The sequence below is a fragment of the Papio anubis genome, chromosome 14 (assembly GCF_008728515.1).
Source record: "Papio anubis isolate 15944 chromosome 14, Panubis1.0, whole genome shotgun sequence".
Lineage (NCBI taxonomy): Eukaryota > Metazoa > Chordata > Mammalia > Primates > Cercopithecidae > Papio > Papio anubis.
This window is the reverse complement of record NC_044989.1, coordinates 12,162,714-12,234,802: the sequence shown is the minus strand read 5'-3', so window position 1 is coordinate 12,234,802 and position 72,089 is coordinate 12,162,714. Positions and strand designations below refer to the sequence as shown.

The 72,089-nt window shown below is 40.0% G+C and overlaps 1 long non-coding RNA gene and 1 other non-coding gene across 2 annotated transcripts; one reads left to right on the top strand and one right to left on the bottom strand.

The window, feature by feature from the left end:
• Window positions 1-15,916: 15,916 nt before the first annotated feature.
• Window positions 15,917-64,672, bottom strand: LOC110741026. The gene is made up of 4 exons (XR_002516519.2): window positions 63,883-64,672; window positions 62,819-63,005; window positions 28,050-29,591; window positions 15,917-16,467 (listed from the first exon to the last, which is right to left on the bottom strand). It is a non-coding gene; the product is annotated as an uncharacterized LOC110741026 (long non-coding RNA).
• LOC116270494 lies at window positions 34,183-34,286 on the top strand. Its single transcript, XR_004178521.1, has one exon. It is a non-coding gene; the product is annotated as a U6 spliceosomal RNA (small nuclear RNA).
• Window positions 64,673-72,089: the final 7,417 nt, after the last annotated feature.

The following is a 72,089-nucleotide window of genomic DNA, read 5'->3' as shown; positions in this document are numbered from 1 at the left end:
ATTTATTATCTCTTTGAGACTTTCCTGACCTATCAAGTTAACATTGATGACTCCCTTTTAGTACTTCCATTGTTCTCTTTAGAAAAGTCTATGACAGCAACTCTAATGAATGTTTGAACGCATTTGTTTTGAGATTTGTTTCCTCATCTGACTCAGAGGTACTTGAAGAAGGTAAATTTATATTTTTATCTCTATTTTCTCACATTTAGCACAGCAAGATACACAGGAAAAGTACTCAAGTATTTTTTAAATACATTTTTTTTCTTCAAAGCCCAAATACTTCCAAGGAATTAAATACAAATTTCAATCTAATTATCCTTTGTTTCAAAATAGCATCATTTTGCTAGTCTTTTTATTATTAGACTGAATTAAAATTGGATTCAAAAATTAAACCATGTATACTGAGTATATATGTTTTGCTAGGCACAACACTTTGTGCTGATTTTAGTATAGCAATTTGAGACTATTTCATCTTTACCCAGTCAATCTTTTGATTTTGACAAGTGTGTATGTATGCGCAGATTTTTGTAGGAAACTGAGGTGGTCTGTGGGCTGAAGAACTGCATGTTGGCCAACTTGTTCCTGATCTTTCTCTCTTTCCCCTCTTTGCCTTGACACAAACACCTGGAAATCCCTCAGGTCAGCCTTGCTGAGCCGAAGATGTGGCACCACCTGTGCAGTGGAGGACATGTTCATCTTGTTAATCAAACTTGTTTATGACTTTGATATGTAGCCAGTCATTGAATTTCCTTCCTTTACATTCATGGTTCTGCTCCCTGATCTCACTATGATAATGTTGGGCACAGCCTTCCTTAATACACACAGAATGGGGCTCTTGAGCCCAATAAGTGTCTGAACAGACTGGATCTACCAGGGCAGAATTCTAGGGACTGAACTTTCTGTGACACAGAGATGGCTCTTCTTTTTTTTTAGGGTCTCATTCTGTCACCCAGACTGGAGTGCAGTGGCGCAATGTTGACTCACCGCAACCTCCGGCTCCTGGGTTCAAGCCATTCTCCTACCTCAGCCCCCTGAATACCTGGGATTACAGATGCGTACCATCCCCCAACTCCGGATAACTTTGTGTGTGTGTGTGTGTGTGTGTGTATGTGTGTGTGTATTTTCAGTAGAGACGGTGTTTCACCATGTTGGCCGGGCTGGTCTCAAACCCCTGACCTCAGGTGATCTGCCCATGTTGGCCTCCCAAAGTGCTGGGATTACAGGCATGAGCCACCAGGTCTGGCCAAGATGGCTCATTTTAAAAAACATCTTATGTGCCAGCTCTTAGCCAGATGTTGTGAAGAGTAATGAATCAGGCAAGATTTCTGCCCTCTAAAGTCTGGCTGAGGAGACAGAGGCAGAGGCAGGTTCCTTCTGTTTTTCTTGGTGAATGCAGTGATGAAGCTGTGCACAGGGCATTAGGGACATCAACAATGGCTTTGACCTATAGAGGCCAGAGCTTAGTACTGAGAGTTAAGGAAAAAAAAAAAAAGCTATCCTTATGAAAAAGGGCAGATGGAGGTGGTATGGGGCAGGTCTGATAGACTAAATATGTGAGACAAAGAAAAGAATAGGAAGCCATATAATGTATGTCCTCAGAACCACAGTTTATGCTGATAGTATGAGTCAGCATTCTCTTCATTATGGTGTAGTAACAAACAACTCCAAGACCAACAAACGTTTATGGCTTCTCTTACATTTTATATCAGCTGCAGTCACTGAGTGCTGACTGTAGCAGCTATGACAGTTTCCTGCATCTTCTTTATGCTGGGATCTGGGTTAAAGAAGCAGCTTCTTCTTAGAACATGTTACTCTTATGGCACTGATTCTTACAGCCGCTTTCTCTCATCATCTATTAGCCAGATTATGTCACCTGACCAAGCCTGACATTAAGCACAAGGAAAAGAATTCTCTTTCAATAGGAATCTCGTGGCAAAGGAAAGGGATACCCATTCATCTTAAAGGAAAGGCAGGAAATTCTTGGGAAGAGCAACAATTAAAAGGAGGTGATTTTCCTATGAAGAATGCATGCCTCCGCGAGCAAAGGTAAGGGCAAAACCACCATTTCAGTGGCTCCTGAGGCCCTGTATGAGTCAATCAGGCTGCTATAACAAAAGCAAACAAATAAAAAAAAAAGACTGTGCAGCTCTAAACAACAGAAATTTATCTTCACACCGTTCTGAAGGATGAAAAGTCCAAGATAAATTTTCATCTGATTGCATTTCTGGTGAGGTCTCTCTTCCTGGTTTGCAGACAGTCACCTTCTCACTGTGTCCTCACGTGGCTTTTCCTTGGTGTGTGCATGGAGAGAGAGGGAGAGAGAAAGCTCTGTGGTGTCTCCTCTTATGAGAACACTAATCCTTATCAGATCAGGGCCACACTTTTATGACCTCATTTAACTTCATTGATTTCCTTACAGGCCTCGTCTCCAAACACAGCCCCACTGGGGGTTAAGACTTCAACATATGAATTTGGGAGGGACACAAATATTCAGTCTACCATAGACCCACTTTTTGAAAATTATATCAAGTACCTCTAGCCGTGGATGGCTGTCATAGCTGAGAGTAAATAGGCCCTTCCTCCTGTTACCCGCTCAAGCACATTGAAGACACGGAGACAGGCTCTTGACTGGTGAGGGGGCCTCCAGGTCAGAGTTTATACATTCATCATGCAGAACCACTTGAACTTCCTTGTCATTTTCAAGCATTTCATTTTGCTCATATTGTTCCAACTTTCCAAAATGTCCTTTCCATCCTTTCAACTCATCAATTCTCATTGATTTTGCTATTTTTGTTTGTGTTTTAACATTAAAGAAATTATAAAACTCAGTCCAATTTCTCCTATAATATTTTACACCCAACTTTCATTAACTACTATGTTCTATCTGCAATGTTCTTGTGGTCACGTTCCTAATTATTTGGTGATTTTTTTTAATGTACTTGGTTATCTCTCTCTCTTTCTTAAATATAAAATGAAGCCATCCCTGTATCTCAAACTCCAGCCTAGAAACTCAGTAGGTCAATGAAAAAGAAAAAAATAAAAGAAAGAACAAATACATGAATGACACAATTGAGAGGATATCATATCTTTCTTCGGTGAAGTGCACATGCCTCATTTTGCCATCACATCTTTTTTTGAAAAATTAAAAACTGTCATTAGTGGAATTTGAGGCATGACTTGGAGGAAAGAAGAATGGGGAGAGGGTGTAAAGGAAGAGAAATATTCCAAAACGCTTGAAATCCCATCGTGTGGCTTACTCATTATTGTCAACTCAATCCAAGGCTGCTGACCCCCTGAGCTTCCACCCCGTGTGCTGTCTCTGGGCCATCAAAGGACTCTGTGCAGCTGGGAATCTAATTAGCCAGACTAGAGGACCAGGGGAAGACAGCGGCAGGCTCACTTCAGCTCGTTAAACGCTCCAGTCTCCTGCTTGGGAAATTGCTCTCCCGTTTTACCAGTGCTGTTTGCATTTTGCAGCTCCCAGGGGACAGAGGGCAGTGCTGGTTGAATTCCTGGCTAAGCCATTTGGCCCAGAGCCTCCATAAAACCTCGGCACCAGTCTTCCTGACTTGGGGCTTTCCTCATTAAACATGGAGACAGGAGCCTGCTGTTTGGCTTTCAGAGGCCGAGGTGAGGCAGACTGGTCTCCTCTTCCCTGAGGGTTCAGGGCTGATAGAGAGCTTGGAAGAAGATGGAAGTGAGGGCAGTGGTGGTAGACATTGGGCGCTGCTGGGGAAAGGGAGGGAGGTAGCAATGAAAATAAATATGTGCAAATGAAAACTCTGGTTTCCAAAAACATAAGCCTCCTTTGTAATAGCGGATAGTTCCCTGCTTAGAAAACCTCACCTTAGAGAATCTACCACCCACCTTGAACTTGAACCTAAACTGAGCCTTACATTTGACCTTTTAATCATTTTGTTGATGGCCTATGAAATACGTGAAGAGTCTTCTTGCTTTTTAATAGTAATTGCAAGGCCATGTAGTTTGCCGAGAGACAGGAAGGGATATGGTACCATGGTTATAATATCATTTCAACAAGTAGAAGATGGTCTCTAGCATCCTCTAACAGTCACTAGAGGGAACTTTCTAAAGCTGATGCAGCCTCTCCTCTGTGTGGAACCCTCCAGCAGAGCTGTGCTTTACTCCAGGCGCACATGCCTTCACTTAGAGTCCAAGACCCTCTGAGAGCAGGTGGTCCACACAGCTCCATCCACCTCTGCTTCGCCACTCAGCCCTTAGCACGGCTTGCCGCCCAGGAAAGTGGGTCTCCCCAAATCATCGCCTTTATGGGACTCAATGACCCTGAAAGAGAATGTATAGGATTTATGGGGAAAAAACATATAAGTTCAGCAAGAAGCTGAGTATAGAACATAGAGAACCAGAAAATAGCCTATCAACACTACCACAGATTCAAATAATATCTGATGTGCATGCTATTTTGATGGGAAAAATCTAAAAGAAAAACAAAGGTGCACTTCACATCGCAGGCAATGAACTATGAAAGAGGAACAACAACATGAGACAGTGAAATAACCTTAACTTGACTCGGGAGAGAAGAGATTAGAGCAAAAGGGACCAGGAAGAATATAAGCCCCTCCCATCCCAAGCTCTCAGTAATCTTTTCCATTCTACTGGACTTCTATTTCACTTGAAACCCTAAAACCAGGGCAGCTCAACTGAGAAGTGGGCCCAAGTCACTCAGTTCTCAAGTAGCAGGACTAGAGGAACCTCTCCTGAGTCAGCCACTCGTCCTTCCTGGTCACAAGGTCACTCACCACATCGCTGTGCCGTTTGGTGGGCATAGGCTCATTGCACAGCTGCCCGGCATGTAGTGTACTTACAGAGTACTCTAAGTAGAGAGAGTTAGAGATTACAGGTTCTGTATCCAGACAAATGCGGCTCCCAACGCCAGCTCCACCCCTAGTGAATGACATCACCTCAGGCAGACTCCTTCCACTCTCCGAATTGCAGTTTTCAAATTTAAGATGTGGCAACTACACCTCTCTTGATGGGTGGCTGAAGGATTGGAAATTATAGATGGAAAGTCATTCACCTAATTCCTGGCTCACGATAAATGCTAAATCACGGGGGCTAGAGTTATATGTGCTGGATGCATAAATTAATGAACAAACTAATAAGGAGGTAGTCCCTGAGGTCTCTTCCAACTCTTAACTGTCTCTGCTCAGTGTCACGACACCCTTGGAGTATTTAAAAGCAAGTCTTTAAAATATGCCTGAATGCCCCAGGGAACTCAGTATCTGGTCAGAAGGTGAACAAGATGATGTTGAATATGACTTTTCCCTCTCTAAATTCTAGGTGCTGTGATTGATTACCAATTTCCCACTCCCTGGGATTTCAGCTGCTGCTGTAATCTGGGATGAAATCACACTGCATGTGAGATGAGCATAATTAAAAGTCTTTTGAGAACCCTGGTAGGCAGCTTTCTGAGAGTTATTGTATAAGAGTAGATCTGCATAAGAACCCCTGCTTTGCCCTCAATTGTGGCTCTTCCAGTGCTTTTGTACTTGGTGTATTTTAAACACGGATAATTTTGCTGCCAACACCTGTTATATGCTAGCATATAAAATAAGAAAAATGATACACATGTATTTTTTCTGCCTCTAGAAATAATAATAGCTATCCCTTACTGAGCACTACTATATCCCACATATTTTGTTAAATGTTTTATATGTAGTATCTCTGATTCTTATTCTAGCCTTGTTAGGTGAGAGAAGTTAGATAATTTCTCACTGTTACTCAGTGAGCACCTTTTAGGGTCAAAATTCAAACCCTGTTACTTCTGGCTTCAAAGGCCCAGTGTTTTCTACTATGCTATGCTATTCCACAAATCTATCAAAATGATAACAATGAGGTGGTTATATAGGAGAAGACATTGTAACTTGGCATCCCAACTCCAAATCTGAGAATTGCTTAATGAAGAAACTGAGCCACAGCATTTGACTTGGCTAGTGGTTCCCGCATGAAACTAGGCACCAACATTTTGTTGCTACTGCTATTCATTTCCTTAATGTACCTTGACTTCTACCTTAGCCCTCCTGAATCAGAATCTCCAGGGACTGACCCTTAAAATCTACATTTCTATGTAGCTTCCAATGCGGTTCTGGTGATATCAATCCAGAGAAAGACACAAACACCACTGTTTGGCTAAAAGCCATACTACACCTTTAAGTTTGGGCAGTTCTTTTCTTCTCTTACATTTATGATTCTTTTGTTTTCATCTTTAAAAAATATATTTTAATATGGAGGAGTAAAAGCAAAGACAAAAAAAAAAAAAAAAAAACAGTTCATTAGCTCCCTTCCAAGATGTATTGCCGTTGACATCTACTGATATATTTTAAAAATCGTGTGTGTGTGTGTGTGTGTGTGTGTGTGTAGAGAGAGAGAGAGAGAGAGAAAGAGAGAGAGAGAGAGAGAGAGAACAGAAAGTGCTATATGAAAAGTAAGGTCTTTCCATATCCACTCTTTGCTCTTCTCAAAGGCCACCACCATAAAAGTTACATATGCACATATAGCTTCTTTTTCATTTTCACAACAAATTGTTACTACGCATTCTACATCTTGCCTTTTTTTAAGCCTAGAAGTTTTTTGGAGCTCTTTTGATATTGTTACATTGTGTTTGTTTTCTATAGACAATTTACAGCATTTAAGGATATACCATAATTGATTTAAGCAGTCTAACATTGAAAAGTTCATTAATTTTTGCTTGTGTATTTTGCTGTTTACATTTGGCAAAAGCGTTGCTTCAAATATTCTACACTAATCTTGGTGAACGTACGCAAAAATCAATGTTAGGTAAATTCCCTAACTGCGGCATCGCTAAACCAAAAACTAAGTGCCTTTTAAAAATTGAAACATGTTGTCAAATCATCACCCAAACAATAATATGTGAGACTTCCCATATTTTATACAATCACAAGCCTAAATATCACCACATATAAGTGAGACTGAGTCATGAGCCTATAAGGAAGCATGTTTCAAAGATCAGTGAGTAAACAGATGTCTGATGCCAGTCTATTAACCAGTATCTGTGTAACAGCTTTCTGAACTCATACATTGAAACACTGAAAACATACACACACACACACACACACTTACATATGCACGTATTATAAGCATATATGTATGTATTCACACCCCCACAAATGTGCATGTGCATAGTCACATATGCATGCATACATATTCATATATCTGCATGTATGTGTGTGTACAACACACTACTTACTTATGCATACATTAAATATCATTAAAAAAACATACATAAGATATAAAAAATTAAAATGTAAAAATAAAAGAAAGAGGAACTGGTTCCTCCAGGAAAATGAGGGAGATTCATTCTCACTCTTTATCCTTTTGTTCCTTTTGAATTGTGTACCACATACATGTATTAGCTAGTCAAAGAGTAAATGAAATAAAAAGTATTCCAGAAAATTATAAACACACTTAGCCTTTGATTCAACAATTTCTCCTCTACAAACTTATTTTAAAACTAAACCAAACCAACCGCAGAGAATGAAGTACATTTAGAGTTATTCACTGCAGCATTGCTTATGATAACAAAAGATTAGAAACCACCTTAATGTGCCTCAATATAGGACTAGTGAAATGAAGAACACACACACTAAAATGCTCTGCATCTGTAACAGAGAATGACTTAGTTTATTACACAATGATATGGAATATTCTTGGAGTTATATTGTTAAGTGAACAACGGCACTTTGGCAAGTTGCAGAACAGTGGATGTGATATTTACCATTTGTATCAAAAAGGAGACAAAAATCATGGAGGAGGGTGTGCATGTATACTGTACATATAAATACAAGTATACTGTATATACAAATATATGTGACATAAATATAACATATAGTATTATACATATATGTATATATACACACACATATATGTGTATTTCCCTGTATTAGACTAAAACACCTCTGAAAAGGCATATGAACAATAGATAATAGTAGAGAAAACAAAGGATGGCTGCACCAGGGAGCATGATCCCCAGTAGAACTCAGCTGAGATGTGATCAGGAGTCTGCTTGGACATTCTGACTGGAGGTCTAGTTTCAATTCAAAGTGACTGTGTGGAATGAAGTTCCCTTCCATCACCTACAAATTTAACATTTTCTACCAAATTTTTGTGAAGATAAATCTCCACTTCACTTTCACAGGAGGTTGGTAAGGAGTCATAAGCATCCCATTGTTCTTTTTTTTTTTTTTTTTTTTTGAGACGGAGTCTTGCTGTGTTGCCCAGGCTGGAGTGCAGTTGTGCAATCTCGGCTCACTGCAAGCTCCGCCTCCGGGTTCACGCCATTCTCCTGCCTCAGCCTCCCCAGAAGCTGGGACTACAGGCGCCGCCACCACGCCCAGCTAATTTTTTGTAGTTTTAGTAGAGACGGGATTTCACCGTGTTAGCCAGGATGGTCTTGATCTCATGACCTCGTGATCCTCCCGCCTCAGCCTCCCAAAGTGCTGGGATTACAGGTGTGAGCCACCACGCCCGGCCCATTGTTCTTAATTCACACATTCGCAGATGGCTTTTGGGATACCGGCACGCCCCACATGGTATGTGATAGAGCAGTGTGCTGCATTGCAGTTGAATTTTAATCTCCACGTACTAGTACTTCTGGGAATTGGAATGCCATTTCCTAAATGAAATGGTAACCCCTTTATGCAAATGATTCATATAACGTTTAATGCTTTAAAAAAAGAAATACATATGCGCTTGGAAATACACTTAACTTCTCAGGGCAGAAGACAAATACATAAACAACAGAGAAAAAGCCCTCTTTGAGTGAGGTCGTGACAAGTAGGAAAACCTTCCTGTTCAGAGGATTTCGTGCATGGGTCTCATATATTTATGCATGTTCTTCACAGGCCTTTTTTTACTTCCTTCAAACTCTTCTTGGCTGTGTTCCAGAGAGTTAAATTAATCTTCAGTTTGAGAGATTTTTCACACGTTCATACAACTCCAGGTCTTAGACACCAAATCCAAACATACTTGTACTTACACTTTGAACATAAACTGCCGCTTAAATTCAATCCAGTAAACATTTTATTGGCATTTATCTTTTCCTCTCTCTCTTTTTTCCTTCTCCCTTTTTTTTCATGTGTTCTCCTTTCCTTGCTCAATAAAAACATATTCATTGCTATCCATGTTGTCGGAGACTTAATCAAGACCCTAAAATTATAAGAATCATTTTAAGGTATAGATCTTGCCCTCAAGGAGTCCAGACTCATGGGAAAGACAATGTCACAACCTATGCTGCAGTGAAACATGGCTGTGGTGGAAGCATATCCTCTACATCAATTTTCCTGATGAAAAACAAGATGAGAGCAATTATTTCTATGGAACTAGGAAGGAAAATGATCCAGGAGGTTAGGAGTAAGGCAGAGATTCCAGCTAGCCAAATGGAAGAAAGGCCCTCCAGGCAGAGGGAATAGCATTAGGCACAGGCCGAGAGACATGACTGTTCCAACCAGGAAACACAGAACAGAGTCAAGTGCATGGATGGGAGAGGGAAGCAGGGAGAAGCAGGACATGATAGGCTGGAACTAGTTTGTCAAGAATTGTCTATTTCACGGCGGTAGATCTGCTAATACTGGTATTTTTGAGGTTAAGGATGTAGCCACTGCTACGAGAAAAGTCCGATTTGGAATTCTAAGATCTGAGATGAGTTCTTAGCAGCTGAGGTGAAGACAGCTTTTAGCCTCTGATAATCCTTCCCCCAAGGCCTACCATCACCGCTACTGCCTGCCCAACATCTGCTAACAAACAGATAGCAGCCTTCTGCTAATCTCTTCTCCAGGCACACAGGGACTGTTCTTCTCACCTCTTATCACCAGGAGCCCTATCACCTCCTGCATCAGCCCCCCTGCCAGCCTCTCCTCTCCTCTCAGCTAAACTGGATTTTCTTCCTTGGTTTTCAGACTGGGGGAAATCTTGACCCTTCTCCTAGAGTAGAAAGGCTTAGAAGTCAAGGGTTAGAAACTCTGGTGAAAACAATTCTCTAGTTGGAGCCTCTTGGCATTTGTATTAGAAACTGTGTTAATGTTTTCCCCTTCCCTCTGCTCCTCAAATGCCCATTATGCAAAATTAGGTCATTATTATTACTTTTAGAAATTGGAAATACGCATACACGATCTAAAAAACACAAGGTAAAATATTGCTATGTACTAAAACACTCTTCTCAATGTAAACATTTCTAAACAAACAAACATGCTTTGATTTCTTTTGCATTGCTTTTAATCTGTATGCTAAGGGGGTTATATATCTACATAAGACCATGTTGGAACCTCTAAGAATTTGCCCTAAAATAGTAACTGGATTGCAGTCAAAGCTATGAATGCTAGGTTGTTCTGTCAATGTTACCAAAAGTAGGGAAAAATAGAAAGCATCCTAAATTCCTATCCAGTGTTGAGGATAATTGAATTGATTTTCTTATATCCACTAACACTTGTAGTTTGGGAAAATAATGACAACATAATTTCAAGTGAACCAGTGGAAAACAGTAGCGTGTATAATATCTGTACACAGCATGGAAGGAAGAAATGTTGGAGGGAAGGGCAGCAGAATGCTAGCAGTAGTTATAGCTCAGTGAAATGTTATACATGGTTTATTGTATTTTCCTTTTTGTAGGAAGGCAAATGTGATACTGGGTCGCCTGCGTGGAGGATCTGGGCCAGATGTATGGCATGCAGGAGCTGGTTAGGCCATAGCTTAACATTAAAAGTACAAACAGTAAAAATCATGGCGGCCCATGCTGACCAGGTGCCAGCTGGGGAGCACAGAGGCGGACTCCATGGCTGATGGAGGGAAAGAGGCATGTAAGTATTCAGGACATCAATAAAAAGAGGAGAATGCATACATAGACTTACAGTCCTAAAGGGTTAAAATGGGACGGGGTTCATAAAAGAAAAAATAGTGATGCTTAAAAATCCAAATTTTAAGCTCCCAGTTCTAAGAAGCATTAATCCATTTGCTTCATGGGATTCAGACCAAAGCTTTTATTCATTTTTGCCACTTTTTGGAAAGACTCCATCCCTCCAGTTATATCTTGTTAGGCTCTTCTGGAACAGTAACACTCCCTCATGAAATAATGTTCTAACTTCATGACGACTTCCATTTCACAGTGATTTCTGCTTCATGGAGAGAAAAGACGGAAAACATAACTTTTAAAGTGATTTTTGCATTCTTCTTTAGATACTTTGCATTGTTTTAAAAAAAGCTATAGACTTAAAAGATGAAAATTTTAGACTTTGCTATTGTTATGGGCCAAGAATTGGGTCTCACTTAAAAAAAAATGAGAGAGACAATTCTGATGTGAATCTCATGTTTATTGTTTTAAAAGCTCTGTGCTAATACCAAAAGAATGTATTTCTGGTGGGAAACGATATATTTCCATGCCTTCAGGGAATTTGACTTCTGTCCTAAAAATATATTTCCTTAGATATTATAAACAAAACACCTTAAACAATAATAAAATATGGCAAAAAAATATACCACAAGCATAGCGATGTTTTACATCCTCATCATGTAAGGGCTTTAAAGCTATAAAAAAAAAAAAAAAAAAAAAAAAGCAAGAACATAGACTCCCCCTTAATAGAAAAGTGTGCAAAGAATACGAAAGGCAGTTTACAAAAGAAGTCTTACAAGTGGCAAGCAAATATGAAATAAAAATGTTAACTTTACTAATAATCAGTGAAATGAGTATGAACACATCAGTAAAATAAAATCTGCTATCAGTAGGTTAGAGAATGGGTTGTGTTTTCCTTACTGCTGTTGTTACCTGTTCCCTGATATTGGCAAGCAGGTGTGCAATAACACTCTCAGAACCTTCTGGTGAGATAAATTGCTGCAACTTTTTTGCAGGACAATTTAAAATTGGCCCTAGTTCTTTAACCCAGTAATTCTTATCCTTATTTGTTATTTGAAAAGGAATGAATATGCTCATATTTCCAAAAATGTAGTCACCGCAGCATTTTTATAATAGCAAAAGTAACCCAAATAACTGAATAGACCAAGAACAGAAAAATGTTCAAATTAATTGTACTTGATCCATTTGATGGGGTCCTATGTAGTCACTAAAAATCATTTTTTAAAGACTAATTGCATAGGAGATTGTTTACAGTAATAAATAATTTTTAAAAACTTTAAAAATCTCAATATAATATGTTCCCCAATATGCTTATAAATGTATATATTTAAAATACTATCAAAAGTACATCAAAACAATCATGGTTACCTCTGCATGATAGGATTACCTTTCTCTTCTCTCCTGCTTCTTTCCATATTTTCCAAAGCTTCTATCAGAAATGAGTATTACTACTGGGCACCCTGTCTCATATCTGTAATCCCAGCACTTTGGGAGGTCAAGGCAGGAGACTTGATTAAGCCCAGGAGGTCCAGACCAGCCTGGCAAAATAGTGAGACTCTATCTCTACCAAAAAAAAAAAAAAATGCTGGGAGTGGTGGTGCACACCTGCAGTCCCAGCCACTTAGGAGTCTAAGGTTGCAGGATCACTTGAGCCTAGGAAGTTGAGGCTGCAGTAAGTTGTGATCCTGTCACTGCACTCCAGCCTGGGTGACAGAGTGAGACCCTGCCTCAGAAAAAAGGAAAAATGAAGAAAGAAAAGAAAGGCATATTACTATTTTATAGTTCAATTAAAACTTCTTAGCTAAAAACAAGATGCTATTTCTGAAAGTAAAGAAAGCTCTCCTTGACTATGTATGGCAACTCTGAGACACTGGGGCTGCATAATAATTTCTGTTCAGCAGTGTGTCTCCAAATGTGTCACAGCTTAAATATTCATGGATTTTGATTGTGAGGAGACCAGAGGGATAAAGCAGTTTGTCCAAGGTCAGGTGGCAAACCTGTAGCAAAGGCAAGATTAGAACCAAAACCTCCTGGCTGCTATTCCAGTACTCCTCCAGTACCACACTGGTTTTTGTTGTTGTTTTGTTTTCTATTTCTTTCCATATAAAGAATTTTTCTGACCTTAATGGCAACTTTAACAAACACTGAATAAAAGCAAGCATTACTGAGTAATGGAAATGAAGGAGAAAGAAAATCTCTGCTTATGATAACAGCCACCATGTCTCTCATTATGCTGAATTGTGGTTAAAATGCTCAAAGCTTATCTTCCTCTTAAAAGAGCCCTCCCACCGGTGCTGTGGAGTTAGGCTTGGATCTCAGTATTGAGTAGGCTGAGTAAATTATGCCTGAAAGTTTCACCATACAAAGTAACTTTTAGTTTCTTCCCAAGTTACCAATTTAAACATATGCACACGATATACAACATCCTGGGTGGTTTACTCTCTCACTTAGCTGACCAGTTACTGATTTCCTCAGTTCACTTTGAGCAAATATGTTACTCATTAAGCCTCTGTTGGTCAAGAACCTGAAAACAAGTAGCAGTTGCAGTGTTGGTTTCTTCCTTCAAAATTTGAAGTTTAGAGAACTTTCTAGAATAACTGTAAAACTAGTGAAATCTGGAGGAAAGCCAACATTGGCTTTGCAAAAACACTATCTTTCTAATCCACTTTCTTAATGTTTAGCCATTGCTAACAGCTTTCTTTCCTGCTTTCTTCCCTTTTCTTTCATTTTCCTCTTTTTCCATTTTCCCCATCTTTTTGTTCCCTTTTCCCTTACTTCCTTCCTTTTTCTCAGTTTTTACTTGTTTTTTCTTGCTTATTATCTTTCTCTCATCCTTTTTCTTTTTTTCACCTCTTCCTTCAATCTTCTTTCTGTCCCTCCCTCCCTCTCCTTCTTCCTTTCTTCCTCCCTTTCCTCCTTCTCTTTCCTTTTTGCTTTCTTCTTCTCTTTCCTCTTTTCTTCCTTCCTTCTTCTTTCCAACTGACAGTAAATAATTTTGTCTCCCATTACGTGCCAGACCTTGTAGTCACTCCCTCAGAGCCAGACTAGCAATTGCCAAAGAATGGGCCTTTGAGTCAGATAAGTCAAGAGTCAATTTTCTGATTCAATGTCAACTAACTGCCTGAACATGACCAAGTTATTTAATCTCTACATATTCATACTTTTCACCAGCACACATTTATTGAATGCCTCTTATGTGCCCTAACCTATGTAAGGTGTACCCAGTATACTTTTAAAAAACACTCTGTAGGGTGGGGAAAGCTCAGGCTACCCGTGGGCTATTGTAATAAGCCAACTAAACAACATATGTGACAATGGATAACCTATTTCTGGCACACTGTAGCTTCCCGCTTCCAGTATTTCTCTTTTGCATCCTAGATGCCAAGTATGCATATGTGAGACCCAGTTTTTCAAAGGATCTTACAGGCTAGCCAAAAAAAATCCAGAGTTCTTACTAAAAAGAAAAGAAAAGAAAAAAACGACACTGTGTTTTGTGCATTCTAAATCATGTTGAGAGGTGATAACGTGGTAGCAGCCCTTGCTTGCTCTCAGTGCCTCCTCGGCCTTGGCATCCACTCTGACCATGCTTGAAGAGCCCTTCAGCCTGCTGCTGCACTGTGGGAGCCCCTCTCTGGGCTGGCCGAGGCTGGAGCCGGTTCCCCCTGCTTGCGGGGAAGTGTGGAGGGAGAGGCGCAGGTGGGAACCACACAAGTTCGGGTGGGTGCGGGCTAGGCAGGCCCACACTCGGAGTGACTGGCCAGCATTGCCAGCCCCAGGCAGTGAGGGGCTTAGCACCGGGGCCAGCAGCTGCAGAGGTTGCACTGGGCCCCCCAGCACTGCTGGCCCACCCGCACTGCACTCGAATTCTGGCTGGGCCTCAGCCACCTCTCTGCAGGGCAGGGCTCGGTACCTGCAGCCTGCCATCTCTGAGCACCACCCCACCTCAGCCCCCATGATGGGTTCCCATGTGGCCCCAGCCTTCCCAATGGGCACCACCCCCTGCTCTGTGGCCTCTGGTCCCATGGACTGCCCAGGGACTGAGGAGTGCAGGCACGGTGCGGGACTGGCAGGCAGCTCTGCCTGCAGCCCTGGCACAGGATCCACTAGGTGAAGCCAACTGGGCTCCTGAGTCTAATGGGGACTTGGAGAACCTTTATGTCTAGCTAAGGGATTGTGAATACACCAATCAGCGCCCTGTGTCTAGCTCAAGGTTTGTAAATACACCAGTCAGTACTCTGTATCTAGCTAATCTAGTGGGGACTTGGGGAACTTTTCTGTCTAGCACTCTGTGTCTAGCTAAAGGATTGTAAATGCACCAATCAGCACCCTGTGTCTAGCTCAGGGATTGTAAATGCACCAAGCAGCACCCTGTGGCTAGCTCAAGGTTTGTAAATACACCAGTCAGTACTCTGTATCTAGCTAATCTAGTGAGGACTTGGAGAACTTTTCTTTCTAGCACTGGGTGTCTAGCTAAAGGATTGTAAATGCACCAATCAGCACTCTGTGTCTAGTTCAGGGATTGTAAATGCACCAATCAGCAGTCTGTCAAAACGGACTAATTAGCTCTCTGTAAAATGGACCAATCAGCTCTCTGTAAAATAGACCAATCAGCTCTCTGTAAAATGGACCAATCAGCAGGATGTGGGTGGGGTCAGATAAGGGAATAAAAGCAGGCTGCCTAAGCCAGCAGTGGCAACCAGCACAGATCGCCTTCTACACTGTGGAAGCTTTGTTTTCTCACTTTTTACAATAAATCTTACTGCTGCTCACTCTTCGGGTCCACGCCTCCTTTGTGAGCTGTAACACTCACCGCAAAGGTCTGCAGCTTCACTGCTGAAGCCAGTGAGAGCACAAACCCACTGGGAAGCATGAACGACTCCAGACGTGCCACTTTTAAGAGCTGTAACACTCACTGTGAAGGTCTACAGCTTCACTCCTGAAGTCAGCGAGACCACGAACCCACCGGAAGGAAGAAACTGCAGACACATCTGAACATCTGAAGGAACAAACTCTGGAAACACCATGTTTAAGAACTGTAACACCGCAAGGGTCCACAGCTTCATTGTTGAAGTCAGCGAGACCAAGAACCCACCAATTCCAGATACAATGTACTTTTCAGATTTTAACATCTTTTATATCAGAATGCATCTTAAAATTGTTGCCAGCCAGGTGGTGGCAGTTGCAATGTAGATGCTACTACGGTCACATGTGGGCTCAGAGTTGTACACACTATCACCATTTTAGTTCATTAGGTTATATGATTAGTATTACACATACTGAGTTTAACTGCCTTTAAAATATACTTGAAGAGATGATTTTATTCCATATTAAAACAAAAATCTATGTGCACGAAAAGGCAAAAAATAAGAGCAGTAGGGCAGTAATTTGACATCAATGAAGCAAATAGTCTTCACTGGAGAAATTATCACCAGCATCAAAATTTGCAGACGGGTGTCAACAACTTGGGAGGAAATATCATGGGCAATAGCAGAGAACTCTTCTTCAAAATGGTGCATTGCCATCAGATTGAGTGGCCCGGATGGAAAAACACAGCCATCTGTGACTCTGGGCTGAAAAGTGATCAAAAGCAATGAAAGGTTTTAGGAACAAAATAAAACAAAAACAAACAAAAAGCAACAGCAAAATCCCCTCCGTTCAAATCCTGACTCTGCCTCTTATTCATGATTCCATTTTGCTAGGACTTAGTTTCCTCTGTTGGAAGAGGAGTATTCATAGCAAGTACCCAGCAGGGTTGTTATCAAAATAAATTCAAAAGAGGCTGTGGAATGAAATGGCTTTTAGTTGCAAGTATTATAAACATATAGACATTTTGCAGAGCTCATTGTTCACACGGCTGTTTTTTGTTGTTATTTTTTCCTGAAGCTATGAACTCCTTGGGGGCAGGGATGGTTGGTTAGCATTCAGCTCCCCATTGCCAATATGTAACAGACAGCCCGTAGTTCATCAATAAGAACAATGTGCCTGTGCCTAATGTTTTGCTGCTATTGTTATCATTGTTGTTTTTAAAACCTATTTTGATGCTCACTGCATCCCTCTGTTATAAAGCAAGTATTGGAATTCGTACTTTAAGTATAAGGAAGTGCACAGAGAAGTCTGCTGATTTGTCTAAATCACACGGAAAGTTAGAATTGAATCCTACCATCGGCCTGATATATTTTCTAACTGGGTCAGGACTGGCTCAGTCATGAGAGTGGGTCTGAACCAGCCAGTGGGCTTCTTGGTACATCCAGCTCTCAGAAGCAGGGGGCGGGGAAGGTTGGGAGAAAGGCTGGGCCTGTCCCCAGCTGTGCGCTAGGAACAATTATATGGAGCAATCTCCTGAAAGAGGCCAAGGCTACCCTGTGGCAGAAAGGAGCCTGAACATGTAAACATCTGTGAGGGCGGGGGTGCCTGGAAGGAACTGCAGGAAGGGGAGCATGTGAGGCCCAGTGGGAAGGAATGTGAGAACTCCAGGGCCTCACCAGGATGGGGCTGGAGGATGGGGAAGTCACTGGGAAGGGTGTGCAAATTGCTCCCTGCAGGCCAGGATGGAAGAGAGAATGATCCTGTGGAAAGGGGGTGATTAGGACATCCCTCCTGGAAGATGGAAACATGAGTGACACCTTTGAACCTGCCCAGTATACATGGAGGAGAAGAGCAAAAGAGGGATGTCTTTTAGAAGATTGAAGTTGTGCTTCCTTTGAGAAGTGGAACCAGGATATCTGGGATTGAATGGCACCCTTTTGAGCAGAAAGCAGACCTGAGTTTGAATTATAGATTTACCATTTACCAACTGTGTAATTTGAGAAATGCCATTTTTTTTCTCCCCATTCTCCAGTTTTCTCATTAGTGAAGTGGAGCTGAAATGTTGAATTGCTAGTACCGTTGTCAGGGCTAAGTCAGATAGTAGGTAAGCATGCCCATTCGGGGTCCGGTGCCCATTAAGTATTGGATATACATGTGAATAAAAATACGAATGAACAGATGAGCTAGCACACAGACAGACACTGATTTTTGAAGAATGACAGAGAAAGCTTCGCTGAGGCCCTGGCAGGGGTAGTGGGAAAGACTATGGCTGGATGAGCATAGGACAGAGAAGAGAGATGCCCACGTTTTCTCAGGGGCACAGCTCCAAACATGTGGAGTGGTCTTGAACAAGTGACCTTTCTTTTTTGGGCCTAAATCTTTTCTCCCGTACAATTGATAGACTCTCTTTTTTTGTGTGGTGGGAGCTCCAGCAGCCACAATTGAGAGATTCTGCAATACATTTTTCTCACTATGAACCTAGCCCAGAGACACTATGAATCTATAATTAGTTAACTTGGAAAAACATAGAATAAAAATAAACAGTAATTGCAGTGCCCAACAACACAGACTAATTGAAATACATCTGGGGAAAAAAAATTGGAATGTAGAAAGAATTCAAAATTGTCTCCTATCAGGGTGATAAATCTCCATATGCTAAACCCAATTGTGGTAGACCCAGACAGACCTGTAAGGATGCTCACACAGTCCAGAGAGAAGCACATTCTGCATGATGCTAAGCATTAGCCCCAAATGTGGGCCAGTAATCGAGAGATAGATAAAGAATGGCTTAATCTAAGGTGTAACCTGTCAATATTTATGAACTGGAGGCCCCAGGAGGCAGTGCCTGTCCTGGCATCAGAGGGGTTCAAATCAAAGCATGAGATAGAGTTGGAGGAGATGGCCTTCCAGCCCTGAGCTTGTGAGTTGAAGATCCTATTGGAAAAGAACTCAAATCAATGAAATAGTCACCAACTAATTTATAATTTTTTTTCAGAAATCATCCAGAAAGCATTCAGATGTGATTGACATTGAAATAGTTGAATTAAAATGATTTTCTTGTTTAGAAATTGAATTAACATTCATAGGCAGAAAGTTATTCAAAATTATTAACTCTATTCCAAAAAAGTTTAGCTAAAATCAAATATAAATATATTATAACACAATCCTTATAATGCATATAGAGGCCAAGAACCCCTCAGGGGTACTGGGAAGTTAAATTCTCTCCTCATCCCTGTATTCTAAAATAGACTAATTTTTTAATCCTAATTTTAATGCCATATGCTATAGTGCCAAACTGCATAAGACATATGATGGATTCAATATGCTACATTGTTTTGATAAAGAAAAAAGTTAAAAACAGTTTATTGAGGGAGAAGTTTTTTACTTTTGCCAGCAAATCCTAGGATGGATTTATCCCATGGGCCCTCCAGACCTCAGAGGACAACCCTGTTCTGCCACCTCATACATTACTCTGCGCCCTACACCATCTTGCAACACTTCACTTTGCTTTCTTCTTCCAAAGATTTCTTATAGCACCCATTCAGCAGGCAGTCACAGGGTCCACATATTCAGTTACAGATCCATTCACTCATTTGTTTTGAAAAAACCCAAAATATGTTTTAGCGGAACATGCTAAACATTCAAAGAGGAAGAAGAGGGTGTTCTCTGCCCTCCAAGTGTCCACAAAGCCAAGGAAGCAAAAGAAGCCCGGATTTGCAGGTATTCTGTACAAGTCTAAGTCAAGGATGACCTTAGAAGGGTCCTACCTTTTTTGTTTGAATTGTGTCTATCAGCTCTTTGAACTAAGGGTCTGGCTACCGAGAGGAGGCATTGTCCATGCAGAGACTGACAAAGAGGGTCCCTCTGCTACAAAGCCACACCACTGCCTTAACACCCTGCCCCCCACAGCCTGCCATCCATTCACAAGCGGGGGGGCTTGAGGGTCGAGGGGAGTGGCAGGCAGCCAGATAGCACTTGATGTGGGTTGCTCGGGGGTAAGATGGGGAGAGAGGTGTCTCTTAATCACAGCTAAGGAATTGAAGAAACATGGACCAAGGAAGCTAAGCCAGAGAAGAGCCTCCCCCCAAACCCCCATACACACACCTAATGGCAAAAACAAGAAGAACTTGAAGCTGGTGTGAGGGGTGGGTGCTGAAAGCCAGGATAAGGAGGGCAGGCCCTAGAGCATGAGCCAGCAACACCAAGGGTCATGGTGGGTTGTTATAGGCTCTCTTCATAGGTCTGCAGGCTCTATTAAAAATCCAGGATCAAAGCAAATAAATGCTAAAATAATAATAATAATAATAATAAAGGTAGATTGGTTGAATCAATATTTGGCTTTGCTTTAAATAACATAGGCTTGAATTCTGCTTAGCCACATCCTTGCAATGACATGTTAATTTCACCATTTACTACATGGGCCTTGGTTTCCTTATTGTACAACAGGTAACCATCCCATAAATATAGGATCAAATGAGATCTTCAGTGTGAAAACACTTAGTAAACAGTCAAGACACTTTGCTGTTCTTAAACGTATAATCATAATTTTATACAGGGGGAGATTTTTATTCTCCATGTCTTTGGGAGGTTTGTGAGTTATTTTGTTTGGTCTTTCATAATTAGAAATATATTGATCTTAAGCTTTATTTCTAGCTTTTAGATTTCAAACTAACCATTTTCAAAGCTGAAAGCGGCTCAGGCAATGCAAAGAATATGAACTTTACAATTCTTCTGAACTACTGATTTCTGCCATTTAAAAACTGTGTTACCTTAAATACATCACTTGTGCTTTCTGAACCTTGATGAATCTATAAAAGAGAATTAAAAATGCAACCTTTCCTATTTTAAGGTGAGACCACACTAGATTGATCAATTCTGAAAACTAGAGAATGGTTAATTCTCTGAAAACTAGAGAATTGTTGGATCTGTACCAATGGCATGTTACTCTCAGAATAGACCAGAGATTTCTTTTGCCCCAGCTTCTAGGCATATCGAGCACAGCCCTTTAGCCATTTGTAAGGGAAATGAAACACTGCCTTTTGTAAGAGAGCTCCTTGTGTGGCAGGCTGCCCGGCTCCCTGTCAGAACTCCCTCTGCTTATGTATAACTCCAGACTTGTATTGATATCTGCATGCGCATGTTGGCTCAGCTCCTCCTTCTCAGGCGATAGATTGCTTCTGCTGAAGCTGCCAATGCAATATTTTGAAAATAGACATCCATTTCTAAAAGAAAAAAATCCAAATTTTTTTTTCTTTTTCACTTTAAAAATCATTAGAGTATCAGTGTCTTTCATGTCAACATGATTTCTGAAGCCATTCAATAAGGCATTCCTGGAATGACCACCCAATGGTGTAGAGTAACGTGCTTTGGGGCAAACCCTTCCTGCATTATAAAGAAGAGGGACAGGTGTACTCTGGAGCAGACTTTCCATTTATTGGTCTTATCTTTTTGTTGTGGGTCAAATTGTGTCCCCCTAAAAGTCATATGTTGAAGTCCCAAGCTCTAGGACCTCAGAATGTGAAGTTATTTGGAAATAGGGTGATTGCATATGTAATTAGTTAGTAAAGATGAGGTCATCCTGGCACAGGGTGGACCCCTAATCTAATATGACTGGTGTCCTTACAAGAAAAGGAAAACTTGGACCCAGAATGCACACAGGGAGAACACCATGTGAAGACAAAGACAGGGACTGGGGTGATGAGTCTGTAAGCCAAAGAATGACCAAGTTCCCAGAAAACCCCCAGAGTCTAGGGGAGAGGCCTGGAACAGATTCTCCCTCACAGCCCTCCAAGGGAACAAACTCTGCTGACACCTTGAACTTGGACTTCGGGCTTCCAGAACTGTGAGAAAATAAATTTATGTTGTTTCATCCACCGGATTTGTGGTACTTTGTTATGGAAGCCCTAGCAAACTAACACACTTGGTGTGTTTTCAACCTTTCTGAGAGTTAGAGATTATTAGAGGTAGAAGGTGCATTTAGAAATCAGTGAAATCATTTCGTGATCTATAAGGGAAGTGATATCTAGCAAGTTCCCCATGTCCTTGAAGGTGAGAAACCATTTAGAAGCCTGAAGTCCTGGTAACCAAGAAGATAGTGTGTGTATTTTTCTGAAACAGGAGAGTTCCCCATTCCCCCTGGCAGAACATGCAACAAGGGTGTGGCTCACCTGTTTGGTCACCCTGCTGCTTAAGCCCCTTGCAGGAGGGGGAGCACACAGATGGGCAGATGCAGAGGCCAGGGTGAGCACTTTGGGCTCCAGCTCCAGAGTAGTGTCTAGGGATGGGTGCCACAACCCCAGTGTTGCAAAGCTCTTTTAGCCTTGTTGTCCGCAGATGGCTTGAGTGTTAACCAGCTCAGTGGACTCTCTGCTTTTTTGCAAAGGCAGAAGGCCAGCGTGACAGCTTTCTGTATCCTGAGCTCTTGTCCAGCATCCTGGAAAAATTGGGTCACACAAGGGCTTGAAGGATGAATGTGAGGTTTTATTGAGTGGTGGAGGTGGCTTTACTGCAGGATGAATGGGGAGCTGGAAGGTGGGGATGGAGTGAGAAGGTGATCTTCCCCTGGAGTCAGCCACCCAATGGCTGGACTCCTCTCTAACTGCCCCCAGCCAAACTCCTCTTGGCATTTCAGATGTTCCTCCTTTCCTCTCTTTCTCTGCTGCGTCTTTCTGTCATTCCACTGTGCATCTGCTGGTCTGCTTCTGGAGTCTGGGGTTTGGGGTTCATATGGGTGCAGGCTAGGGGGCATAGGTGGCCAAAAGGCAGCTTTGGGGTGTGAAAACAGGAATGCCTGTCCTCATTGAGGGCTGTGGGTCTTTAGTCTTGAGGATGGGGCTTCTGCCAGGGAACCACGGTCTTCTACCCAGTAGTTCCCTGTCTCCTATCTGTATCACTTCTTTACATTCCATGCTTCTTTGCTGAGAGATGCCTGGGGAAATGGTGAAGTTATTTAATAAAAAAGTGACATCAACCCAGAAGGACCGAGACTTTCAAGATCGCCTCCTGCTCAGTTCACTAATGCACCTGCCTCTGCCCACACCCTGCAAGTACAGATGCTCTGATCTATGATTCAGACACACCCAGGACGCTGGCCAGGCCAATGCCTGCCCTTCTGTGAGGCCTTGAAGTATGGTACTTCTCAGAGAAATAGAAGTTATGGCTAGAATGCTTCTTCCCCAGATTTGCTGATGACTCTTTCATCTTTTCAGTCAGTCTCTGCTAAAATATCACTGTTTATCCCTTTCTTATTCTGCACTATTTTTTTCTAAATAGTATTTCTAATATACTATGTAATTCACCTATTTATTATATGTATTGTGTGGACTACTAAAAGGTAAACTCCAGAAAGTCAGGGATCTTTTTCTGATTTGTTCACTGATGTATCCCAAATACCTAGAATAATAGTGCCTGCCATATATTGAGCTTTTAATATTTTCTTTTATTAAAAGGATGCATAAATATTTTGAAAATGTTTATTTGAATACTCCCAATATTACTACTGAATTTATTGCTCTGCTGTTTCGAGAAACACCCTGATACCAGAGGTCTTAGAGACAGAGGGGACCACTTGAGTCTGTCTACCTTGAATTTTGGTCTAGGGTGCTGGGTTATAACCCAGAGCTGTGTTAATTGAATGAAGTACCAAAAGAAGCTTAAAGGAAAAGTATTGGTAGAGAAAATGAAGTTTTAGAATTTATCTGGGGCTTTTGTGTTATTTGAAAATGTGCTTATGGTTGTGTCTTTTAAGCTAATTATATTTAGGCTATGGTAACAAAAGGAATTAATAAACAGATCAGCCAGGCGTGGCGTCTCACGCCTGTAATCCTAGCACTTTGGGAGGCGGAGACGGGTGGATTACCTGAGGTCGGGAGTTCGAAACCAGCCTGACCAATATGGAGAAACTTTGTCTCTGCTAAAAATACAAAGTTAGCTGGGCGTGGCAGGACATGCTTGCAGTCCCAGCTACTCGGGAGGCTGAGGCAGGAGAATCGCTGAAACCCGGGAGGTGGAGATTGCGGTCGGCCAAAATGTTACCATTGCACTCCAGCCTGGGCGACAAGAGCAAAACTCCGTCTCAAAAAATAAAAATAAATAAATAAATAAATAAACAGATCTAAATATCTTGTAGAGCTACATTGGTCAATAAAGTAGCAACTAGTCAAACGTGGCTGTTTAAATTGAAACGAATTAAAAGTGAATTAAAAGTTAGAAATTTAGTTCCTCAGTCACATTAGCCTCATTTTAATTGTTCAATAGTCACATGTGGCTAGTTGCTGGCAGATTTGACAGAGCAGATGTAGAACATTCCCATCATTGCAGACAGAAAAGCTCCAGATGTGTTTCTTAGAGTCTGGATGTTTTGCAACATAAAATGAAGGCATCAGAATGAGTGATGGCAGTTTTCACTCTTCCTTGGGTCATGTGACACACTGCTTGGATTGATTTAGGCTAAGTTGACTCGGCTGGGCTCTGTTTTCTTTCTTTCATAATGATTTAACAGATTTGTGACCAATAGGAGCTATTATAGTGTGTTTTAGCCACCTTGTGCTATTAGTTATTCAGATTCTGAAATTTCTCAGTCCATAGACAGTAGAAGCAGTTTAGGCAAAGGGATGGATGAAGGAATTGTTTGGGTGAGTTCAGGGATACACAGTTTAGAATGACGGAGATTCAGGGTCTGTGCGGGATAGCGCTTACATAGTGAGTTGTGGAAAGAAAGTCACTCAACTATGAACTCCTTGAGGTTGGCAGCTACAGCTGATAGATATTTATATTCTCACTACTTAGCATAATACATACTAGACTCTTCATGTATGTTTGTTGTTGTTGTTGTTAAATTAATTAAGCAACCAACCAACACATCAGCCAACCAAGTAATAAATGACAGATAAACAAGGGCCAGATGCAAAGCTATTCTTTAGTAATAAACAAACCCCAAATTCCAGGGATTTTCTACTACAAAAGTTTGCTTGTTTATTTAATTGTACTGTCTAAAATAGGTCAGGGTGGAGATCATGCTCTACATGGCCATTCAGGGACCCGGGCTGTTGCATGATCTGCCATCTCTTAGATACAACATTCTCACAAGTAGCCTGCAAGGTTACCAAGGTAAAGGAGAAATGGAGGCAGTATACTGGTTCTCAACTCTCTCAGCCCACGAGTGACGGGAGTCACTTCTACTCAACGTTCGTTGGCAATAACTTGTCACATAACACCATTCCCTGCAAGGGAGACTCGGAAATGAAAGGGAGCACACAAAGTATTTGGCTAGCACCGCGTCTATCACACTAGATCACACAGGAACAGGACAAGAGGCTTCAACTTTACCCACTAGTGGCTTTCCAGCTATTTTGTTAAACAACAGAATCCACTCTTCAGATTAAATATCATACACAAATAAAGCAAAAATAGAGCTTTTCTGGTTGAAATGGGGGCACAGAGAGAAAGATCCACAACCTGCTTACTCAACGCACCCTCCCACACCGTCTCCGTACCTTACACATTCCTCCAAGGAATCCAGAACTCCTCAAAGCACAGAACGAGGACCACTACCATAGACTATCCAGAGGCCCTGGAGGCTATAAGCAGGAAAGTAATGTAACCACAGTTTCCTTTTACAAAGATAACCTTGGCACAGTTGTGTGAGGGTGGCAGGAAGCAGTGGATTGGACTGTAGGCATGCAGTACATGTGTCAAGATGAGAGGCTGGAACAGGTTCCCAGCCTGCTGGGATCCTTCCAGATGAGAGGATGAAGGCCTGAACCATGTCATGATGGGACTCAGTGGTATGCCTTCCCAATTTCTTCTAGCTCAGAATTCTGTTTCTCAGTCTGATCTAGCTTCACCTTTATATAGGTTGAAGTTATTCCAACTTTCCTTTTAATACTGACCTAGGCCTATTACAGGAGTTGGCAAATTGTTTCTATAAAGGGCCAGGAAGTACATATTCCAGGCTTGCAAACCATTTGGTGTCTACGGAAACTACTCAGCTCTGCTGTTGCAGAGCAAAAGCCAGCTGTATGAACAATATGCAAACAAATGGGCATGGCTGTGTTCCAATACAACGTTATTTATCAACACTGAAATTTGAATTTCATTTAATTCCCACGTCCTGAAACATTATTTTTTAAAAAATTTGTTTTCAGTCATTTAAAACCATGAAAAAACAGTCTTGGCTAATAGTCCAGCCTTAGCAAATAGGCAAGATAAAGGCAGGCTACGGGCCAGATTTGGCCTGTGGTGAGTATTATGCTGACCTCTGGTCTATTATGTTGAGTGATTATATCTATTATCAGGAAAAGGATTTATATTCATAGAGATGGTTTTCTTTTTCTTTTCTATTTTAAAATGGCATACATTATAATGAAATGAAAATAAAGGTATGAAACTAATGCTTTCCATAGAACACAGAATTCAGAGTTAAAAAAAAAAAAAAACAGAAACAAAAAGACAAACAAATCTCTGGAAATTATTGCCAGTCAATGATTTAGTCAATGTGAGTGTATTTTAATTTTATACCACCCCCCAGCATAGTTCAGAGCGAAGCCACACAATTAAAATAAACAAAGCAATATAAAACAAGGCTGGAAGGGCCTTCTGTTCCTGGATTCCTTCTTGCCTCTGTAACAGAAACTCAGAAATAAAGATGCTCTTCCTCAGGGCACCACCCGCTAAGGAGGCCACCAGTTAATGTGAGAATTACCAGAATCATCAAACTGATAGAAAATTTGGCCTTCTGAAGGCAAAGAAAACAATTCTGTGAAATGTTCCCTTCCCAGAAGTCATCTTATCCCTTAAATTACCACACTGAAGAAACACCAACTAAAGCACCTGATGAAATTATTTGCTCTTAAAACATTTTCACCCCCCCTCCCCGCCTTTTTTTTTTTTTGAGACAGAGTCTCACTCTGTCACCCAGGCTACAGTGCAGTGGCGCGATCTCAGCTCACTGCAAGCTCCGCCTCCTGGGTTCACACCATCCTCCTGCCTCAGCCTCCCGAGTAGCTGGGACCACAGGCGCACACTGCCACGCCCGGCTAATTTTTTGAACTTTTAGTAGAGACGGAGTTTCACTGTGTTAGCCAGGATGGTCTTGATCTCCTGACCTTGTGATCCGCCTGCCTCAGCCTCCTAAAGTGCTGGGATTACAGGCGTGAGCCACAGCGCCCGACTTCTTCCCCATTTTTAAAGTAATGCAGGCTTATTTTAAATAATTTGTAAAGTGACCTAAAGATACAATGATGAGAGTAAATATCACCCCAAATCTCAGCACCCAGACACAACCATGTAAACCAGAAGGCATTTCTTTAACATGATGAGTATCATTCAGAATCTACATATTTTCAGCCTGTTTTTTGTTGTTTGTTTGTTTGTTTGTTTGAGATGGAGTTTCGCTGTTGTTGCCCAGGCTGGAGTGTAATGGTGTAATCTCAGCTCGGCTCACTGCAACCTCTGCCTCCCGGGTTCCAGTGATTCTCCTGCCCCAGCCTCCCGAGTAGCTGGGACTACAGGTGTGCACCACCGTGCCTGGCAAATGTTTTTTTTTTTTTTTCTTCTTTGTATTTTTAGTTAGTTAGAGACGGGGCTTCACCATGTTGGCCAGGGTGGCCTCAAACTCCTGATCTCAGGTGATCTGCCCACCTCGGCCTCCCAAAGTGCAGGGATTACAGGAGTGAGCCACCATGCCTGGCCTGTTTTGTTTCTTGTTTTTTGTTTTTAACTCAGCATTATACTCTGAACATTTTCCCACATCATTAAAGAGCCTTTGGACTTTTTTTTCATTGACCACATAATTTTGAACAGATATATTTTTATTTAATTAACTGATGTAATGGAAATGACCTTTCATTAAGGATCATGCTTTCAGCCAACAAATATTTGCTGCATGTCTCCTTGATGCCAGACACTGGCTTAGACACCAAGGGCTGACATGAGCACATGGTCTCTGTTCTCATGGAGCTGACATCATAGCATCTTTTATGTGTAAACCCCGCGCTAGATCCCTGTGGTGCTGAGATGAATAAAACCCAGTCTCTGCTCCCTGGGAACTCTCAGTTAGTGAGGGAGACAGGCAGTTGAACCTACAACAATTACCCCACATTGTGATATGAAGAATGAGGCCCTGCACGTACAAAGATGGAGGGAATGCATCTATGGGGGAGGGGCAGGAGGGAGGGCAGAACCTCTGCAGAACAAATGCTTAGTTTTAACATCATTATTTTGACAGATGTTGGTTCTAGTCCAAAGTATCTATACACAGACCATGCTGTGACTAATTAATGTCACTCTGCCCAAGAGAGTCTGGCCTAGTTAGTCGCTTAAAGAGAACTTAGCATTGACGACTTACTGAGTTACCAGAGCAATGGAGATACAGATTCTCCCATCAGAAGACACAGGGAAGCAGCAGCATTGTCCAATGGAAAATACTTTCGGTCAGGATCTAACTGCCTTAAACGCTGGTCTCAGTCCAGCCGCTGACCTGCTCCGGGAAGTGTCCAGGAGAATTATTACAGCTAATCCCCATAGCACCGTCCTCACAGTGGAGGTAATGGCATCCATAAGCCTCAAGATATCACCAGTGTTTTCTGTGGTCAGTCATGTCGGCAGATCAGGCTCTCCTCCAGCAAAGGTGCTTTATCTGCCTAGAACAGAACAGATTCTCTCTAACTGTGTGTTCAATTAATTAGCATAATCTTCACCCAGACCCCTGTCTGTAAATTTCTTTATTATTATTATTGCTGCTGTTGTCATACGATGTATGTTCTCAGTGCAATCTGGGTTTTCATTAACCCAGTACACTGGTTCCACACTCTGCCAATTGCCAACTCAGAGGACGTCCTAAGCCACATGGCTATTAACTTATGTCTCTTTCCTTGTGTATTTTTCTGGCTAAGTTTTTGGACCTAAAAACAGTTTTGCTCTAACATTTGTTTTGAAACTCTGCATTTCTTTCAGCGTAATCAGTATATTAGGAAACAGTTTGAGCACAATGTCAACATATCTTTGCAATGCATTATTTCATCTGCTAGAAATGGCATACGGCTGACCCGGGGTTCCTAGGAATATGCAAAACACACACACCTCCATGCATCTACCGGCTACTGCAGATCACTGCGTGTGTTATGAGCCACACCCATTCACATCTGGTTTTAGAACTTTCTCTCTGATTTCTGATCAACCCCAGTCCCCACTTCACAGGGACTCCCAAGCTGCCCCCTGCTGGCACCCACTTCCACAAGCAAACTCCAGTCTTCTGCAAGGAAAATGCCATGTTTATTCTGGTATTTAAGTACATCTTAACCGTTTAACACGTGCACAATTCCACTACTGTTTTTATTAGATACCTTTCTTTGTGATTGTGTGTCATTGGTCAAGTTTTTAGTGTTGTAACCCCATTTTTTCCCTGAGTCTGGTGTTTTTTCTGGCATACTTTCCCACAGTGCTGTAATTTATAGGAACACATATGTTGTGTTAGAGCAGACCTTACTGTAGAGGACTTTGTGTTCTCCCCTCACTATTTTATCTTGCTGGACTTGCCATTGAGATTGATCATGCTATTTTTATAATGTTGGATCAAGTGTTCCGAGCAAGTGTTTTATTCTAATTTTACAGGTGAATTATCTGAGGCTTAAGGACAGTAAAGTCTAGCTTAACTCTTCATAAGTGAGTGGTACAATAAGAATGAGAATTACCTTGTGTTTCTTGATCCAGGGAAGCAGCATGTTGCTGTATAAAGAGGGTGGTCTTTGGACGGGACACATCTGGGTTTGAATTTCGGCTTCACAAAATCTTTCGATGTGAGTGCCTTCAGTAAACTGCCCAGATCTCCAAACCTTATTCTCCTCGAGTGTAAACATCAGGAAGTTGACATTCACTTTTGAGACGTACTCTGGAAATTAAGCCACAAAATGTAAGGAAAATGTGAATCTAATGCCTTGGGCAAGGCAGACCTATTTGCTTTTTCCTCTTTCCTTTGTATAATAATACCAGATTGTATAATTCAGGGTTATCCAGAAAAACGGAACCAATAGAAGATACATAAGTATGTGTGTGTGTGTATATGTGTGTCTATATATGTGCGTGTGTGTATATGTGTGTGTATGTGTATATACGTATGTATACCCACATTTATTTTATATATGTGTGTGTGTATATATATGTATATATACACACAGACATGTCATATTTATAACGGGAATTGGTTCACACAATTCTGAAGGCCAAGAAGTCCCACCATCTGCCATCTGCAAGCTGGAGAACCAAGAAAGCTGGTGATGTAATCTGGTTGAAATAAGAAGGCCGAGAACCAGAAGTGCCAATGTCTGAGGATGGGAAGAGATGAATGTCCCAACTCACACACAGTGAATTGACCCTTCTTCTGCCTTTTTGTTCTATTAAGGTCCTCAACACATTAGATGGTACCAACCTACGTTGGTGAGAGTGGGTCTTCTTCACTCAGTCCACTGATTCAAATGCTGACCTCTTCTGGAAATACCCTCACAGACACACCCAGCAATAATGTTTTACCTGCCCAGCTATCTGGGCAGTTCTTAGCCCAGTCAAGTTGACACATTAAAATTAACCATCACACAGGTAAATCTTATTAGGCACTTATTTTAACTTAAGTGCCTAGTAGCTTATTAGGCACTGAAGAAGCCATTCTAAGCACTTTTGTGTATTAACTAATTTAATCTTGATAACAACCCTATTCAGCGGATTTCATTAGTATTCATTTTTCACAGATAAGTGAATCTATGCACAGAAAGGTCAGGTGATTTGCTTAAGGTCAAGTAGCTAGTGTGCCAGTTATTAAGTTACGGACTCTCAGCTCTAAACCCACCCTTCTGTATGCTGCTTTGTGGAGCTGGGGCTGAGGTTCAGAAAAGCACATTTTGGCCTTGCCAGCTGGATTCCCATTATGCTCTACAAGGCTGAAGGGACGTGCCCCTTCCTGTTTGTTGCTTGCCTCACTTTCTGTGCACTTGCTATTCCCCCAGTAACACTTGTTCTCCTTGCCAAGAGCAATTTTTTCCAGTTGCAGTAGTTGAACCCACTTTACAGTTTTTTCACCACTTGCAGGACAAGCTCAAACGTGTGTCCCCAAAGCACAACACCAACCAGCCAGCCGTCTTCTCAGAGGTCTGTTTTTGTTCCAAGGGGCCCTCTACTAAGGTTCAAAGATTTAACCACCTCACACTCATTTTGTTCCCTCAGTCGTAGGGCCTGTCATGTGTCCTGCAGTTGCTACCTCTGTGATACCTTTGAGATTTCTTCTTACACTTTCAGTTACCTAATTAACAACTTTATACCTCTTTAACAATAATTCCTATTAAATTCTCTCTGATGACTGAAATAATCTGTGTGCTCTGCATCTTGGCGGCCCCCTGACCAATGCATCTGGTAAGAGGCAAAAACGGAACACTATACCAGCAGCTGTGTACAGGGGTAGACCACTATGATATACAGCCTCTCAGATATTATTACATAATTACAGATCCATACAAAGCAGCTATTATCTTTGTGTGTCTGTTTGATTGATTTTGTTGAGACAGAGTCTCACTCTACCACCCTGGCTGTAGTGGAGTAGCAAGATCATGGCTGTCTGCAGCCTTGACCTCCCAGGATCGGGTAATCCTCTCACCTCAGCCTCTCAAGTAGCTAAGACTACAGGTATGTGCCACCATGCCCAGTTAATTGCAGTAGTTATTATCTTTAGTACAAACCGGCTTATGACATAGCTGGCCAATGTTATACTGTCAGCTCTGATGTTCTAGAGTTACAAGAAGCTAAGTACTTCAGTCAACCTTCCATGGGACCTGACTGCTAGGGACCAGTGGAAACTGATCGCTAGCCTCTTCCTGTGGCCCACTGACCACCATATGAAAGAGAAAAGAGGCAAGGAAGGCTAATAGACAGAAGATGTCCATATTTGACCCACTGAAGTTTTCTCTGGAATTCTGCACTTCCACATAGAGTAAAGGACAAAGTATTCTCCCTGGAATCTGCTAGTCCATAGCCTTCTAGAATGTCTGAGTTGGAAGGGACCCCAGAAAGCACTCAATTCAAAACTCCCATTTTAAAAATGAGTACATTGAGGCCCAAAGAAAAGAGCTAGCCCCAAATCACACAGTGAGTTAGTGCTGGTGCCCAGACCAGAACACAGGTCTCCTGATCCCTGATCTTCCCATGGGTAAGCTTCTCTGCTTTTCCTACAGATCATGGTCACTTCTCTGAAATCTGATCTCTGCAGCTGAGAATTCCCTTGCTTCTCCCTCATTCCTGTTCCTAGAAACCTGGAGAAATGGGAGTAGGAGAGGTTTTCTCCTCTGGTCTCATTCTTTATGGCTTCCACCTCCTCTCAGGGCTGCAAGGTAACGAGGATGAAGCGAGTGAGTGAGCCTGGAAAGTGCAGGGTGAGATCCCGTCTTTACTTACAATACTGATACTTTCTTCACCATAGATATTTTTACAAAAATTCTGATTTTTAAAATACTGCACTAAAATATTATTTATCAGTATCACTGAGTGTTTTGGTGCCTTTTTATATTTTGCTCCCATGGTGAGTGCCTTTCTGGTCACATCCTTGACCTGTCCCACCCTCCTTTCCTGCCCTCCGACTACATCCCCAGTCAGGTCAGGTTTTACCACTTTGTAATCATTTTCTGATGCGTGGTCCTCTTTCTGTAATACCGGAAGCATTCCTACTGATAACACAGATGATGAGTAACATGAACAACGATCACCCAGGGCCAGCTGATAGAGATTTAAGATAAAACGGGGGAATTCCTGACTTTGGTGAAAAGGATGCTGTGGTGAAGGGGAGCAGCATAGGCTTTGAAGTCCGAGGCGCTGGGGTTTCAGTCCTGATCACACCACTGACCAGCTGTGTGACGAGCAGTGCCTGACTGTCTGTGATCTGAAAGCAGTGGATACCCAGACACAAGCAGAGCCTACTTCCTGTTCCTACAGAAGGCACAATCCAGACGGAGGACATTGTTTATTTCTCTGGGCCTTGTTTTCTGTAACTGAAAGTGAAAATAGCATCATCTCACAGTGAGGATTAAATATGGTTCTTTACATGAAATTGCCTAACATGATATGGGCACCCAGTTAAAATGTGCCTCCGCACAAGTGAATAACAATCTTCACTGGAAAATTCTTGTTGACAGGAGTCATCGTCATGCATAGTTACTCTTTCACTATTTAGATCCATCTTCATATAGCTACTTATCCTAATTGAAGAAGACCCAGAAAAAATAATTATTGAAAACTTTTCATTGGATGCCTCAATATTTAAAACAATTAAGGAGGAAAACATATTTATTTCAGCTGCACTCAAAACCTTCAGATTTTCATCTAGCAATTTTCATTCCAATACCCCTGGTCCTTTGAATTTGCATTTTTACAGCAGAACCTTTGTGCTTCCTCACACCTTTCTACCACTGAACCTAGTCTTCATCCTTTAGTTCAATAATGGCTTTGAGTATGCCTTCTCATAAAGGGGTCAAGAAGGATCTGAGGCCGGGTGCGGTAGCTCATGCCTGTAATTCCAGCACTTTGGGAGGCTAAGGTAGGAGGATCACTTGATTCCAGGAGCTCAAGATCAGCATGGGTAACATAAAAAGACTCTGTCTTTACATTATAAATTTTATATATATATATATCAGGGCATGGTGGCGTGTGCCTGTAGTCCCACCTACTCAGAAGGCTAAGGTGGAAGGATCACCTGAGCCCCTGAGGTTGAAACTGCAGTGAACTATGATCATTCCACCGCACTCAGACTGAGCAATAGAGTGAGATCAAGTCTCAACAAAAAAAAAGAAGAAGAAGAAGAATGTAAGAGCTATTCTGCACACTGCTGATGTTGTGATTGCAATATTTATCTGAAAATAATGTGGGAGCAACCTCTCCTACACATTGGAGTAGGTAGAATTCTGAGATGACGTCCAATAAGCCATGCCCTTTCATAATTTCCTGTTCCTGAGTGCAGGTGGAAACTGTGATTACTTCTAGCCAATAAAATATGACAAATTGAGGATAGCCACTCCCATGATCATGATATGTCACATAAGACTCCATCACAGCAAGCTGAAATGAGAGATTCTCTTCCTGGCCTTCAGTACATAAGTTACTATGTTATGAGAAGGCCTGTGAGAGGGTCAGGTGTCAGGGAACTCTAGGTGGCCTGTACTTGTTGACAGCAGCCCTGACAGCCACCAAGAAAACAAGAACCTCAGTCCTACTGCCACAAGAAACTGAATTCTTCCAACTATATGAACTTAGACAAAAAGACTCTCAGTTCTAGAAGAAATGCAGCTCAGATCGTCCCCTGATTTCAGCTTTCGGAGATCCTGAGCACAGTCCTAGCTAAGCTTTTCTGTACTTCAGACACATGGAAACTAGGAGATAACAGACTTACATTGTTTCAAGGCACTAAGTTTATGGAAATTTGTTACACAGCAATAGAAAATTATTAATAAGTGCTCACTTTGGCAGCACATACACTAAAATTGGAACGATACAGAGATTAGCATGGCCCCTGTGCAAGCATGACACACAAATGCATGAAGCACTCCATATGCTTTTTGCAATCTACCCATCTGACAAAGGTCTAATATCCAGAAATTACAAGACAAACAATTTTACAGGAAAAAACAACCCCATCAAAAAGTGGTCAAAGGATATGAACAAACACTACTCAAAAGAAGACATTTATGTGCCTAACAAACATGAAAAAAAGCTCAACATCATTGATCATCAGAGAAATGCAAATCAAAACCACAATGTGATACCATCTCATGCCAGTCAGAATGGCGATTATTAAAAAGTCAGGAAACAATAGATGCTGGTGAGGCTGTGGAGAAATAGGAATACTTTTACACTTTGGTGGGAATGTAAATTAGTTCAATCCTTCTGGAAGACAGTGTTATGATTCCTCAAGGATCTAGAATCAGAAATACCATTTGACCTAGCAATCCCATTACTGTGTATGTACCCAAAGAAATATAAATCATTCTACTCTGAAGACACATGCACATGTATGTTTATTGCAGCACTATTTACAATAGCAAAGACATGGACTCAACCCAAATGTCCATCAATAATAGACTGGATAAAAAAAATGTGGTACATATACACCGTAGAATACTATGCAACCATAGAAAGGAGTGAGATCATGTCCTTTGCAGGGACACAGATGAAGCTGGAAGCCATCATCCTCAGCAAACTAATACAGGAACAGAAAACCAAACACTGCATGTTCTCACTCATAAGTGGGAATTGAACAATGAGAATACATGGACACAGAGAGGGGAACAACACATACCAGGGCCTGTTGGGGGGTGGAGGTGAGGAGAAGGAACTTAGAGGCTGGGTCAATAGGTCCAGCAAACCACCATGGCACACATATACCTATGTAACAAACATGCATGCTCTGCACGTGTATTCCATTGTTTTAGAAGAAATTTTAAAAAGAAAAAAGAAAATTATTAATAATACACGCAACTGGTTTATTTGAGAAGTCTGAAGTAAGGAAGCTAATTCTACATGTTTTTTTGGTCCTCTCCTCTCCATATAGAAGGTGACACTAAGGGTAGAGCATTGAGTCTGGGTTTGAAATTCCATTTATTCCTCAGCCCAATATTTCATACAGAATTGAATCCTCTTGCATGACTTGCTCTGTGTTCCCTTCAGTGGCTTGATTGCCTCACATCAGTTTTGTTAAGAAACGAGTGAAGCATTTCCTCCAAATGTCTATGTAGTAGTTTTGATCTAGGGGCTAAGCATAGAATTCAATGGGATCCAAACATGTGATGGACTTTGAGGGAGGTGATTGCTGTATAACTTTAATCAGAAGCCCTATGGAGTGAACTACAGTTAGCTTTCATTTACAGCTTTTGCAAACATCAGAGAAAAGGCTAATCAGAACATTCTCAAGACACATCATAAGCAAATTGTAGCCATTTGCTGAACAGATCAGTTACGTATTCATCAACAGTACCAGGAGACTCTATAGAACGGCATCAGGGAAAGTGTGCAGACATCTGCCTCCCATCAGCCAGACACGTACACACGCATGCTAGTTTATCCCACCTCACAGCACAACAGTGACACCTTGATTGCTGATTTAACTTTAGTCACTTTTTCTACATAACAAACTACCCCAAAACTCCATAGTTTAAAACAGCAATAATTTACTTTTTCTGATCATCGTGTAGATTGATTATGTGGCTCTTCTCTTCCATACAATGTCTTGATCTTTTCAGGCTGCTATAACAAAACATTTTAGACTGGGTAACTTATAACAACAGAAATTTATTTCTTAGAACACTAGAGGCTGGGAAGTCCAAGATCATAGCACCAGCAGATTTGGTGTCTAGTGAGGGCTCCCCCTCTGCTTCACAGATGGCACCTCCATGCTGTGTCCCCACATGGTGAAAGGGCAAGACAACTCAGAGACTTATTTTATAACAACACGAATCTCATTTGGCCTAATCACCTTCCAAAGACCTCACATCTTTATACGATCATGTTAGGGATTAGGTTTTAATGTATGGATTTTGAGGGAAACACAAACATTTAGAACATAGCACACAGTGGCATCTGCTATGGTCATTCGAGTGATTTTGCATTCATTTGGTGGCTGGTTTCTCTCAGCTGTCTGGGGCTTTGGGGCTAACAGTCAACTAGGGCATCTCTATTGTCCATGTGAACCCTCTCCCCATGTGGTTTCTTATCCTCACAGTTTTCTTCATGTAACCTCTCTTCTGCAGAATGGCTTGGATTTTCTTTGCAAGACAGTTGGGTGTCAAGAAGGCAAAAGAACAATCTTCCATGACTCTAAAAGGTTAAGCCTGGAAGACCACGGGGTCATTTCTACCATTTTAATATTAGTTACAACAAGTCATCAGCCAGTCAAGACTCGAGAAAAGAGGAAACTGACCCCACCCTTGATAAGAACAGTAAGATGTATGTCCAGGGAGGGTAGTAATTCTTGATGGCCATCTGTGATGACTTTCCAGAGTATTAATTTGTGAGTTTCTCCATGAGATGATTCTTACAGTTTATCTTTGATTTTAATTTTTCTATTGCTCACTAAGTGTTGCATTTAAATTGGTAAATAATTAATTTTAAGTTATATTTCATGATTTATGTAATTTATATGATGTGTCTCCCTCCCATATACATAGTACAGAATACTACTGATGTGTTTCTAAGGAAGTTTTTAGACATTGAGCTCACAAGTTTCAGGATATGCCTTGATCTCTTTAGGTTTCCTTTCATATTTCATTATTACTGTCTTACTCATAATGTAATGATCAAAGAAATAGATCTATATTGTCTGCAGAGTAAAACTCAAGCCTCCACCCTGAGCCTTTGGCCTTCAAGATCAGTTAATGGACTATAAGGTGCTCTAAGGGATACAGAGTTAGGTTGGGTCCGGGGAGACAAGCCTGGTTCTGAATTCAAGTTCCAGGATATCAATTCATCTTCTCTTAAAATAGGTGCTTAGCTTTAAAAATATTTTTATCTTAAATATAGGGATAATAACTTCTGCTTCATAATTTATGAAATAATATATGCAGAGGGCTTAAAATTAGTGATAGCACTATTATTTATACCTCACTTATTCTTATAGTAATATATCTTTGTGCACTGAGATAGTTCTCACTGAGAAGGAAATTTCAGTATTACCTGAGAAGTAACTATTTTCAGTAAAAATACATGCCTGCTACTATGCCCAATTCTCTCCTAGAATTTCTCATCTTTCAGATGAGAGGATTTGAATTTTATGCTATTAATGTAGAGATGATTCTGAGATGTAGAGTGCTCCCACCTCAAAGTCCTTTCCTTACCAACCATTGATATACTGCTTTACAGTACGAACATTTTCCAGCTATCCCATTTAAACTTAAATGAAATACAGGCCGAAAAAGCGTAGGGAACATCATTTGCATTGTACAGATGAAGAAATCTAAACTGAGAGAGGCTTGAAGTCTTTCCTATGGTCATTTTGTCAGCCAATCTTCTGACTTCAGGACCTGTGCAATTGCATTCCGCTTTCTTTCTGAATGTTTAACAAATACAGTAATGTCATGAAACGAGGAAGAAACCAGACCATTTCTGAGCAGATTGCATGTGTGAGGAAGTTTTCTACAGACTTCATGGGTAATATTTTCACTTAATCCTAATGCATGAGATATATGAGTTATTAGTTTGACTTAACAGAAGAGAAAACTAAGTTCTGAGGAGCAATAAGCTAGCTTATACATTGGCAGATTTTAAAAATTGGACCCAGAGAAGTTAATCTTATATACCAGGCTATTTTCATTTCCCCTTATGATCTATGTGAGAGAGGGGCAAAGAAGGGGCTATGTGTGTGAAGAATCCGCAAATGGCTCTTTTTTGTTCTGGTCTATGCTAAGCCTTAACCTGCAATTGCACGACATGAAATGGCAGGGGGTGTCCTTTTCACCACCTTTAAGTTTGTCGTGGTAGAATTTTACCTGCAGCTATAGACTGTGTAATGACTGCACCAGAGGTGCAGAGTATTAAGAAGTCATATTTTTAGCTTGGTTTTCTAACTCTGGGGAACAGTTGTCTGCAGCAGCATGATTTGATCATGTTTGATTACTGACTTTGCAGAGTTCTGTCTTCTTTACACATTGCCACCATTGGTTCACACAGTATTAATGCATTTAACCTTAAAAAGAAAATCCTGTTTCCTCAATCTTTCTGTTATTATAGACTCACTGAAGCCCTCTATGTAAAAACATATGCCTCTGCTTTGGGAAACCATGGACACACTTGGAAATTCTTCAGGTAATCTGGAGCACACCTAATCTGGAAAAAAAATGGTTTTCCTGTAAGTTGGAGAGGAGAGGTGATATGGTTTGCATCCGTGTTCCTGCCCAAATATCATGTCAGATTGCAATCCCCAACGTTGGAGGTGGGGCTTGGTGGGAGGTGATTTTTCATAAATGGTCTAGCACCATCTCCCTTGACACTGTCCTCATGATAGTGAGGGAGTTCTCATGATATCTGGCTGTTTAAAAGTGTGCAGCACCTCCTGTGATGGTTAACATTGAGTGTCAACTTGATTGGATTGAAGGATGCAAAGTATTGTTCCTAGGTGTGTCTGTGAGGCTGCTGCCAAAGGAGATTAACATGTGAGTCAGTGGACTGGGAGAGGCAGACGCGCCCTCAATCTGGTGGGCACCATCTAGTCAGCTGCCAGCTCAGCTAAGATAAAAGCAGGCAGAGAAACGTGGAAGGGCTAGACTGACTGAGTATTTTTACCTTCATCTTTCTTCTGTGATGGATGCTTCCTGCCCTTGAACATCAGACTTCAAGTTCTTCAGCTTTGGGACTCTCGGACCTTTGACCACAGACTGAAGGCTGCACTGTTAGCTCTCCTACTTTTGAGGTTTTGGGACTTGGACTGGCTTCCTTGCTCCTCAGCTTGTAGGTGGCCTATTGCGGGACTTCACCTTGTGATCGTGTGTGTCAATACTGCTTAATAAACTCTCCTTTGTATATACATCTATCCTATTAGTTCTGTCCCTCTAGAGAATCCTAATACACCTCCCACTCTCTCTTTCTTGCTCCTGCTCCAGCCTTGTGATGTGTGCCTTCTACCATGCCTTCTACCATAATTGTTAAGTTTGCCTTCTTTGCCTTCTTTGCCTTCCACTGTGTGTGCCTTCTTTGCCTTCTTTGCCTTCCACTGTGTGTGCCTTCTTTGCCTTCTTTGCCTTCCACTGTGTGTGCCTTCTTTGCCTTCTACCATGATTGTAAGTTTCCCAAGGTCTCCCCAGAAGCCAAGCAAATGCCAGCACAATGCTTCATGTACAGCCTGTAGAACTGTGAGCCAATTAAACCTCGTTTCCTTATAAATTACCCAGTCTCAGGTATTTCTTTATAGCAATGCAAGAATGATGAACACAGGGATTTACCTATTCTGTGTGCATCTATTTTTATGCATTACCTCAAAACTGAAAGGAGTTAGACAAAGCTAGAGCTAAGGGTCTCTGGGGCCAGCAAGGGTGAGAGGGACTTCATGGGTGAATGTTCTGAGTAGTGAGCGCCTCATCCTCTAAAACCCAGACCCTTCCCCACTCATTTCATGATGAGACTCTCTGTTCTTTGTCCCATAGGAGTCACGATGAGGTGCTTGAGGTAAAACAAGAGGTGACACTTAATAAGTATTTTAGTCAACTCATGCTGAATAAGAAAACACCATAGACTGGGAGCCCTAAACGAAAGGCATTTATTCTCTCACAGTGCCAGAGACTAAAAATCTATGATTAAGTCGCCAACAGATTTGGTTTCTGGTGAGGGCCTCTTCCTGGCTTGCAGATGGCTGCCTTTCCACTGTGTCCTCACATGGTCTTTGTCCTGTGCATACACAGAGAGAGAAAGAGAGGCCTCTGGTGTCTCTGCTTCTTCTTATAAAGACATCAATCCTATCAGAATAGGGCCCCCACCCTTAGACCACCTTAATTAATTATCTCCTTAAAGCCCCTGTCTCCAAATACAGTCATATTGGGGCTGAGGACTTCATGATATGAATTTTGGGGTGGGGGCAAGTTAGTTCATAAAAATAAGTAATAGCTATTAAAATATATGAGACACTATGTGGCAGGCATCATACTGTGGAATTTTATATTATTCAATTCTGGTAAAGTCTTCCATATACATGCATACATACACACACATATGTATGTGTATGTGTGTATATGTATCTATAACCTCATTTTAAAGGTAAGAAAAATGAAAGAGTGGTTGAAAACTCACCACTGTGAGTAAATAAGGGCCAGATCCAGGATTTGAGTCAGATGTGTTTGTCGCCAAAGACACTACCCCAAGTCTCAGTCAGTTTCTCTCTCTCTCTCTCTCTCTCATTTCTGCCTATGTTACAGCAACAATGGTTCTCTCCAACAGAAAATCCATCTCATACTAGAGCTGAGCTGAGCGTCAGAGCAGCCCTGCCTCTCAGGTGTTCTGCCATCTAACCAAGACACACCAGGCCCACTTGGCTTTTCCGTCCTTCCCACCCAGCCTCACCTACTTCCAATTGGGAACTCATTTTAAACGGACATCAGGTGTTGGGGAAAAGGTTGAGTGGTAACGAAAGCTGTGAAATAAGTTTAAATGATGGAAAATTTTCCCCAAATGCTTAAAAAGAGAGCCAATTTATATATAAGCTGAGGAATTCCACTGTGTGTGTGTGTGTGTGTGTGTGTGTGTGTGTGTGTGTGTGTGTGTCTGGGTGCAGTGAAGGATGTAGGGAGTGAGGAAGAAAAAAAGGAAGAGAAGCTAAAATGAGGGGGTAAGGAGAGAGTGAGAAAGAGAGAGAGACTGAAAACCAACTCTTGCTCAAACCATTAAAGAAGGGGAAAACTGCTGAATAAGGCCATTCATTATTCTCTTTTTGCACTTCAAACAAATGGTAATTGTTGGTTTAGCTAACAAGTTGTGCCTTAATTACAGGCCATTAGGCACCATTAATAAAGAAAACCAAATCCACAAGAATCTGAATCTGATGTTTTACATTTTATTCCCTAGAAAGAAGACCTACTTTAAAAGGATCTAAAACTCTGCCTCTAAACCATCTAACAGCTCAGCGATGCTCACTGTCCCATAGCTTTGCTTAGGCATTACTTTCTCTCGGAAGCTTCCTTGCTCTTCCCTTCCTCCCTCAACACCAGCCTTGCTGCCTTGAGTCCTGACTGATTGAAGTAGTCCTTCCTTCTGAGGAGTCTCAGAAGGAGGTACTGATTTTGACCTCACCCGCATGGCCTATCTCCCTCTCTGTCCTTCCCAATAGTCTTTGAACTACCTGCAAAGAGTAACACATTTTTAAAAATCCTACTGCCCATGGAAATAATAAAAATAATTACTACTCCTCTTATTCTTTAAATCCCCGATACACGTCTTTCTATTTACTTTTTTATAAAATGTAATCCTCTCAACAATCCGCTAGTGTGGGTATAACTGCCTCTTTTTAAGGGTAAGAAAACAAGGCTCAGAGTGGCTAACTAACTTGCTCACAGACATGAAGCTGGTAAGTGGTAGGGCCAGGACTGAAATCTAGAGCTCATGCTCTTGCCAGAAGCAAAATTAGGTAGAAAAGTGCTAAATGTTTAGTTGTCTATAATGTGAACTCCTTTTTGCCAGTTGTATTAGTCCTTTCTCATGCTGTTAATAAAGATACACTTGAGACTGGATAATTTATAAAGGAAAGAGGTTTAATTGGCTCACAGTTCAGCATGGCTGGGGAGGCCTCACGGAACTTACAATCATGGTGGAAGGCACCTCTTCACAGGGCAGCAGGAGAGAGAATGCATGCCAAGCATCAGGTCTCATGAGAACTCACTCTTTATCACAAGAACAGCATGGGGAATTCTGCCCCCATGATTCAATTATCTCCGCCGGGTTCCACTCTTGACACATGGAGATTATTATAATTCAAGGTGAGATTTGGCTGGGGACACAGAGCCAAACCATATCATTTTACCCCATGGACCCTCCCAAATTGCGTGCTCTCACATTTCAAAACACAATCATGCCTTCCCAGCAGTCCCCTGAAGTGTTAACTCATTCCTGCATTAGCCCAAAAGTCCAAGTCAGAAGTCTCATCTGACACAAGGCAAGTCCCTTCTGCCTATGAGCCAGTAAGATCAAAAGCAAGTTTGTTACTTCCCAGATACAATGGGGATACAGGTATTGGGTAAATACACCTGTTCCAAATGGGAGAAATTGATGATGACAAAGGGGCTACAGGCCCCCTGCAAGTCCAAAATCCAATAGGGTAGTCATTATGCTTAAAATTCTAAAATGATCTCCTTTGGCTCCTTGTTTCACATCCAGGTCACACTGATTCAAGAGGTGGGCTCCAACAGCCTTGGGCAATTCTGCCCCTGAGGCTTTTCAGGGTACAACCCGCTTCCTAGCTGCTTCCTTGGGCTGACATTGAGTATCTACAGCTTTTGTAGGTGCAGTGTGCAAACTGTTGGTGTATCTATCATTCTGGAGTCTGGAGGACAGTGGCCCTCTTCTCACAGCTCCACTAGATAGTGCCCTAGTGGGGACTCTATGTGGGGGCTCCCACCCCACATTTCCCTCCTGCACTGCCCTCACAGAAGTTCTTCATGAGGGCTCGGCCCCTGCAGCAAACTTCTGCCTGGACATCCAGGAGTTTCCATACATCATCTGAAATCTAGGTGAAGATTTGTGAACCTTAATTTTTGACTTCTGTGCACCTTAAGGCCCAACACCATGTGGAAGCTGCCAAGGTTTGAGGCTTACACCCTCTGAAGCACCGGCCTGAGCTGTACTTTGGCCTCTTTTAGCCATGGCTGGAGTGGCTGGGATGCAGAGCACTAAGTCCCAAGACTGCACACAGCAGCGGGGCCCAGGACCTGGCCCAGAAAACCATTTTCCCTCCTAGGCCTCAAGGCCTGTGATAGGAGGGGCTGTCATGAAGGTCTTTAGCTTGCCCTGGAGGCATTTTCCCCATTGTCTTGGTGATTAACATTCCTCCTTGTTACTTACGCAAATTTCTTCAGCCTGCTTGAATTTCTCCCCAGAAAATGGGTTTTTCTTTTTTTTTTTTTTTTTTTTTTTTTTTTTTAGACGGAGTCTCGCTCTGTCGCCCAGGCTGGAGTGCAGTGGCCGGATCTCAGCTCACTGCAAGCCCCACCTCCTGGGTTCACGCCATTCTCCCGCCTCAGGAGTAGCTGGGACCACAGGTGCCCGCCACCTCGCCCGGCTAATTTTTTGTATTTTTTAGTAGAGACGGGGTTTCACCGTGTTAGCCAGCATGGTCTCGATCTCCTGACCTCGTGATCCGCCCATCTCGGCCTCCCAAAGTGCTGGGATTACAGGCTTGAAGGGTTCTCTATCGCATCGTCAGGTTGCCAATTTCCCAAACTTTTATGCTCTGCTTCATCTTGAACGCCTTGCCACTTAGAAACTTCTTCTCCCAGATACTGCAAGTCATATCTCTCAAGTTCAAATTTCCACAGATCTCTAAGGCAGGGACAAAATGCTACCAGTCTCTGCTAAAGCATAGCAAGAATGACCTTTACTCCAGTTCCCAACAAGTTCCTTATCTTCATCTGAGACCACCTCAGCCTGGACTTCATTGTCCATATCACTATCAGCATTTTGGTCGAAGCTATTCAACGAGTCTCTAGGAAGTTCCAAACTTTCCCATATCTTCCCGTCTTCTGAGCCTTCTAAGTCCCTAGAAAGCTCCAAACTTTCCCACATTTTTCTCATCTTCTTCTGAACCCTCCAAACTGTTCAGACCTCGCCTATTACCCAGAACCAAAGTCACTTCTACATTTTTGGGTATATTTATAGCAGCACTCCACTCTCTGCAGTACTAATTTACTGTATTAGTCTGTTCTCATGCTGCTATTATATAAAGAACTGTCCAAGATTGTGTAATTTACAAAGGAAAGAGGTTTAATTGACTCACAGTTTGGCATGGCTGGGAGGCCTCAGGAAACTTACAATCATGGCGGAAGGCACCTCTTCACAGGGCAGCAGGAGAGAGAATGAGTGTTGAGTGAAGGGGGAAGCCCCTTATAAGATCATCAGATCTTGTGAGAACTCACTCTCTATCACAGGAACAGCATGGGGAATACTGCCCCATGATTCAATTATCTCCACCCACTCCCACTCTTGAAACATGGGGATTATTACAATTCAAGGTGAGATTTGGCTGAGGATACAGCCAAACCATATCACCAGTTGTTCTCTTTCTGGGTCAGTTTTGTGTTTCTGAAGATGTATGGTGGTGATGGCTGCTCTTTAATTATTGCGAAGTTGCATGTCAACCAGATTGGCCTGTGCTAAAATGACTAGCAATATAGTAAGTGTTGATGAGGACATAGAGCAACTGGAACTCATACATTGCTGGTGAGAGTGTAAAATGGCATAAGACCTTTGGAAAAATGTTTGGCAGATTTTGTAATGTTAAATATCTACTTATCATATGACTCAATAATTCTACTTCTGGGTTTTACTCAAGAGAAATAAAAACATATGTTCACACAAACAGTTCTACATGAATTTTTAAAGCAGTGTTGCTCAAAATAACCAAAACCTGGAAATAACCCAAATGTTCATTAACAGGTGAAGAATAAAAGATACAAGAGCTAGGGCATATTCATGTAACTTTTTAAAAAATGATATCAAAGAATGAATGTAAACAAAGGACTGAATTAGATATCCTCTATTCATAATAAATAATATTTTCCTCCATATCACTTCACCCTTGTAATTCAATATAGTACAATCCCACAAATATGAGAAAATGCAGCCATAAACAGAAAATTCCCAGTATCTAGACTGAGTTGTTGTGGAAAATCCACTGTGTGCCATAGCAGCCACAACATACAGTGAGCTCAGTCCCATGCGCCCATCTGCCTGGTTCTGGGATTACTGTGACTTTCACATCACCTCCTTCTTCTGGAAGCCACATTCTAAAGGAGTGAGACTTTTTTACTTTCCCATTAGCAAGAACAGAATGAGCTCCATTCATTGGCAAGGGATAATCTACTGTTTATCTGCAGGAGAGAAGGTAATGCAAATGGAAGAGTTGTGCAAACACGGCCCAGGGGTGTGTGTGCCTGGATGAACTCTGTTTTCATGTGATTTCAGACAACGATCAGTATCTTGGTCACAGAAATTCACAGAGCTGCTGTTTGGTTCCCTTAGCATTAATTATCCACGTTTGCTAGTATCCAGAGCAGGATTTATTGAGCACTTAATGTGGACAAGACATTCACCAGTCATGCAAAAGGCATAAGATGCACATGAAATCAGGTTTTTGCTTGAAATACAATGAGATACTCCCCTAAACTGTGGGGGTTGGGCTATCTGCAGTGTGTGACATAGACATGTGATACCGGAATCTAGGAGACAGGGAGGGAGAACAGTATGAAGCTACGGGGAGGCTGACCAGAGGATTTGGGGCTGGTTCAGAGGAAGAATTTGCTCTGGATGGCAGACATGAAAACAAAGGGCATTTTAGGGATTACTGTCCCCACCCACCCAAACACTATCACCCCTGGAGGCATTAGGTGGAGTGGAGATCAAGGGCTTTGGGGTCTGGCAGAGTTGAACTCCTGCAGCTCTGCTTTTTAGTAATCCTGTGACCTTGGCCAGCCACTGAACTTCACTGAGTCTCCATTTGTCATCTGTAAATGGGAATTATAGCAATGACTCTCTAATAGAATGCTGTGAAAATTAAAAGATTAAAGACTATTGGAGAAAGGGGTAATATAGCCTCTGATACAAAGTACAAATATTGATTTCCCCCTTGCTAAATATAACCTACTTAATTTGTCTTGGTCTTTCCCAGCCTCCTCTCCCTTTGTTTTCAGGCTGTCCTCTGCTATTCATCTACCCGCCCATGGGTTCCTCCAACACCACCTTCAAAAATTTAGGAACAGAAAGGAACTGATGCTGAAGACTCACTCCTAAAAGCAGTTCTCCCACCAAGGGTCTCAGCACTGGAAGCTTAAATCCTTTGGAGAATGAAAGGTGTTACATCTAAGAGAAGGACATTTCTTCATGAGTGAGAGTTTGGACTTTTTCTACACCCAGGAGTTATCTACCCCATCCCTAAGTCAATCTAGCTGCAAATGAAAACCTCAGGTTGATCTGGTTATCGGGTTTTGCCAAACCAGTTCTTTGACTCAGATGACCTGCATAGCCGGGGTAATGTTCTGAGGTAGATACAGAAAACCTCTCAGCACCATAGCAAAGTAAAAATGCAAGATCAGTCCTAAGTGTCTTCTATAATAACATGTAAATCCAGTCATATTTCTGTATTCCTCGGTCCTCTGCCTGGCTCTGCATTGCCATCAGGGAGGAAGGAGGTTAGCACAACACAGACAGCCTCTTATGATCTGGATTCAGAACTGGGCTGTGGGCAGCCCAGCACACTCTACTCTGGGGCTCAGGTTTCACTCCCTGGGGAGGTGACAATACATGTATTTGCTGAGTTTCTAGGTAGAGACAAGAGTTCCCTGCCCTACATGGGACTCCAGTTCCATCACTGGCTTTTACATAGATGTGTTGGGTTTGCTGTGACTTTTTATATACTATTCTAGAGTGCAAAACAAGCATGGTATTAAAACAATGGCAGAGCATTAAAGAAATCTTCAAATAAATGGAGACTTCCCTCACAAGAATAGGGTTAGGTTTAAATGAAAAATAACTTTGAATTCCACATACTTAACAAAGCAATTTCAAAGTTGCCTTTAGGCCCTCAGACCTGGTCTTTCTTGTTCACAGGCATGTCAGCTTTGAAGACCAGCATGAGAAATGGCATTGAATCTGACCCTCTATGTAGGGGTGAAACTTCTCAGATCACTGTGGAACTGGTCTATGCAAAACCAGAAATCAGTATGTGATTCTTGATCTTTGTTATAACAGACAAAAGTTGTTTCTGGTTTTATAAGTAGCTCAATTGCATAATATGTCCATAATACATGCTAATTAAATGAATGAATACATACTAATGGACACCTTGACTAAGCACTCTAAATATTTCTAATAACAATAATAATAATAGCTGTCACCTTAATATTTCTAAAATTACAATTTAACTGTTCTTTTTGCATTCATACACTGAATGATTAGTCTGTCATCATTCTCGTCATCATCCTGTGACCAGGAAGCCACGGACAAGGCACTCCTTTTATGGAATGCTCATAGCAACTTCTGAGGGACATGCTACTGTTGTTTATATTTATATGTGAGGGCACTGACTTTCAGAGACTCTCAAGTTCACAGAGGCTTTGACACAGTGCATAATCTATGCTCCTAAACACAGTGGGAAGGAAACACTGGGGCTCAGGGTAGTTAAATGACTTGCCCAAGGTCAAGAATTTCTGTGGCAGGACTCAGGGTTAGTTTTTCAGGCCACAGTTCCAGGTACCTCAAATACGTTAAAGCAACGCTTACGATGGAAACCTATCAATGTCCAGTTGAATAGCTTTTTTATACCTGGACTGGAACGGACATCAACTCTGGCCATTGAAGTTCCGGTTAACATTGATCCAAACAGGCAAAGGAAAGATTCAAATTGTCTTACTAACAATAGGTTTGGGCTGGATGGCTGATTAAATCTCAGTTCCTTTTGATGCAATGGTAATAGACTCAGGCTCAATTTCTCTGATAGGACAAATGTCTTTGAAGCTTCTTTGTACTGGATTTAATGAGCCTGATTGTCATCTTCCAGAAGACAGTGCAGGCGAGGCCTGTGCAGTCAGAGTGGATGGGATCACTCATCGATTGTGCTGTCACGCCCATCAGGCAGTCGGAAGAACCAGGGCAGGATGTGAAATCAATCTGACTGTCTATTTATAGATGAGGCAGCGCCTTTGTCATGGTGATCCGACCAGCAACCCGGAAGGCAACATCTGCAGTGTGTGACTTCCACAAATTAAAAAGCATGTCCTGACAGCACGTAGAAGGAAATTTTATTTTTCTTCTAAAATATTTTATAAATATGGACTGTTCTTCTTGTCCTTTTCATCTTTATAATCTTTCTTCTATTTCTGTTTCTCTCCCTCTCTCCATTCTCGATGACTTCCTCTCATGTTTTTTCTTTCTTTTTAATTCAGTAAGATTTATTTAAGTTTCATTATGCATTAGGAGCATTATAAGGTGCTGTGGAGAGTTTAGAGAAGATACTCCATGGACCCTGCTTCAAGCCATTTCCAGTATCTTTGTGGAATGAAGAGCACTTGCAACTTAAAATCAAAGCATCTCTTTTCTAATTGTTTCTACCACTTATGCGTTTTCTTTATGATCTCATAGCAGTTACTTGTTTCTTAACCTCAGCGTCTTCATCTGTAAATTAAAGCAATAATATCTATAGATACCATAAACATGTTTGGACAGCTTACATAAAAAGGAACAAGCTTAGTACTTATGACAAAAAGCCTAGCTGTATGATCATGAGCAAAATAAGCTTTCTAAGTCTCAAGACTTAGAAAATGAGTATTATAACTGAGTAAAATATTAGTAAAATGAGTGTAATATTAGTATGCCTGTCATAAGATTGACGTGATAATTAAATGAGATTACATATATGAAAGCTTAAAATAGGCAGGACCTGGCTTAATGAGTACCTGGCTCAGTAAGGGCTTAATAAAATTTGGTTAGTAATGTAAGATGTGGGTATTACATATTAAGAATAATGAAGTGCTATATACAGCCCGCCTTCCTACTTTCCATCCTTCCTTTCTTCCTCTTTCCCTTCCTTCTTTCTTTTTTTCCTTCCTCACCCTGCCTCTCTCTTTCATTTCAGAGTTTTATGTTATTGTTAATCTCCTAAAAGAATAGAATTCTACTTCCACTTGGGATGAAGAAAATTTTAAAGAGCATAACTCCCACCATGTAGCTGGTTTGGTCACAATCAGTCACTTTCCTTGAGGCCATCGGAGAACCGAGGTTGAAAGGCAAGTACATACCCTGAATTCTAAACAAGGGCACCCCTTTCCAACATGAAATTCTTGTTCTCTCACTTGTAACAGAACTCAGAGATACAAGTGGCTGCCACTCAGGTAAGTAAGAAGAAGACGACCAGAATTTAACAAATTATTGAAGGTCAAGTGTCAGTTCAGAGCAACTGCAGGTACAGACATAAGAGAAATTTGCACTCACTCCCAACCTTCTTGCTATGGCCTCCCACAGCCATTCACCAGTAAGACCGGGAGCAGGGCAGGAGACCAGAAGGGACCCTCTTCAGTTATGCACAAGCAGGATGTACTTGACCGCTACGAGAGACCGCTCACAAAACACTATCCATATCCTGGACTCCAGTGCTCTTAGGAGAGGATCAGTAAAGTGCATCATTCCCAGGGTACAAGCAAAAGCCAATTTCAATGTAGGAAGGGTAAAAGAAAAAAAAGAAAAACCCTAAGGAAAAAGAGGCAAATCATTTGAAGGGACAGGAGGAAGCTCCAGCTCAAAAGCAACCACAGATACTAGACAGAGTGTTAATGCCATGGAGAGGAGAGACAGGAATGTTAAGAAAGCCTCAAAACCCAAGAAATAAGGATCAGTCTAAAATTGACAGGGCCCAAAATAACAGAGTTGTCCCCACAAACCCACTGTGAACCTAGACTGGTTAAGAAGGAGCAGCCAGTAGGTTTGGCATGGGGTGACCACCTCTGTGGCACAGGCAAGCAGGAATATCCGAGAGCTGAAGGTAGAGCAGGGGCTTTGAGGAAAACTCTGGCACCCCAGTCCTACCTGCCTTAGTCCATTTTCTCAAAGTTTTCCGTATCTTTTTGTGATTTATTTTCTCATTCTAAATAAATATTTCCTGAAAAAATTAATTTTGTTTTCATAATTCTTGAATTAATTTTAAATATGCCTCCCCCTGATTGTACAAGCTTTAGGCCCCACAAAACCTGGATGGTAGCCTGCCTATAGTATTTATAACTGACACACTTACATTAATGTAGCCCTTGCAACTTACCTACACTCTGCCTGTTTTGTCTGTTGCTACATTAAAAAATAGCCCCCAAAAACTAGCATCTTAAAATAAAAATCATTTGTTTTGCTGAGGATGACATACGTGTAAGGCCCGTTGGGAATGGCGTATCCATCTCACACAGCATGAACTGTTACAGCTCAGTGAGGTGGCTGGCAAGTCAGTGCTGATGATGGATCTGATGGAACCTCAACCAGGGCTTTGGGCTGGGGGCTAAGGTTCCTCTCTGAATGATCTTCCACCACCTGGATCTGGTGCCTGCATCACATCTGGGTTCTTCTAATGAGTGTGTCAATATAGGATGTAGAAGCTTCCAGGTTCTTATTGGCCTTATTCTTATTCCAGGTTCAATTGGCCTTGACACAGAGACCAATTTAGTGTCACTATTCCGAGTTGTGTTGATCAACGCAGGTACAGAACCCACCCAAACTCAACAGAAAGAACATGGACTCCTTCTCTCACTGGGAAGAGTGTCAAAGAATGTGTGGCCATCTTTAATCTGCCACACAATCCTAGGTACTGGGGAGAAAACACACTCAGGAAATCACCACTGACCATCCATCGTGTAACCGGAAGAAAAGACTTTTCTGTGCATATGGAATTTTTAATGGGAGCCTGAAAGGGTAAGGCCAGGTTTCTGCATTATATTTCACACATAATTGGCATTCATATCAGATCAGTGTGTTTTAGTAATCGCTGATGCACGAGCAGAAGATTATTAATTTAAAAATATTTGAACTATGAGAACATTCATTTGCTAGGTAAACAAGTCATCAAGGTTTCATGGTGTTTTCAAAGGTTTTCAAGACACTGACACTATAATAAACCTTAAATAGGGAAAAATATCTTGGAATTCAATTGCTGAAATTTTTCATTTTGTAGTGAGGATCAGGTGGTTCAGAATTAAGAGAAGCAGTGAAGCACACTAGTTAAAAACACTGACTTCAGAGCCAAACCTGGACTGAAATCCCACCCCATCCCCTATGATTGCATAACATTGAGGAAGCTATTTACTTTGTCATGCCCTTGGTCCCTCAAAATTTTGTGCTGCTGCATGCTCATATATAAAATGGGACTATAAACAGACCAGCCGCATGGAGTTATTACAAGGATTAAACAAGTAAATGTTTGTAAATCACTTAAAAGATGGCTTGGCCACCTAGTATGTATTATACATGTTTAATAATACAAACATGCATCCATACATACATGTGTACATACCATAAGAAAAATCTGAGTCCCATTATTCAACAGAAGCCAATTTTACAGGTAATACAGTCTATGTCTTGTTTCAAAGTATGGATGCACTCAAACTGTCTTGAATTTTACAAAAAGTTTTCAGCTCACTGTGTCATGGGATATCATAGACAATACCTAAATGCGTTATTTGGACTTGCCTATGAATAAAAATATTCCTATTCCTTACAAAGAAGTTGTTTTTCTTTTTGCCTTCTGATAAGAACCATTCTTGCCTCCAGAGCTCAGTTTGGGAGCTCCAGAGAATGTAAAAAGAGAGTTAGGAGGGAGGACTTCAGGAAAAGCTAGGCTCATTCTGACATAAATAATGCAAAATAGAAAGGAGTCTTAAAGCAGTCTGTATCTGCAGTCTTGACATGGCAGCTCTGCCATTTGCCTGTAAATAACTGACAGGTCCAAAGTCTAAGGGATTACTTTAAATGTTGCAAGTGATAAAAGTGAGGCTCTAAAGGACTCAGAGGAGAGAAATAGTCCAGTGGAATAGCAGAGAAAAGAACTTGCAAGTGATAAAAAGAGTAAATAATTGAAGACTTTCTAGGGCAGAATGTGATCACTGGAGGTTTACAGTGTTTCCCTAAGTCTTTGCTTTGAAATTCATAGGTCGCACCATAAGTTTACTCATTGCTCTATCCAGCCTTAATCTACATCAGCATGATGGGACCATGAACTCCTTCCCTGTCACCAGATCAGAAATGCTGCAATATGGGGACTGGCTGCAGGTGAGAGGCGAGACATTTGTGGGAAACCTTGTTTATTGTTTGTTTGCTTTTCATTCATAACCAGAATAGCATGTATTAAGAAGATATGCAAGTATTAAACAAGTTCTGTTGGCTTTAAATGTCCAGAAAATCTCACTCTCTAGCCATCCTCGCACCCTCTTTATTTATCTCAGAGGGCATCATGCTTGAATTGCTGAAGCAGGTTCACTACTTGGCCTACCAACTTTCACGCCTCTGGACAATCAATCCAGGCTGCCTTCTGCTCAACCAGATGAAGCTCACCACAAGGTCCCTTCAATTTTTTCCCCACAAGGCTCCATCAGCTGCCTCTGCCCACAAGAAAAAAGTACCATTGACTTCCAGAGTTTCACTGCCACACATGTGCCAAACGCACTTGAATCTTGACTTCCTTGCTAAAGGTCCAAACCCAAACCCATACATCAAATTGCTTATAATAAACATATTCATTTTGGTTGTCCACAAGTTTCTCAAACTCAGAATTTCCAAAACTGGACTCCTTCTACCCACTTCCTTCCCTTGAAAAAAGTGCTGTTCCTGTTTCTTTCATTTCAATCTATGTTGTCACTCATTCAAACAAAACATTGAGACCCATTCTCATATATCCCTCTCTTGCACTTGCCAAACACTAGCACATCGAGCTCTGTCAATTTTGCTTCTTAAATATCTTCAAAATCCGCCTCCTCTCATCAATCTCAAGCACTAATCTTCTCATGACATGACATTTGTAAAAGCCTCCCAGCTTGTCTTACCAGCTCTGGTCTCTGGTCTCTTCCTATTAAAACTGTTCTCCACTTCGTCTTTTCACTGACAATTCAAGGCCAACTTTAACAGGTTGTTCTCGCATTGACCTCCACTAGAAATTATGTAACGTCCAAAAATATAATTTTCAGCTAAAAAGGTTCCACTTCTGATATGGTGGTGTATGCTTCTAGCAGATCAACATGTATGAGGAAAATGTACAAAACAACTTCCACAAGACTCTGGATAGAAATCAAAGGCAGAATGATTTTGGAGCAGAATTGACATGATGAATGTGGAAAAACATGATTTGAGTTCTATGTTCTTGCAGATTTTGCCAGAGGGTTATTGCATTCCAGCATGGCATGGGATGACTCAAGTTCCAATGGAAAACCCACTGACTTTCTGGTCTGAAGAATAAAACAAGGGAACCCAGGGTAACCATAACCAGCAGAAGGTGAGGGGAATCCTAGAAGGGAGAAAGTAAGAGAAGGAAAACCCTAGTTTCTGTGTGGACACTCTGTAAGAATATAACTGACCCCTAAACAAACTGAAAGCAATTCCATTAAAAGATAAAGAAACAAACCATGATTTGAGCCGCTGCTACCATGGGTGAGACAAGACCGCAGTTTGAGTCTAGCCAACTAAATTGTCAGCTAAAACAAAGACATCACATTCTCCAGAGGAATGTAATAAATCCACGATGCCATTGACAAAACATTCTCCACACTCAGATGCAATCTGATATTGCCAGACTTAAGAAGAATCAGAAAAATGTGATCATTCTCAAGGGAAGGGACAGCTAACAGAGGCAAAATCTTGAGATTATACAAATGCTGAAACTAGCAGTCAAGCACTTTAAAATAGTTGCTCTAAATGTGCTCAATGAAATTAAAGAAGAAAGTCAATTTTTAGTGAAAATATAGGATATCTCAGAATAGAAATAGAATATATGAAAAAATAACCAAAATTAAATCTTAGAAAAGAAATAATATCTGAAATATTTTGAAAAGAGGGATGGGTGTAATTGCAGAATTGTAATTGCAGAGAATAGTCAATGAACTTGAAGAGGGATCTATAGGAATTTTCCAATCTGAACTAGAGATAGACTAAACATAGAAAGAAAGAGAGAGAGAGAGCGCCTCAGGAACCAGCGGTACAATATTAAAATGTTTATATATTGTGTGATGATTATATATGTGATGATTGTGGTCTCAGAAAGAGAGAAGAGACAGAATGGGACAGGAAAATATTTGAAAAAATAATGGCCAAACAAAAATTTTCCTAATTTCAATAAACTCAATATAACGCTAAGAGGACAAATATGAAGAAAAGCGTGGGTAAGAACATCAGCACCAAACGACTGAAAATCAAAGGTAAAGAGAATGACTTTAAAGCAATCAGAGAAAAATTACATGTTACATGGAGAAGAGCAATAAGGGTTCTCATCAGAAATGATGAAGGTCAAAATTTTGGAATAAAATGAAAAACTACATATTAAATAAAGAGGAGAAATAATTTGAAATTACCAAGTATTTTTCACTACTATTGAAGTCAGAAGCATTGAAAAAATATCTGTAACGTGTTGGCAAGAACTAAACAAACAAAAACTCTCAACCAAGAATTCTGTATCTTGCAACTAAATGAAGACAAATAAAGATATTTTCGGTTAAAAAGAACAACACAATTTGTTGCCAGCAGAGTTGCACTACAAGAAATGCTAAAGTTAGTTCTTCAAGCTGAAGGCAAATATCAGGGTAAAACTCATATTCATGACAAAAGTATGTCAGAAATACTCAATATATGAATAAATATTAAAGACTTTTTAAAAATAAACCTGTTTCAAAAATCAGTGTTTAAAGCAAAATTACAGCATTGCTGTGTAGGTTTTACAATAAAATGAGATATAATGCATGTGAAAACTTTAGCATATGGCATGGTTGAGAAAGACTAATTGGACCTTTTTGGCTGCAAAGTTTCTACATTTTATGTGAATTAGCACAATATAAAATCTAAACAGATTGTGAAAGGATAGACATGCATATTTCAATCCATATATCACTACTAAAAATACAATGAGGTGCAGCTAAAATGCCAATAGATACGGTAAAATGTAATTGCTCAAAATTTTACTAATAAGAAAAAGCAGGCAGGGAAGCAAAACAGAGAAGCAAAAAGCAGTGGGGACAAACAATATAATTAATAGAATAGTAAATAAGATAGTAGACCAACATCCAACCATGTAAATAATTACATGAAATGCTGATGAAATAAACATTCCAATTAAAAACAGATTATTAGAATGAATAAAAAGGCAAGACCCCAATATATACTGTATAAATACAAATACAGTCATGTGATACATAATGCATTTCAGTCAAGAATGGACCACATAAACAATGGTGGTCCCATTAGACTAATGGAGCTGAAGATTTTCTATCACCTAGTGATGTTGTAGCCATTGTAACATGGAAGTAGCATTGTAACATGCTATAAACTGAATGTTTGTGCCCTCCACTCCAAAATTAGACGTTGATATCCTAATGTCTAATCTGATGGTATTAGGGGTGGGGTCTTCAGGAGGTAATTAGGTTATAAGGGTCAAGTGAGCCCTCATGAATGGGATTAATGCTCTTATAGGAGGAGATGAGAGCTTTATCTCTCCTCTCTGCCATGTGAGGATACAAGGAAAAGAAGGCCTTTGGCAAAGCAGGAAGTGACTGCTCAGAAGACATGGGGTCTGCTGGCTCTTGATCTTGGACTTCCCAGCCTCCAGAACTGTGAGAAATAAATTTTCATTGTGTAAACCACACAGCCTCTGGTATTTTGTTATAGCAGCCTTAACTGACTAGACAACATGACATAACGATTTAGTCAAATAAAAATTCATCACAAACACATACAATCATAAGTGTGTTTGTCACTGATAACAGAGCCTCAAAATATATGAAGCAAAAAATAGACAGAATTAAAGGGAGGAACAGTTGATTTCACATAGTAGATTTTTATAACTCTCTCAGCAATTGGAAAAACAACCTGAAAGAAATTCAGTAAAGACATAGATGATTTGAATTATACTGTTGACCATCTTGACCTCATTGATATTCATGAAAACTACCAATACTTACATAATCTAACATCTTTTCAAGAGCATGTGGTACTTTCACCATGACAGCCCATATTCTGGACTATGAAACAAACCTCAGTAAATTGAAAAGATTGATATAATAAAGAGTATTTTATTAGTCAGGGTTCTCTAGTGGGGAAAAAACGAATAGGATAGATATATACATAAAGGGGAGTTTGCTAAGGATTATTAACTCCCATGATCACAAGGTGATGTCCTACAATAGGCCGTCTGCACGCTGAGGAGCAAGGAAGCCAGTCCATGTCCCCAAACCTCAAAAGTAGGGAAGCCGACAGTGCAGCCTTCAGCCTGTGATCAAAGGTCCAAGGGTCCCAAAGCTGAAGAACTTGGAGTCCAATGTTCCAGGGCAGGAAATGTTCAGCACGAGAGAAAGATGGAGGTCAAAAGACTCAGCCAGTCTAGTCTTTCCAAGTTCTTCTGCCTGCTTTTTATTCCGGGAGACCTGGCAGCTGATTAGATGGTGCCCACCAAGATTGAGGGTGGGTCTGCCTTTCCCAGTCTACTGACTCAAATGTTAATCTCCTTTGGCAACACCCTCACAGACACACATAGGAAAAATACTTTGCATCCTTCAATCCAATCAAGTTGATACTCAATATTAGCTATCAAAAGTATGTTCACTGACAACAATGGAATTAAATTTTAAATCAATAAAATAAGACATCTGGGGTTTTCCATACACTGCTGGGGGAATAGTAAATATTTCAACAATTTGAGCAACCTGTTTGATAGTTTCTTATGAAGTTTAACTTACACTGAACACATGACTTTGTCATTCCATTTCTAGATATCTACCCAAGGGAAATGAAAACACAAAGACGTGTACATAAATATTAATAGTAGCTTTGCTCAAAATAGCAAAAGTCCTGGAAACAAACCTAATGTGCATCAACAGGTGACCAGATAGTATGTTTCCAATCAATGAAATACTACTCAGTAAAAAATAAATGAAATGAACATACCAATTTAAGTGAATCTCAAAATAATTACTTGAGGTAAAAGAAGCTAGATACAAAAATTCTGGATAATTCTGTTATTAAAAATTTGTAAAATACAAGCTAACCTACAGGGCCAAAAAGTAGACTTGTGGTTTCCTGGAGTGGAGGGACTAAAAGTATGTACACAGTAACTTTTAAGGTGATGAAATATTCTGTCTTTCAGTGGTGGCAACCTTATCTTGTATATATGCATCTTTCAAAACGCTTTGAGTTGTACATACTTAGATGGCTGCAATCTGTAAGTTATATCTCTGATTAAAATGTTACCTAAAGAAATTCCATCTGGTTAAAAACAAAATAACAAGATTAACCAAAGAGGAAACGCATACAAATCCCTGTTGCTTCTCAATATACTTTGACATCTGTCTATCAGTTGTTGAAAAGCATGTCATAGCATGGATTATGAAAAGCAGTATACCATCGTGGTCAGTAATCTGCGAATGTTTTCCAATAGCCACAGGTGATTCAAATGAATCGTTACCTTTATTGTGAAAAGATTTAAATCAAACTTCACTAAAAAACTAAAGAATAAACTGGTTTCTAACCAATTAGAGATGGTTAAATTCATGGTCATGACAGTTATTAAAATAGACTATAGATTTTATAACATGTTTCATTTTTGTCCTCAATAATTTATGCTGTGTATTATAATTGATGGCATCTTAAAATCAAGAAACTATGACATATGTAAAAAGTACTCTATCGAACACCTGGCGTATAATAAATAATCGATTGTTTAAAGTTTTAAAAGTAAGCTTTTAACATTTGGGAAAAGAGAAATAAAACAGGTTTGGTGTATATATATATACATTTTCTGGGCTACTATGTACAGTATATATATTATATAGTATCAATATAGTATACAAAATATAAATTTAGTCTATATATTATATATAGTGTATATATATGTGGTAAACTATTAGATATATAAAATATATATATACTCTCTATATAAAGTACAGTGTGTGTATATATATAAAATGTATAAAATTCACCAGAAGAGGTTCTATCCTAAATATTCTGTCAAATTTGTTTTATTGACTTGCATTCTATGATAATAGATGATCCCTTTACATGAGAACTAAATAGCCTCAGAATTTAAATACCAATGTCCCTCTAGGAAATTTTCTTAGCTGGAAATTTCCAAATTATTAACTGTAATCTTGTTACACTCTTAGTACTAAGATGAAACACAGTTTAAAACGTCATTAAAGATGGCTAGAAATTGGGCATTGCTCTTTCAAATAGAGAGGAAGAACAGGAAAGGGACTGAGATCTTTTTCTACTGCAGTGGTAAAATGCCTCGTTTCCCCTTATAAATTAAACTATGTCAATGGAAATACTCTTTAGAGTTTCTAATCAGTTTAGAATCATCAACCCATTACTTTTTTACAAAACTGATATAATTCCACTTGAAAGTAAAGAGGCTTGATATTTTAATTCACCGTTAAATTTTTTAAATATTAAAATAGGTCACGGACAACTAACTGGTCACACACATATTGAATGCCAAATACCATTCCCCAATAAAGAGACAACCAGCGTTCCTTGGAGAAATGACTGCTCCAGGCCTAAGCCAGAGAAAGTACATCTCAAGATGAACTTGAGAAATTTTGATGTGTCAGAAAAAAAAAAAAAAAAAAAAAAAAAAGGAAAGTTCTTGAAAGTTAACGTGGTCATGACAAAATGACGGAGTAGCCAGCTCGAAGGAGTTCTCGGTAGCCAAAGTTAGAAGCTGTGAGAGTAAAATAAGAGAGATACTACCTGATTTAAATCATTGAAATAAGTAAAATTCTATGAGTTCACAGTTGCATTCCAACAAAAAAAAAAAAAAGAAAAAGAAAAAAATAGAGAAAAGATATACTCCCTTTACAAAATAATGTCAGTTAATGAACATAGAAAGAATGATAGAATTATAACAAGAAAAATAATTTTTCAGTCCTCAATAGATAATAATTGATTCAGGCAAGAATCATCAATGGACACAGAAAGCATGACCAATATCTGCTTAGAAAAATAGGGACTTTGCGTGGTACCAAAATATCTCCTCACAAATTACTTAGTAGTTACAAAGGAGAAACATAGTTTAATGATGGAGAGACATCATGATCGTAACCAGACAATAAAGTATAATATTGGCAACAGTAATACAACCTGATATTATGAGCTTTTTGATGTGACACCTTGGGAAATATAACATTGCCTGTGTGTTATTCATGTCAAAAATATTTAATCTCAATCTAATCAAGACTTAGATCTAAATTTCAGGTCTGAGATACCAAGAAGCACTTATCAGACAAAGCCAGAACGTGGGAATTCTGTAAAACAGCATTCTTTTTTAAGATCATTTTTTATTTTACTATAAGTTCCAGGATTCAAGTGTAGAATGTGTAGGTCTGTTACATAGGCAAATGTGTGCCATGGTGGTTTACTGCACCTATCAACCCATCACCTAGGTTTTAAGTCCCACATGCATTAGCTATTTGTCCTAATGCTCTCCCTCCCCATGCCTCTCACCCTCTGACTAGCCCTGGTATGTATTGTTCCCCTCCCTGTGTCCATGTGTTCTCATTGTTCAGCTCCCACTTATGAGTGAGAACATGCGGTGTTTGGTTTTCTGTTCCTGAAAACAGGTCTCTTGGGCTCTTGTAAAAGCCAGTATCATGAACAGAAAATATACAGGAATTGTTCCAGCTCAGGCCTGTCCGTTAAAACTTCAAGTAATAGTGAATATATTTTTTTTATCTTTGGTGTACAATATAGTAACCATTAGCCACATATAGCTATTAGGCACTTGAAGTATAGCTAGTGATACTAAGGAATTATATTCGCTAGAGTATTTCTAGCCTACAACAGACTGAAATGGCATAAGAACCAAATGAGATCCCATACCCTGATGGGATTCTGATTCAAAACAATAAAAGCTGTAAAATATATATTTGGAATAATCAGCAAAACTTTAACAAGAAGGGGATACTAGGTGATATTTTAAAATTATTGTCAATTTTTCCAGGGCTGCCTATAGTAATTGTGGTTATGAAGGAGACGGTCTTTGAAAGATAAGAGATAGATGCTTGAATGTGCAAGGTTGATATGAGAGAGGTCTAAAATATGTGTGTGCATCTCTGTATGTGTGTGCATATGTGGGTGTGTGAGAGAGAGGGAAAGAGAAAGAGAGAGATGGAAGCAAATATGACAAAATGTTCATAAATGCGGGAGGAGAGTATACAGATGTCTGTTATAACACTCTTCAAATTTTATGTTTTTGAAACTTTTAATAACCGCTGGGGAAAAGCAGCTCACAAATTCCAGCTTTGCTGACCCTAAGTGTCCAGGGACCTGACACTGGGCATCACTAGTCAAGGTTGAATCTGCCTACACAGATCCAGAAGGAGAAGAATCAGAGGCCAGAAGGGAGAGGAATTTGTTAAGGACTCCCTGTCATTCATGGGCTAAGAAAAGCCTCCAAACTTAGACCCAAACCCCCAGCATAGCAGAATCCACATTTTTGCACAGCATGGTGTGGAGTCCCAATTCCAAGAAAAGCTACAAAATAGTAGCTCAGAGCATATGCTACAGGGTTAGATCATCCTCTCTTTGAAGATTGGCTTTATCAAGTCAGGTGACCTCCTCAGTTTTCCCATCTGTAAAATGGGTAGCATTAACTTCAAGATTTTTCTTTTCAGGAATGTTAAGACAAACTGTGATCATTAGCCCAGTGACTGGGAGATATTTTCCCTATTGTTATCTGTGCTATCATCTAGTAAAATGTTTGGCACAGTGCCTGGCATCTAAATATTTGATAAATGTTAATTAGCAACAACAATAATATGTTACGTATATATGTGTTCTATTGGGAACTTACCCTAGTGTACTCCTGGTGGGAAAAATTTTGTTGGCTTTGAAAACAAATAAACTACACTAAGTTCAATTTGGATTGTACATTAGATAAGATAGGCTAAGACATGTGTGAAGAAAAATTCAGCTTAAAAATCCAGCAGCTTAATAGAATGGAAGGTGATTTCTTGAGGGTATTGGCTACATTTACTTCCTCAATCTGTATACTGGTTACATGGATGTATTTACTTCTTAAAAACAAACCCAGTGATTATTTTTTAATTGTATACCCTTCAAAGAAATATCAATACAGTTTTTTTAAAAATTAAACAAAAAAAAATAATTCAGCCTTGTTTTATCGTAAACTTATTTTTCTTTCACACAGAACCCAATGCAACTCAAGTAGTTTCTGGAAGATAATGACTCAGACATTCTGGTGTTTCTTAGAGCTGATCAGAGATTTTCTACTTCCAGGCCCGGTAGATAGGCCCTACTGAAGTTTAGTGTGGCTATATCGGTTAGGATTCTCCAGAGAAATAGAACCCTTAGGTTATCTACTTACATTTATATGCATTATTTATTTCAAGGGATTGGCTTACATCATTGTAGGGGTTTTTAAGTCCAAAATTTGTAGAGCAGATGGGCAAGCTATGAACTCTTTGGCAAGAGCTCAGGCCCTAATCTTGAAGTGGAATTCCTTCTTTCTCAGGGAAACCCCAGTTTGGCTCTTAAGGCTTGTCACTGATTACACTGAGCCTACCCACCCAGATGATCAGGCATAACTGCCTTTAGCTAAAGTCAACTGATTATACATATGAATCAAACATACAAAGTAACTTCACAGCCACGTAGTTTGGTGTTTAACTGAATACTAGCCATCAGAGTAGCAAGTGAATATCTTTGCCAATGAAATGAGAGGGAAAGTAATGTTTATCACTTCTGAGAGGCAGATCTAGAATTGTTGAATTGTAGAGTGTATAATCCAACATTTTATTTTCCATGTCAGAAATCATGGGCACTTGAGCTGCAATGAACCACCATCAGCCTGGGGACTTGAGTAACTACAATGGGCATGGCCCCTACCATCTTTTTTTTTGTACAGGTAGAGTGAGTGAGAAACAAACTTGTGGTTTTACATCATTGGCAATTAGGATTTGCATTTCTTAGCAGCAAACCTGTCCTCCATCTCAACAAGTAGCTTCCAGGGTCAGCAGGGTAGGGGAGGAAATTAGTGGGTCACAAACTGATTCTAACTGTGGTCCAGAAATGACACACTCTGATTTGCTCTCAAGTCATTGGACAGAACTGATCTCTAGCTGTCTGTAACTCCATGAAGCTATAAAAAGGAGCGGGGTCCACAGGGGTGCCAAGCAGACCAATAATGTCTCTGCCTCATACTTCTTAACAGTCACCCTCACTTTCTAGATGACTGAATTTTTTTGTACTTTGCTTCTTCTAGATAATAAAGATATAGATTCCCACATTATGTCGTTGTGATGAGGATTCAATTAGATGATTTATGTCAAAGAGTGTCGCAGAGTAAGTCCCTAAAATAGAGTTACCTGCTTTTATTAGTCCTATAAAGTGGAGGTCCTTAACTAGTAGGAAGGAAAGCTTTGAGATTATATACACCTGAAATTACAAGCAAAATTTTGCTAGAGTATGATTATGTGCATTTTTTTTGGTGGCATGATCATGATTTTTCATCAAATTTTCAGAGTGAGACTTTGGGCCCAAAATATTAAAAATCCAATGATTTTCTTAACTGGAATAAGAAAAAATAAATCCATGACTCCAGACTGAGATGTATTCAATTATCTACTTCTTGGAAGGAGTTAGGGCTCAGAATGAGATCCCCACGCTACTCACAGTGAGTGCAGAATCCCCGTGTTTGCTCCTGAGATCACCTTGTCATGATGTCTCCACCTTTGAGCTGAGTGCGGCTCTCTTATCATGCTCTTCTCATCCTCAGGCTTTGTATTCTGAGCTCCCTGAAGTGTCTCTTGCTTCTTCCTGACTCCTGCAAGGTCATTAACCTCGTTCTTGAGTAATAGACCTAATGGGAAAAACCATTGTAATCAACAAATTAAGTAATTTCTACACATTTTGCTCTTCAACTTTATTTGATATTTTCGAGGGCCTGCACTGCACAGAGTAAAATTGGTAGGTTCTATTCAAGAGATCGTAGAGCTTGCTGAATTCAAAACTCCCATTTTTTTGTCCAGTTGAACATCCTACACCAGTTCTTTGCTACAATCTGTCAAACTCTGAGGCCTTGAATATCTTTTTCAAGGAAATTGCAATTAGGGGAAATCACTTCTTATTAAACCTAGTAGAGTCTGTTCTTAAAGGCCTTTATTCCTCATTCAAATGCCTTCTGGGAATTTTAAGCAGATATGTTGGGTAGTTTTTTCTCATTAACCTTGAAATCATGTGGATTATTTAATTCTTAATGAAATCATATCATATGCACACCCTTTTGATCTTTAAATGAATTAAGTGGTTCTGTTTTCAACTTTCCCTGATCATTCTGAGAAACCTGGCAGATAATCAGTGTACACTACAGGATTAGACCCAGAACAAAGGGGAATTTTTGTTATTCAGTTTTCCAAATGTGGATTCTTATTCTCTGGTCATTTCTACTTAGGCAAAGTTGTGAGTTTGCAGTGAAGGTAACTCTCTTATTTGCCAATGTACAAATGCCCTCCCCAGGAAAGATAGTCTTATGATTGTGTCTTAGAAAACCACGTGCATTGCCCATGGCCCCCAGGCATTCTTTTAGCTATAAAAGGAAGATTCTAGTAGAAGGACCTCAGGCTCTGCTACCAGGCTGAGGAGTGTGTAATCTTACCTTTAGATTTACTGGTTGTTGAACCATGAACTAATAATAATTATTTTAAAGTGATTTGGGCGATGATGATTATGTCAGATACCTATATGTCAGCACCTAGCACATAGCTGTCGTTTTCCCAGTTGTCAAGTGAGCACCATGTGCCAGGGTTGTCCATGTCTCCCCAGGGGTCTATTCATTCAGAGCCTCTGGTGTGGTTGATCCACTCCAAACTGACATTTGTCTTTATCTTCATGTGTTCTATCTTTATGATTTTTACCAAGAAGTGCAATATCTGAAAATATCTTTGAAATATTTAGTTTTTGATCTTTGATAATTATACTCATTTAAACCTGAAATGAAGAAAAAAATCTTACCATCTCTATTTTGCAGATGAAAAAACCAAAGACTTATATGAAGTAAGTAACTTGAAAAGCTAAAAAATGGCAAAGTTCAGCCATTTACCATAAATCTCTTCTTAAACCATGCTCCTAACATGTATACTTGGAATATGTCTGTATACTTAAAATCATATCTGTCATGTGCTTATTATTCTCTACATGTACATTATTAGTAACATTGAATGAAGAATGCATGAATTACGGTAAGTACTCAATACGTGCTATCATTATTATTATTTCTTTCACTGGAATAAACAGATGAAAGAAGTAAAAGAGAACAAAAACCAGGATATGGAAGGTGATTAGGAGGAATAATCTTCTGTTTTAATTTAATTTAACTTTTTTGAGATGAGGTCTTGCTCTGTCACCCAGGCTGGAGTGCAGTGGCACAATCACCGCTTACTGAAGCCTCAGCCGCCGGGATGCAGGTGATCCTCCCACCTCAGTATATGCCACTATGCCTGGCCAATTTTTTTTATTATTATTACTTGTAAAGTCAGGGTCTCGCTATGTTGCGCAGGCTGATCTCAAACTCCTGAGCTGAAGTCATGCTCCTGCTTAAGCCTCCCAAACTGCTGGGATTACAGGCATGAACCACTGTGCCCAGCCAATACCCTACTTTTAAAGAAGCAAACATCTTTAGACTAAAAATAGTTATGGAGTTATAGAAAACTCAGTAAAAACAGAAATACAAAGCTAACTCTATTTTAGTAAAAATCTAACTCTATTTTAATTTTTGACATAACCAGTCAGAGAAACTAAATAATCCAAGACAATTTTGAAGGCAGTACTCTGAATATACTCTTTTAGTATGATATTGTTTAAGGACAAAAAGAACCACCAGAAATATTCATCTTTATTTAGTAAGTTTCTTGTTAGTATTAATATTGCTCTTAAAAATGTGAAAGTGTTTACTTCTACTACAGACAAGCAAATAAGTAAGTGCATTGATATCATTAGAACCCAAGATTTTGCTTGTAAGAAAAATAAAATAAAAATATCAAATAAACTAAACTAAGGAAAGCCTGCCAGGTAAAATTTGAATTAGATATGTCAGAATGATCTCATGGTTTAAATATGCAAATATTTTCTTGCTTTTCTACTGAAAGGGCCTAGAGTTGATGATGACACAGAAGCAGTGAATACACATGGCTCTCAGATCTTGATTCCCAAATGCTAGGGAGTCGGGCCTCTCTAAGAAATGGCCGATTCCAGATCTGAGACAGGGAAAGGCTCAATAAATCTGCAACATTAGGTGGCAAAAAGCAGAAAAGTGTTGAAAGCCTAGGGGACCATGAATAAAGGATACAGCAGGGTATCATGTGTATTTCAAAATATTATGAAGAATGCCTCCTCTTGTTTGCTTGTAATCATTGGTATGTCACCCCAAATGAAATAGATACTCCAATAAGCATATGGCCACCACACCTAGGAAGACAAAAACGTGGTGAGCGTGAGAACATTAGATAATAATAATGTGACTCTCAATAATTTAACCCAAATGATGTCACTCCGTGATGTAACTGAACTAATAGAAAATGAGATGTAACATAACTCCCGGGTCCCACACTAACATAAGACTCCTCAGAACTGCTATACTCCCTGCCAGCCGGCTACATCCCCCCAGCCAGTGTCATTGAACAACCTTGTACTCTCTTTCTTGTGGCTCTCCTGGAAACGTTAGAATATTCGCAGGCAGAGGACAACTCATGGTGGGCAAGGCAGACAGAAAAGTACTGAACAATTAAGGGTTCAGGTCATAGTTCCCTTTCCCACCTTTTAATTTTGCTTAGCCCCTTAGCTTTTTAAGGAGATAATGCTTGAATTTGTAAAGACTAAAAAAAGTGTCGTTTGTATGATTTCTTGCTTGTGTTTTGGCACTCTATAGCTCAAAGAACTACATTTTCGCTGTGACTTGAGTAACTTGAAATTGAAACTAAAATCAGAAATTTGAGTGAAACACAGGAGCCACCTTTACAAAGCTCCTATTGTCTAAATCTGCCATAATTTGACACAGACTAATTTTGGAAGTGGATTATAACATGTTGAATTAAAAAAAACTATGTGTCCATATTATTGTGTAGAAAACAGGGATAAAAAGGAGAAAAATGGAAAAAGAAAGTCAGCTTATAAGTTATATTAGTCAGAGTTCACTAGAGAAACAGAACCAGCAGGAAATATATACATATATAATATTTATAAAAATATGTATTATACATATATTATCAATTTATAAATATATTACATATGTTTATAAATATATCATATATTTATATATCCTATATTCTGGTTTATAATATATAATATATTTATAAATATTTATATATTATATGTATATACATATATAATATATGTATATATACATATATACCTATATGCATATATTGTATGTATATATTATTATATATTATATATGTAAATATTATATATTATATACATATATTATATATTATATAGAATACACTATATATTATATAATATACGTATATTATATATTTGTAAATATATATTTTCTACTTCATATATACACACACGATATACGTGATATATGAAGAGGTTTTTATAAGTTATTTGCTCATGATATTGTGGAGGCTGATTAGGCACACAATGTGCCCTCTGGAAGCTAGAGACCCAGGAAAGCCAATGGTGTAGTTCACATGCCTGAGATTCAGAAAGCTGATGGTACAGATTCCAGTTCCAGTTTGGGTCTGGAAACTTGAGAACCAAGAGCACTGAGGGCAGGAGAGGGTTAATGTCCCAACTCATGTAGTCAGATGGAATGAATTTAACCTTCCTCTTTCTTTCCTTTTTGCTCTATTCAGGCCCTCAGTGGGTTGGGGGATGCCCACTCACATTGGGAGGAGGCCTGCTTCATTTGGTCCACTGGTCCCAGTGCTCATCTCCTCCTGAAACACCTTCACAGACACACCCAGATACAATGTTCGATCAGCTATCTGGGCATTCCATGGCCAAGTCAAGGTTGACACATAAAATTAGCCATCACATAAATGTAGAATAATAGGGAAAAAATCACTATTTTGCAACCCCTAAAATAATAATTAATTCAGGCAATTAATTATTGGTAGATACTAAAGTCATTCATAAAAAGTTGCTGGGAAATACAATAATCACATGATCTTGAAGTTTCATCTCATATATTAACTAGTAATTATAAAAGGGAAAATGTACTTCTACAATGAAAGTGCCAGGCTATCACCACTTAAGTGATCAAATCTAGTATTACCAATAAATATTACCAATAATGGCAGACAACATCTGCTTCTTATGTTGAAATAAAATTATGTAACACTATCTTTGTAGTATCATTTCCAAATTCTGTACATAGAAAATACCTTTTAAATATCCGTAATGAGGAACATTCTGTAAAAAAAAAAAAAAAATGACTGAGACTCTAACATTTTTAATGCCATTTAAAATATTTCGATGATTCAAAAAGCTTAACAGTTAATGCAATGTACAGAATTTGGTTGGATCCTGAATCAAGGGGACAAAAGCAGTTACACAAGGAAGGTATTTTGGGGACAGTTGAAGATGTTTTAATATAGACTGTATTGTGACGTAAGGATTGAATTTTTGTTAGTTTTTATCATATGTGTTAGTGACGTTATGTCATTTATGAAACACCTGTTAAAGTACTTGGGGATGAAGTATCATCACTTTCTTCTTCTTTTTTTTTTTTGTTAGGAGCATCACTTTCAAATTCTTCCCCCAAAAAAGTAGATAAACAGATAAACAAGTGACACAGAATTTTATCAATTGATAAAATAAGTAAAGAGCACATAGGTATTTATTATTGGATCCCAGCACCACATCTTTGTATGTTGTTTATGATGCTTGGGTTGAAACTCAGGGAACCTTATTTCTCCTTAGCCAGCTGTCCCCACATTAGGCTCCCACGCTAGGGTGGTAGGAGAGACTGAAGGCTGCAAGAGAGATAAGCAACGTGAAGCCTTCTGTCTCCTTGCTGTTCCTGCGGTATCCTCCCAGCAATTCTTCAACCTAATAGGCAGTTGTTTCCCAGTAGCACTTGGTTCCAGTTTCCTTTCTCAGACAGTCAAAGAACCGTACTCATTGCCATCTTCCAGCCTGCCTTTGCCCCATCTTCACCAGGAGCCTCCTCCAAGCCCCCAACATGTTAGCTCCAGCTGGGCAGCACCTGCTCTGCCTTTTGAAGTTTGGCTATAAACTCTGTGGACCCCTTTTCCTTGCATCTAGGTTTTAGTCCTCCAGTGTCTGTTGAACAAATCTCCTATGCTGAATTCTTTCTGCTGAAATAATGAGTGTACCTCTGTTTTCCCGATCAGACTCTCATGGGCACAATTGAACCAAGCTTTCAATTTATCTGAAAATTTGAAGTTTCAATACATAAAAATGTTGAGAAGAATTGACCATGGTTTGGGATACTTAAAAAATAAAAAATAAAACAAATAAATTAAAATTCACCTATATAACCACCGTCCATTGTCAGCGATTTTGTGAACTCTAGAGAAAATGTGGAAGTTTCAAAAATTTTGGAAGCACAAAAGTATACATAATTTTTCAAAAAGAGAAAAAGGAGAATCAGCCAATTCTAGGCAAGTGTTCAGAAGCCAACATTATTCAGGGCTCTTTCACTAAATTGCCGCAATAATGTTGATCATCAGCAGTGTTAGCAGCAATAGGTGTGCATACGATTGTTTTCCCTGAAACTTTCAATAGCTGCATGTTCCAGAGAGTAATATCCTGGACCATTTTCTCTCTAGTAAATTCTATCAGTTGCTGACATTCTTCCTTCCTTTGCTGTGGTCCATCATGAGCAAAGAATACTTCCCCATCCCATTCATGCGGCCTTGTCCAGATAACTAGTTTTACAAATAGAATATGGGAGAAAATGGCACAATATCTGCGATGAGCTGTGGCTTTAACAGACACTGAACATTCCCTCTCACTTATTCTGAGCATCTCCTGTCCACTATAGAAAATGTGTGTCCTGGATACCCCGTGGACCTATAATGAGAGACATTTGGATCAGAAATAAACCCGAACCACAACTTGAAGCACAGTCACCTAAGAAAACTTGACTCTTGAGCAAGAACAATATTATTGCAAGGATACTGGCTACAATAAAATCTTTAAAATGTGACATTATTTTGAAACTTTATGGAAACCAACTAGGAAACCACAATAGGAGACTGAATTTTAAAAATGAAAACCTATGTAATATGCTGGGAAAATTTTGGTAAATCTGTCACCTGAAGCAACATAGATAGCAAGAAAAAATACATAAGAAACAGAGATTTGGGCAAGGAGGTTCTGAGGCAGAATGTTGATAGCGTGAATTGGTTCTTTCCAGCAGCATTTGACTGTGTGCTTTGAGAAAGAGATGAGCTCAGTAATGAACTAATTAGTTTGCAAGCAGAAATGCAAAAGAATGTGGGGTTATCCAAAACACTGGAGTTTAAAGAGGTTGAAAATGAAACTTCTTTTATCCTCTACAGTAAAGTTAAAAATTAAGAAAACCTTTGAGTTAGAAAGGCCACTAAGCCTCAGTCTCGGGGCAAGCTCCAAACCAGAGTGTGGCTGTCATACCACTTATCCAGATCCCTAAGAGCAATATACTCATGTAACAAACCTGCACTTGGACCCTATGTATCTAAAATAAAAACCAAAGTTATTAAAACAAGGCTGTGAAAAGATAAGCTGTAAAAATATCCCTAAGAGGATTAAGGTAGTGCCAGGCAGATTCTTTCAGTGGTATAAGATGTTTCCTAGAAAGAAGACTAAGGGTGTGGCCTCAAATAACTTTAATTACACTCACAATAGAGATGAGTATGTGGAGTAAAAGCTGTATCTCAAAAAGATTTGTGTATGTGGTTTTTGTTAGATGAAGTTGATTAAAATCAATAACATACAAGCATTCTGAAGAAAACCTAGCCACCACAGCACAATAACTCAACTGAGAAAAAACAAATAAACCAACAAAAACAAACAAAAAAAAAAAAAAAAAAAGAAAAGCCCACTGAATCCTCCAGAGAAATACAACACATTCATAAGTTACAATCAGGATTGTACCATTTTCAGTATCGAACTGAGTTAAAAAGGCTCTCCTTTGAGAAAACATATAAATAAAGTCTATTCTATATAATAATATGGTCCCTGAATTACAGAAAAGCTATTTTCCTACAGAAATTTTTCTTTCCAGATAATTAAAGAACCTCAACGTTAATAACTTAAGTCAAAAAGGGGTCTATACCATGTATTATACTCTAATCCAGACTAGCTTGTCGTTTTGCTAAAGGATTCTATTCTCAGTGTTGTAGTCTCTAACACCAAGGCCAACAGAATCCAGGTGGTCTCAAAGATGCAATGCAATTGCCATTCATGACCATGATTTCCATTATCTTCTAGTAGTTACTCATGACTATAGGTCAAGAAAGTTTTTACAGCCATCTGCATGATATGCCCAGAACTGATTCCTTGTTCATCAGTTCACTCCAAGACTGTTCTTGCCCTCTACTTGAACTCCTCTAAGAAGCACTGTGTTCGGACTCTTCTCACTAGACCAGCTCTCTAGCATGACTTGAATCCCATATCCATGGGCTTAAGCCCAAGCTGTAGCTTTTTCCTAAATCTGCATCAAAATTTTCTGTAACCTCAAGATGACATATAAGCTTCTACATGCATTGGGAGGTCAGGTCATCACACTGTGATTCTCCCTGTGAGAATCTGCATCAAGACAAACCATAAGGGATCAACTTTGAGAAAGTTCATAAGTAAAGACTAAGTTTTACTACTAATATAGACCCTCAATAAAAACGTAGCCATCAAAGAACAGCCCATGCCACCCAGATAGAGCTAAGATGGCACATAGAGGCAAAGTTCCACACTAGTCCAGAAGAGATACGATTGCCTTGACCGTACTTGTTCAAATCCATCATAAAGAGGCTGATATCTGAACCCTCTGGTTGGCCGTTGCTACCTCATTGGGTATAGACAGGACTCTACCTGGAGGTCAACTCAGAAAGCAGATCCAACAATTTAACAAATTCAATAATTTAAAACAAAATGGTTATAAAGACAACCTTTTACGATAAAAAGAAGGTGTTCAGATATTACTTTAGACTAACATTTCCCAAGACGTGTGCAATAGAATTCCATGAGACATTTAAAAAATCTTTTTAGGAGGAAGTTATCATCTCCAGCATTTGCAAACACATGAAGCCCTGCTCCCTCTACCTACTGTTTTCTATGAGCATCTTAAAGAGCTGTGTTCTAAATAACATTCCGTTAGGAAATACCTATACTAAGTGAGCCACACCAGATAATTTGGGTCAAGATTTTTATACCCAGTGAGGACAGGACATGATAATGTTTTTCCCTGCCAGAGTCTGCCTTGTATGTGTAGCGGTGGAAAGAAAGGTTCCCTTTCACCCGTCGAAGTTTCACTGAAAAATCAACTCATAAGAGGCAGAATAGTCAGAGAAATGACATACAATTTATTAATGTATACACAGGGAGAATCACAGAGTGATTACGTGACCCCCCAATGGATGGAGAAGCTTATATGTCATCTTGAGGTTACAGAAAGAATAAAGGCCGAGAGTAGCCTAAAACAAGTTATGGTGGTAACTCAGGTGATTGTCAAGAGAGGCTGTGGGAGAGAGAAGAGAAGGCTTGGCTAACAAAGGTGGTCTTCTTATATAAATGAAACGTCACAGGTAGCAGTTGTCAGAGAGAATAGATGGGATATGTTTCTTTTAGTCCTTTAGAGGTATCAGACCCTCAATTAATCTTTCCTAGATCTGGACAAGGGAAGGCCTGACAGCGTCAATGCAGATTCTCTACAGATGCAAATCTCTCCCACAAAAGACAGCTTTCCAAGCCTATTTCTGCTTGCTGGCTCTCTGAA